At 35.3% G+C, this 60,948-nt stretch overlaps 2 protein-coding genes and 1 pseudogene across 3 annotated transcripts; all 3 read left to right on the top strand.

Annotated features, from left to right (window-relative positions):
* Positions 1 to 5,136: 5,136 nt before the first annotated feature.
* Positions 5,137 to 9,316, top strand: LOC146745825 (uncharacterized). The gene is made up of 5 exons (XM_085499582.1): positions 5,137 to 5,447; positions 5,648 to 5,942; positions 6,781 to 6,937; positions 7,207 to 7,663; positions 8,624 to 9,316. Exons 1-5 carry the CDS (start codon positions 5,285 to 5,287, stop codon positions 8,857 to 8,859), a joined length of 1,308 nt encoding a protein of 435 aa, XP_085355708.1. The 5' UTR covers positions 5,137 to 5,284; the 3' UTR covers positions 8,860 to 9,316.
* A 9,433-nt stretch (positions 9,317 to 18,749) lies between these two features.
* Positions 18,750 to 24,251, top strand: LOC146745824 (uncharacterized; annotated as a pseudogene).
* Positions 24,252 to 25,719: 1,468 nt separating this feature from the next.
* On the top strand, positions 25,720 to 51,581 carry LOC144342245 (uncharacterized). 2 transcript variants are annotated; one of them, XM_085499180.1, is made up of 7 exons: positions 25,720 to 25,808; positions 46,883 to 46,989; positions 47,415 to 47,713; positions 47,914 to 48,208; positions 49,037 to 49,193; positions 49,462 to 49,918; positions 50,880 to 51,581. In XM_085499180.1, exons 2-7 carry the CDS (start codon positions 46,901 to 46,903, stop codon positions 51,101 to 51,103), a joined length of 1,521 nt encoding a protein of 506 aa, XP_085355306.1. In that variant the 5' UTR covers positions 25,720 to 25,808; positions 46,883 to 46,900; the 3' UTR covers positions 51,104 to 51,581. The 2 variants fall into 2 exon arrangements, with proteins under 2 accessions (XP_085355306.1, XP_085355305.1); XM_085499179.1 differs by lacking the exon at positions 25,720 to 25,808 and adding an exon at positions 33,429 to 33,539.
* Positions 51,582 to 60,948: the final 9,367 nt, after the last annotated feature.

Raw genomic sequence — 60,948 nt, 5'->3', positions numbered from 1 at the left:
AAATGGCATGTAAGTGCGAGTGATATGTATTACCCCAAACCTCCGGACCATAAGTAATATTCGGCTGTATAAGGATATTTGGATTGCACCTAGAGAAATCACTGAAAAAATACCAAGATTAAAATATCCAAATACACACAGAATAAACCCACAGGTACACAGCCGCTAAGTAGTAAACAAAAGACCACATGTTAGTCTCACTTTTGACCAAGCTGATCACGCAAGGCAAGGCGAGGGATATGAACGGTCATTGGTTGATTAGTGGCATGAGACCTTAAGAGAATAATTAAGGTTTAATAAAGTGCTTGCTAATCTTGTATAAGATGGAATATCATTAGGCGAGTAACTTCCCATGCCAAATAAATTCCCCAAATTTAAACACTGGGAGTTAGTTATCAAAATCTACCACTTGGTGGCGACCTATTCCCAGACAATTAGTCGTAGAAATTGACAACATACACACTCAGAATAACATCAAATTATATGGTAGGCAATGAATATAAGCCTGATTATTAGATGCAGTACTGTAATTTATAATGTTCTCATTCACTACATACAAGTACACACCAACATTTGGCATGATTAGTAATTTTAATTAATTTCTAAAAATAATACATAAAATTATGACTATTAAAATTAGTTTATCACTATAATCATGAAAAACAATCTATTGAATCAAAAGTCTCCATTCATCAGCTCATTATTTCTCCAATTGATAAAATGATGGACCTGTGATGGGCAACCTTGAATATACCAAAACACAACAGTGGTTTGACTTACCATGGCCATACATGGAATTTGCTCCACATAAAGAGCTTAATTAATTCTTATGTGAAAACAAGTAGTTCAAGGAAACCATTTTATGATTTAGAAAAAAATATAAATATACCAACCAGAAAAGTGTCTAGATATAAAATACTCGTATTACACATCCCTGATGAAATTAAATCCAAATCAACAGCATTTCTGATTAATTTGGAGGGGGGGGGGGTTACAAGCACTGTTCAATAATAAACTCAAGAAGGGATTAATTAGCAAACTATTCACAAAAATTCCGAGAAAAGAGCAATAATTGTAAAATTGAAAGAGTTGTATTATTTGGCCAATATACTGACAGTATGCAACTCTCTTGTCAGTGACAAGATGTACAACACAATTTTGAGATGTATTTGAATATTTGGGAGTTTGACCTCATTAAACTTTGAATAGGGTAAATTGGTAATGATCACACTACAAATTGTTAAGATTGTCTGCCATAATGTGAAAATAATGTGAAAATAAGACAAAAATAGGCTTAAGCATTTTTCTCAAAATTCCTAGAGCCATTGAAATTAGTGGTGACATGAATAATTCATTGATGAATGAATACAATTTTTGGACCAGTTTTATAAAAACATTCATATTTAATAATCACAGCCCTACCTAAATCAAATTAATAAGATTAGGGCGAAAAATATGCCGAATTACAAATTTTCAAATTCTTCAACCAAGATATAAGAGATTGACAGCAATGTGTGAAACGCAAAATATGACATTTCTGGATAAAAAATTACTCCCTTGTGTCTAAATAGTTGAAAACAAAGCAAGAAAAGTGGTAAAATTCACAACCTCATAATTATCAGATCTATGCAAGGTCAGGAGAGGTCAAAACTTATAATAATTAGGTCAAAGTAAGCTTTGGTTATGTAAGATGAGATCTGCCAAACATGACTAAATTCCAGTGAATAGAGCCATAATTATGGTCAAAACAACGACCTCAGGTCCGAGGCAAACTTTCCCTTCAGAGCTCATACCACTAATTGAATTTCCATAGACGACATTTGTTAACATATGACGAGATTGCTATAAGCAAGCTTTGCTGTCTAAAGAAATAATACAGAACTACAACTCGTAGCTAAATTCTGATATAACTGTCCAAGAAGTTGTGAATTCAGTTAATCAATTAAAAACAAAAAATCATCTGGTGGAGATGGAATAGCTAATGAGATGCTGAAATTAAAAAAATCATCATTTATTCAACGTTTTTTACAACTATTTAATCTAATTTTGAAATCTGGCAGCCTTCCTGAGAGCTGGGAATCTACATTGATTGTACCAATTCACGAAAGTGGTGTTAAATCAGACCCAAATAATTACAAGGCTATTGCCATTTCCAGTTGTTTATCAAAATTGTTCACTAGCATTCTAAACAAAAGACTAGTATCCTTTCTAGAAAACAATAACTGGCTGACACAACTGCAGTTTAATTTTAGAAAACCAAGGAGAACTACTGATGCTGTATTTCTTCTTTAAACTGCAATTTATAAAGCATTATACCGTAGTGATAAAAATAAACCAAAGCAATTATACTGCTGCTTCATTGATTTCAAAATAACATTTGACAATGTGTGGAGTGACAGTTAGTTTCTTAAAATGCAAAATTTGGAAATCAATGGTAATTGTCTATGTACACCAATATTAATTACAAAATCAAATTACCATCTGCCATTACTGAGGGGTTTTCTTCTAATTGTAGGGTTAAGCAGGGATGTAACATGATTTAGTCATTATGTCAGAGACAGCAGATGGTTTACAAAATTGTTTAAACAAATTTCAAGTTTATTGTACAAATTGGCATCTCAATGTCAATATGACAACAGCAAAAGTTATGGTTTTTACTAAAAGCAAACATCTTTTAAAGAAACATAACTTTGTGTTGAATAACCATCTTATTACAGCTGTCAAGGAATTTTGTTATCTTGGAATTATATTCAGTTAAAATGGCAAATTCAAACTCAACCAGTCAATGCTTAAAAATAAAGCTATGAAGGTAGTATTTTCAATTCGGCAATTTGTACTGAGCCATAAAATGAAATTTAGGCTTGTGAATTATCAAATGATGCCAACAACTTGGAACAGGTGTGTAATCAGTTCTATCGTTTTGTTTTGGGTGTCAGCAAAGTGACCCCAACCATAGGCAACAGGGATGAATTAGGCAGTATTCCTATTAGATTGAAGGCCTCAATTTCACAAATTAAATACTGGTATAGACTGAGCACTTTGTCTGGTAACAATATCCTTAACGCTGCTTTAAATGAAGCGGTAAAATCACAGTCAACATGGATTAAGCATGTAGACAACATATTAGGGGAACATGATGTCAGCAATATTGAAGAAAAATTTAGTGTGAGTAACAGTAATCAATTGTTCAAAGTAATTAAATTAAAACTGACAAATGATTATATGTTATCTTGGAAACATCAATTAACAAAAGCAAATAGTAAGAATGGTGAAAGGAATAAATTGAGGACTTAATGTTTATATAAAGAAAATTTTGAGTTTGAAAATTATCTGAAAAATATAAATAATTTCAACCTTCGAAAAATTTTAAGTAAATTTAGACCCAGTGATCACAATATAGAGATTGAACTAGGGAGAAGGAACAAACCAAACATTTTGTTATATGACAGAACATGTAAAAGATGCAATATAAGCTCTTTTGATGATGAGAAGCATTTTATCCTTAAATGTCCTTCCTTTAAAAGTGAAAGGAAAATAATTTTTGAAGATTGTGATCTCAAGTCGAATTTACCAGACGATATTTTTATTGAGGTAATGAAAAAAAGCTCTTTCACTATACCTTAAAGATACTATCTATAAATCCCCTGTTTAAAAGTTGCGAAAATAGTGAAGTTTTTATTTTAATATTTCTTTAGTCTTTATTTTTTAAGTTTTATTGTTTGTTTTTATTACATTTGTTTATTCTTGTCTTGTTATTCTCTTTACCTTAGTAAATCCTCTGATGTTTTAGTTGTGTAATAAAGTTGTTATTATTATTACATAAAAATGATAAACACAGTTGAACACGTGGCTCAAAAATGGGAAATAAACATGCCAGTAATCAACCACATAAACAAAAAACTGTTGGCCAGCTCAAACTCTTGCAAATCTCAGGTAAACAAGACACACCTACTGTGTTTGGATTGCACCTAGAGAAATCACTGGAAAAACACCAAGATTAGAACATCCAAATACACACAGAATAAACTCAAAGGTACACAGCCGCAATGTAGTAAGCAAAGGACCACATGTTGGTCTCACCTTTGACCCCAGTGATCACGCCCTCAAACAGGGAGCACCTGAGAAAAAAATATTCATTGATTCTTACAAGGCATTTCAATTGAGGGATACGAGCGGTCATTGGTTGATTAGTGGCATGTGACCTGGTAGGAACTGTCAGAAAATAAATATCTTAACCCAAAGCTAGGAATAAATTGTTTAAAACAGAAGAATTGAGTGTTTTTTTTCAGCTCTGATTTCTTATTTATCTCCCTGACTAAAACTACCAGTCTATTATACATGTTTCCGCCCTATCTATGAGTACGGAAAGGTAATTCAGTTGGCCATAATAATCATGTGTGTACAGTCAAAACTTCTCTTGCAAGATGTGTAAAACCTGAATGTAAGTAAATTGAAACCCGGCCCCTTTTCCCTGTAATTTATTATTTCCAATATGTATGCTATCATTGTCATTAAAACGGTGAATGACTTTTGATTTGACTGGAAAAAGTATTCATGTGCTTTCACCAAATTTTTATTTTACATTTATAGAAAAGTGACATTGGGAAAATGAACATCAAGAGGACCAAGACGTATAACGTGCTTACGTTAGTGTTACTCTGTGTGGCAGTTTATATATTGAAACATATATGGACTTCGTAAGTTTACTTTAACAGCTTCCTCAAATCCGAGAGGTTTATTTATTCTCAATAGTGTTGTATAAATAAATGTATTTGATTTTGTGAGAAAAAGTGGTATAATGAATTTACAATATGTAACATATTAACTGGTGTAACCATGGAGTGTCGATGGTTTTCTGAAATGCAACTGAATTTTAGTACATGCTTACCCGTTACAGTGATGATAACTTTCAACAAATTTCGTATTGTGATATCTTTTGAAAAACAAACTACTTCAGAATGCAGATGGGGAGTGCGGTAATATTTATTGCAAATGTCAATATGTAATCATTTTTTTTAGATCTGTTAGTCCAGCTCACAGATGAATTATGATAAAATAAGATAAAATAATTGTAATTATAAATGTGAATGTCTTTCACTTATCACATTGTTTACATTTTTGTATCTCCAGTGAAAGAAAAATTCCAATCGAACATCAAAGAGAAATTCCAATCGAACATCAAAGAGAAATTCCAATCGAAAATCAAAGAGAAATTCCAATCGAACATCAAAGAGAAAATTCAATCAAACGTCACAGAAAAATCTTTCTCGATTGTGGAGCTAATATGGCATCGTCGGTACTGCTGTTCAGAGAAATCTACCCTAACGGAAAGGAATATGAAATATATTCCTTCGAAATTGATGACAGATTAAAACCATACTTTGCTGCATATAAACATCAAAGTGGCATTAAAGTTAATATTCCATTGGGTGTCGCTGCAAAAAATGGTAAGCGGTACTCACCGACTCACTCAGTCGCTCGCTCAGTCATTAGCACAATCGCGTACATACTCACACTCACTCGATCGTCTCACATGAACCCGATTGCCACACATGCACTCAATCGCCACTCGCCCTGTAATCGCCACTCATCCAACGAATCAACCTAATCAACAAATTGTCACTCACTCAAAATACACAATTTGCAGGTGGATTCACTGCCTACTTAGAAGGAGCCTGGTATCCAGGAAAAGTGAACAACAAAAAGGACATGCAGTGGGGTGGTGGCACCTTGTTCGTAAAAGATGAAGAAAAAAATGCAGAAGATGGAGGATATCGAAAACTATCCCATCGTGTGACTGTGCCTACTGTTGACCTATCTCAGTGGATTCAGAAGAACACAAGAAAAGAAGATTACGTAATTCTTAAATTGGATGTTGAAGGCGCGGAATTTGAAATACTCGAGAAAATGTTGAAAGATCACACGTTTGAGTGGATTGATAAGTAAGTGCAAATTATTGCATGTTACTCGAAAGGTCTAATTTTGAACCGTTACTTAGGACACCCATTACAAAATTATTACCTATTATATATCAACAATATACAATTAATAATTTCCCAAAGAAATTTCCCAATGCAACACACATGTTTAAAACAACAATTGTGGGAATATGAATCATGTTGATAAAGACATTACTGACAACACTCCTTGGCTGCAAGCCCCCCCCCCCCCAAAACAATACGAGTCTCAGTTCAATTGAGTTGACGTATTTACTTGAACATTACGCACCTGTGAAAATCCACTTTACTTACAGCGGGGGAGTCGTCCCCTGCGCATGCGTCAGATGGCCATAGTGTGTCATTTTTGACAAACAAGCGTCTACGTATGAGCCTTTGGGGGGGGCATTGGTTGATCTAAATATATATTTCTTGCGAGGCACAGTGAGAACATGCATAGACACAATGAGACATTGGCCTTTGTCTTACAATCTCTAACACGCACGCGTACGCATGATAAATCTCATGAATACAAAAAAATTGTCACAAATAATACATCATATTACACTTTTTTTGCAAAACATAACGCCACATAGTATATGGTGTGAACAAATTAATACAGGGTATCCGCTGTTTCCATTTGAATACCTATCTTTTTCTCACACAATAACCATAAACATCTCTATGTATATTAATATTTCCTGTAAACAATGAGTGATTATATGTCGCTGTAGCGAATCTCAATTGTTTCTTTTGTGTGTGAATTGATTTAATAACTTATGTTAGCATGGTTTGCCACTGTTTTAATTCTAATTGCTGTTTGTCTTGCCACTGTACTTTTCAGATTTTACGGAGAATACCACGCTTCACAGCCAACTGGATTCGACCTGGAAGCAAGGAAAAAGATATATAAACGATTAAAAGATATAGGAGTAAAGCAAATTACATGGGCTGGAGAAGAAAAATCGTTTTCCGATTTTGATGAATTGTACAAGTTACAGGTAATCACCATTGAATTATAACCACATCCACAAAATTGGAATTAATCAAACTTTAAATGTTATGTTCCTAAATATTCAATGAATGTTGAACCAGAAACGTTATTTAATTGAGCTATTTATACCATTATATGTCGTTTATTTTCAATATTTTATTTTTCTCACACTCACAGGTAGACATTATTTAGGTATTATTTCATAATTGACAATCTGCCGATAAAGTTGTTTCAACTGAAACCACATATTTGTATATCTGTCCATATTTAACTCAGGGAGAAGACAATGTTCCTGGTGCAGTTGGCGAAATAAACAACAAGTGTCCTACGATAAATGGAAAAACACTTGTCTCGATTGTTGTGGAGATCGGTATGAATCTAAAGGCAGCAAGTCTTCTTGTGGAAACATTGAAAGCTTATGCGAAAGACGTGCCACTGACTCTATTTGTATATGGCGACTTTGTTGAAGAGCACCCAGAGCTAATCAAGGAATGGAGCTTACATTACGAGATTGGTATTCGAGGAAGTAGTCCAATGCCAAACGGATTATGGGAATTGCAGAACAACAATCTCCTTCGTTTATCCATCGTGAGTGCCATGACGAGACTTATGGAGCTCAAACTCGTAGCAAAATATGTTCTACCAACTGGATTTAATGAAAACGTAATTTCCGTTACTAAAGACAGAAATCTTCGACCAGTCGATTCAACTATTCGTTTTCCACCTAAAGATGGTGAGTATATACGTTTTCATATTGAAAATGATTGTTTTCATATTTAATTAAAACCGCATAAAACAGTGAGCAAAATCAACGTACTATATTCAGTGTTTCAAGGTTGCATGAATTCAATGTTTTTATTTATTATTCATGATTATAATCAAATACAATTAAATGGTTAATTAAAGTTACGTATTTTCTGATACAAATGTTTTGTAAACTTTATGATTCGTGAACATACATATTTAATAACGTCGCTCGGTATCATGTACATATAAATTGGTTGGTATGAGAGTGCGCGGATGTTTTATGCTCGGGGTATATTGGCTACATATGTATGCATGTATATCAAATCATTTTCTTATAAATACAGTCTTGTATTGTGATTGATACCCTCTATAGTTGAGATCAGTTTCTTTATTTCCCTTTCATTTCTTGACGCCGAGAAAGTCATTTCGAAAGTCATGGTTAATGATTGACCTGTTCAAATGTAGTCTATTGACAGCTGCCTGATGTGTTATGCGGTATCAAAATAATCCTATGACTTGTTTTCAAACGCAATTCACTGTGTGTCTCCCATTTATATATTTTTGGCAGACAGGTTTTGGGTCTGATTTGTGCCATTGTCTGCAAACAATTGTGGTTCCTGGGTTTTGATATGCTAATTATTGATCAGTTTAATGTTATATGATCAAAATGGTTTCACGTCATGTATTGTTAAACTTGTTCATTAAATAATTGTATTATGTATATGGTTCACCGAAGAGCCACTGTCACATTGACCGAGGGTTAATTAAAACAACTGGGTTAATCAGATAACTAATAATAGTTGTCTGAGATTAGAATGACCTGGATTTCAGTCTCAATGGAGAGAATGTTTTGAAATCTGATAGGCTTTTTGCAATATACAATGTTGACTGCACAGAACGGCGTTCTTCTTGTCTTCATTATAACAATTTCCATCTTCTGTTGCAGAAAATCTTCTGACATACAGTTCATACTTTGAGTACAGAGATGTTGAGAGAATACCGAAGGCATTGGCTGTTATCCACAATGCACTGGCTGATAAAGGAGGCATTTTGAGTTTAGATTCTGATTTCCCGGATAGCTATATTGTGTCAACGTTTCTGTTGGATTACCTGTATCTAATATCAGATCACACGATAGTCGGTTTACGAGAATGTCTTGCTGGTATTAGCAATCATAATTAGTAAACAGAGTATATTTGCGTAATATGAGATTATCATCTTCCCATCACGTTGTGATGTATACCTACCATGTAATGGCGAATGCATAACACGCTGTGGGGAATGCATTTAATAATGATAATGATAATAATGATGATAATGATACTACTACTACTACTAATAAATTTATTGCGTCTTTAGAAATACACTATTTTCTATTAGAATATTGCGAGAAAATGAAAGAAACAAAAAAACAATAAAATAAAATTAAAAATCATGTGTGGATAAGATTACATATCATATTGTCTATTTCTAATTAAGAATTCATTTTGTATATACTCTCCTACATATTTGATAATATTTTTATCTGTGCTTTGCAATAAATAAATGTATGATTTTTTGGAGATTGGTTTGTATTTCAATAAAAAAGTTTACTGTCGAAATTGTTTTTCCAACGGACAGATATTATGGCCATGAAAAAGTGTAGTTTATCTTCTATTTCTTGAAGTGAGCATTGGCCAAACATTTTTAAAAGGTGTTTTCGGATTAGTACGTCTCTCCTTTTGAATAGCTACGTTATGTAAACCTGAAAAATTGCGTGTTTTTATTTTTGGAACTTAACATCTACGTCGTGTGCGTACGTACCCCACGGACAGCAATATGATTGTCTTTCTCCATGGTTCATTGCATTCTGCTACCTTCTAAGTAGGGGCCATTGTTATGACTCTCCAATCGAAATAGCCACTGAACTAACAATGAGTTTGAACTATGACCGATCCATGAAAACAGCTTATGTTTACGAGGGATGATACTTCAGAACACCCTTGGATACTGAGTGGGGAGATTCCACAGCTCGTGCTTGGTGACATGAACGGAGAGATCTCAAGTCGGACGAATCTCCTTCGCCATTGATTCACTCCTTTACCTGAACTCTCGTCGCATTGTGGACTAACAAACATCATCATGTCAGTCGTGGATCGGATCTACTGTACATTAAGAATAAATCTACTAAGCGTTGGATACTGGACTATTCGTATCTCTTCAATACATATACCCTTACCGCCCGGTAACGATGCCTGTACGTACCTCGAGTATACCAACTTATTGAGCTAATCTACGATTGCTGAGTTCCCCAAACTCGGTAGAAACCCCGACAACAGTTATGATTGCTTGTTTTGAATTTGGTTACTTGGCCTGTCGCGTGATGGTGAATGCCTACCAAGATCTTATTTTAATCAGATTGCAACTTGCTCTGCGGATGGAAAAAAAGCAGTAGTGTATATGCGTGCACGTGACGTAATAGGTCATTGGCAAGTCCTGCCACCGGAAACAAAATACTTGTTAGCTGTTTTCCAGTGCGAGCAGATGATGGACTGCTCCGTTCCTGTAGTAAATTGTTTCCGTTTGAAAACTGATAAAAACACATCCTGTTGTCTCTTGAAATATTTGAAAGGTCTAAGTTGTCTTTTTACCAGACTCTTACAGATAAGCTCAGTGGATTACATATGCGCTGCGATGTTGAAAAAAAACTTGATTTTTACGCAATAGTTTTGCCATTTTGTTTCTAGTCTATTCATGATAAACTGATTTTTAGTCCCCGTTCGGACGAAGTCCGAAAACGGGGACTTATGTTTTGACCTCCGTGTGTCCGTGCGTGCGTGCGTGCGTGTGTGCGTGCGTTCGGACCAGTATCTTAGAAATGCCTGGACCAATCACAATCAAACTTCACACACTCATCGTCCATGATATCATACATATGCACGTCAATTTGTTTCCCGATCTGATTCAAGATGGCCGAATGGCAGCCATTTTTGTGCTAAAAATCATCAAAATCAAGCATTTCCCGGATGTTTACAAATGGATTTTGTTCAAACCTTGCATATACGTTGGACATTATAGGACCTTGATGAACGTCATTTTGTTTTACGATCTGATTCAAAATGGCCGAATGGCGGCCATTTTTGTGCTAAAAAAATCATCAAATATCAAGCATTTCTAGGCTGTTTACAGATGGATTTTATTCAAACTTGATATATACATTAGACATTACGGGTTTCTGATGCACTTCATTTTATTTTTTAGATCAGACTCAAAATTGCTGTCTGGTGGCCATTTTGTTTTAATGAATGGGTTTCCAGACCCATATGTCTGACTTGTTTTGACTGATTATGTTCAAATTTTTAATATTCATTATACATCATGTCACAGATATACGGATATATTGGTTTGACGATCCATTAGTGGCCTAATGGTGGCTATTTTTGTGCTAAAAAACTTGTTTTATTTTTAGATCGGATTCTGAATGGCTGACTAGTGGCCATTTTGTTTTAATGAATGGGTTTCTAGAGCTATATCTCTGACATGCTTTGACTGACTATGTTCAAATTTCATATATTCATTATACACATATTCATAATGGCTGATTTGTTTTAATTAATGCTGTTCCAGAGCAATATCTCTCAATACTCATTTGACGATCAGATACAAATGTCAATCATTTAAATGTTAAACAATCATCATATTTATCATTCAATTTGCAATAACCAACACAGAATCTTTGTTCCATATCGTTTGCCCACCAATACACCAGGGCAGAATTAAAGAGAATTAATCTCTTCCATAATTCCCATTTTTAATATGCCACTTACCTCTTTTCGCTCATTACATTAATACAGATTAACTCTTATTTGGACATCTGTAAATGTACAAATCGCTGTACCACTAAATAAGTAAGTGAGACATTCACTCAGTATTTTTATTCTGGGTTTCTAATCTCAACACGGCTTGCTGCATCGGTCATTACCATGAATTTCAGCAACGGTTCTGAATCGACAACCTTTTTAAATCACACATTCTCCCTATTTTTATTATCTCATTTACATAATTTGAGCATACTAAAACGATATATATATTTCGTCCCTTGTGAACTTTTACTTTTCGATATTGTCCCTTGACAAATGTTGTAGGATAAACAGAACTTTGTTATTATGTCAGATGTTATACCCATTGTCAAGTTGCCACCCATAGTTATATCACGGTTATGTGTTATGTGGTGCATCTATCATATTATGTGGTGCATTTATCATATTATGTGGTGCATTTATCATGTTATGTGGTGCATCTATCATATTATGTGGTGCATTTATCATGTTATGTAGTGCATCTATCATGTTATGTAGTGCATTTATCATGTTATGTAGTGCATCTATCATATTATGTGGTGCATTTATCATGTTATGTAGTGCATCTATCATGTTATGTAGTGCATTTATCATATTATGTGGTGCATTTATCATATTATGTAGTGCATTTACCATGTTATGTAGTGCATTTATCATGTTATGTGGTGCATCTACCATATTATGTAGTGCATCTATCATATTATGTGGTGCATTTATCATGTTATGTGGTGCATTTATCATGTTATGTAGTGCATTTATCATGTTATGTAGTGCATTTATCATATTATGTAGTGCATCTATCATATTATGTGGTGCATCTATCATGTTATGTGGTGCATTTATCATGTTATGTGGTGCATTTACCATGTTATGTAGTGCATTTATCATATTATGTAGTGCATCTATCATATGTGGTGCATTTATCATGTTATGTAATAAATTTATCATGTTATGTGGTGCATTTATCATGTTATGTCGTGCATTTACCTTGTTATGTAGTGCATTTACCTTGTTATGTAGTGCATTTACCTTGTTATGTAATACATTTATCATATTATGTAGTGCATTTATCATGTTATTTATTTCATTTACCTTGTTATGTAGTGCATCAAATCAAACACCGACCGATCTCAGGAAGCAATTACGGACCTGGAAAATCAGTACGACTTGTCAGTCACTTGCCAGTAGTTATGGGGAGGGGGGTGTTCACAATAATTACTGAATACTGTAAAAAAGGTTAATTATTCACTGGGGTTTAATTTTGCTTATATCACTGGAAACTGCGCTAAATTACAACCCAGTGAATATGCAAAATTGAGCATAGAACACATTATCTAAATGATAAAACCGTGAATTTAGAATCCAAATAATATGCCTGAAATTCGAAATTAGTGAAATTTAAATCCAGTGAAAATTAGTCATTTTACAGTCAGCCTGATACAATATTTACAATAATGGGATATTGGTTGCAATAAATATCAATTTGTATACATGTCTTTCTTGAGCAAAGCTAAACTGGCAACTTCTGAACGGATTTTTCATTTTATTTGAAATAAATATTATAGATAGATTTCAGCGGGGCTTGATCGCGAAATAATTGCCAAACAAAAAAGAAATCCCTTTTCCAATCTAGGACTTGCTTATATGACCGGTCACACGAGTGCAGTTCCTCATGAGTAGCACAGTGTAAACTTGGCGCGTCACACCCACCGATGATTGAATCTCAGTCAACTAATGAAATAGTACTAAATAATGTATTAGTTGTCTGAGATTGAATCTAGCCCAATGACAAGGCATGCAAACTTGTTTTGTTCGTCTTTTTCAGCGACAGTGGGGTGAATAAATTTTTAGCTTTCCTTTTCATTTATCATTGATTCGCTTTTCGGAACAGCATTCTACTCCGTTGCGGCTGAAAAGACGAACAATACACGTACTCCAAAATGTGTTGTTGGATAAAAGCTATACAAGGTCTGTGTCCTATAAAACATCTACGCATGTAATTTTCACAATGATTTATTCGCGTACATAATTGCATGGCGACCAAATCGTCTATTTCTTCAGCTTAGAACATATCACTCGCCTAATTAGTTTAGCTGTCGAAGCCTGGCATGATTGGTAGTTTTATTTTGTTGACTAACACGTTTGAGGTTGTTTGGACACGTTAGTCTACTGAGATACGACATGCATGAACTTCTATAATGACATAATTGTTTTGTTTTTATAATAACATTTCATTTAACAATATTATTTGTTTTATTTGGCGTCGCACGCAAGTCAAATGGAGTAACGATAACTTTTCTTTGTCGATACAATCCTAATATCTAAAAACAACAAATTAAAGGACACCAAATGTTTCAGATATAAATAAAATACCATCACAAAGACTAACAACCGACACAAGAATAGCGATGGACCCCCAGCTTACTGAGAGTATATAGGTTGCATAATGCACACGGATATTACAGCACACTTTCACCGTGACGGTGGCCGTATTTCATAACTTTGTTTCTTTAGTATAGACACGGTTAACCGTGGTGTAGTAGAGTGAAAATAGAGAAAGAAAGTAATAGATTTAATTGATCTAACAGATTGTAAAATGTTAGCTCAATCTTTGGTTGGAAAAGGAAATCTTGTGCTGTACAATTTTAATCAGAATCGTGCGAAATCAATCCAACCTATATATTCATGAAAGCCCTGATTTTACCCTAAATAAATAAAATCCATATTATAGCAGGCGCAATGACCCCAGTTGATCACGTGATTACAGTAAATAAATCCGTTATCAAGACTTTGAATCAGTATTGTGACGAAAATTAAATAGGGGTATTAAAATTGTGTCCATCGAAAATTGTAGAATTAAACACTAGAAAAATAAGTCAGAGCGATTTTTGTAACTTTTCTGGTTTGTTGACACTTCTAAATTTGTGTTTTACTGCAAATCATTTATGCCAATTAAAGTAATTTTTGAACAAGGATGACAACGGATGTTAAATTCAATCAAACTTTAGTTCCAAATCGTTCCTAATTAAAAGTTGTTTTGAATTTTACTTTTTTTCCTTACTGAGCCTAGAAAATAATGTGATGAATAAACATAGAGCTTATTAATCAATAAATGAACAAATATGTCTGTATGGCATCACGCTTTGCCGACACCACCACCACGGAAACACCGACAGCGCCCTATGGCCAGGGGTGGTGGACCACAAACATGGACGATTATACTCCCCGCTTCCAATAGAACGTTATTACCAACATCCCTTACGTTTGTGGTCAACCACCCCCAGCATCAAACACCGCAGGGTACCGCCAAAACCAACCTGATGCCAAATAGAACTTCGAAGTTTTCTAAAAATAAATCTGGTTAAAAAAATGAATAAATAAACAAACAACTTGGCAAACAAACTCATATCTGTCTATTTTTCTCTCAATAATAATTGTTTAATCGTTTTTTTAACGAGCTGCGTGAGATAATTGACCTAATTGTAGCAAGGATATTATTCCATATTTTCGCACTGAGTATGTCATCGAAAACTGACCAAAAGTTGTACGGATATATTCAACAAAAAGATTTTGATTGTGGAGTTGTCTGGTTTGATATGAATGATGGATAAGTTTGAAATAGTCATTAATATTATGGGCAGAATAATGATGGATTAAGTCATGGATGAAAGTACAGGTGGCTAATTTGTGCATGTTATAGATATCAAGGATGTTTAACGTTTTGAATAAAGGGGCCGAGTGTTCAGTGAACGAACTAAACGTCATTGCGCGATCTAACATTTTCTGGGTCATATAAATGGCATTTAAGTGTGAGTCATATGTATTACCCCAAAACTCCGGACCATAAGTAATATTCGGCTGTATAAAGATATTTGGATTGCACCTAGAGAAATCACTGAAAAAATACCAAGATTAAAATATCCAAATACACACAGAATAAACCCACAGGTACACAGCCGCTAAGTAGTAAACAAAAGACCACATGTTAGTCTCACCTTTGACCAAGCTGATCACGCAAGGCAAGGCGAGGGATATGAACGGTCATTGGTTGATTAGTGGCATGAGACCTTAAGAGAATAATTAAGGTTTAATAAAGTGCTTGCTAATCTTGTATAAGATGGAATATCATTAGGCGAGTAACTTCCCATGCCAAATAAATTCCCCAAATTTAAACACTGGGAGTTATTCATCAAAATCTACCACTTGGTGGAGCCCTATTCCCAGACAATTAGTCGTAGAAATTGACAACATACACACTCAGAATAACATCAAATTATATGGTAGGCAATGAATATGAGCCTGATTATTAGATGCAGTAATGTAATGTATAATGTTCTCATTCACTACATACAAGGACACACCAACATTTGGCATGATTAGTAATTTTAATTAATTTCTAAAAATAATACATAAAAATATGACTATTAAAAGTAGTTTATCACTATAATCATGAAAAAAAATCTATTGAATCAAAAGTCTCCATTCATCAGCTCATTATTTCTCCAATTGATAAAATGATGGACCTGTGATGGGCAACCTTGAATATACCAAAACACAATAGTGGTTTGACTTGTCATGGCCATACATGGAATTTGCTCTACATAAAGAGCTTAATCAATTCTTATGTGAAAACAAGTAGTTCAAGGAAACCATTTTATGATTTAGAAAAAAATAAAAATAAAAATATACCAACCAGAAAAGTGTCTAGATATAAAATACTCGTATTACACATCCCTGATCAAATTAAATCCAAATCAACAGCATTTCTGATTAATTTGGAAGGGGGGGGGGTTACAAGCACTGTTCAATAATAAACTCAAGATGGGATTAATTAGCAAACTATTCAAACAAATTCTGTGAAAAGAGCAATAATTGTGAAATTGAAAGAGTTGTATTATTTGGCCAATATACTGACAGTATGCAACTCTCTTGTCAGTGACAAGATGTACAACACAATTTTGAGATATATTTGAATATTTGGGAGTTTGACCTCATTAAACTTTGAATAGGGTAAATTAGTAATGATCGCACTACAAATTGTTAAGATTGTCTGCCATAATGTGAAAATAATGTGAAAATAAGAAAAAAAAAGCATTTTTCTCAAAATTCCTAGAGACATTGAAATTAGTGGTGACATGAATAATTCATAGATGTATGAATACAATTTTTTGACCAGTTTTATAAAAACATTCATATTTAATAATCACAGCCCTACCTAAATCAAATTAATAAGATTAGGGCGAAAAATATGCCGAATTACAAATTTTCAAATTCTTCAACCAAGATATAAGAGATTGACAGCAATGGGTGAAACGCAAAATATGACATTTCTGGATAAAAAATTACTCCCTTGTGTCTAAATAGTTGAATACAAAGCAAGAAAAGTGGTAAAATAAAAATAACAAAGATTCCCAGTTACTTTGCACTATACCTGCCAAATAAATGGAGATGATCTCATAAAATGTGTGCTTGAACACACAACCACATAATTATCAGATATATGCAAGGTCAGGAGAGGTCAAAACTTATAATAATTAGGTCAAAGTAAGCTTTGGTTATGTAAGATGAGATCTGCCAAACATGACTAAATTCCAGTGAATAGAGCCATAATTATGGTCAAAACAACGACCTCAGGTCCGAGGCAAACTTTCCCTTCAGAGCTCATACCACTAATTGAATTTCCATAGACGACATTTGTTAACATATGACGAGATTGCTATAAGCAAGCTTTGCTGTCTAAAGAAATAATACAGAACTACAACTCGTAGTTAAATTCTGATATAACTGTGCAAGAAGTTGTGAATTCAGTTAATCAATTAAAAACAAAAAATCCACTTGTGGAGATGGAATAGCTAATGAGATGCTGAAATTAAAAAAATCATCATTTAATGTTTGTTACAACTATTTAATCTAATTTTGATATCTGACAGCCTTCCAGAGAGCTGGGAATCTACATTGCTAGTACCAATTCACGAAAGTGGTGTTAAATCAGACCCAAATAATTATAAGACTATTGCCATTTCCAGTTGTTTATCAAAATTGTTCACTAGCATTCTAAACAAAAGACTAGTATCCTTTCTAGAAAACAATAACTTGCTGACACAACTGCAGTTTGATTTTAGAAAACCAAGGAGAACTACTGATGCTGTATTTCTTCTTTAAACTGCAATTGATAAAGCATTATACCGTAGTGATAAAAATAAACCAAAGCAATTATACTGCTGCTTCATTGATTTCAAAATAACATTTGACAATGTGTGGAGTGACAGTTAGTTTCTTAAAATGCAAAATTTGGAAGTCAATGGTAATTGTCTATGTACACCAATATTAATTACAAAATCAAATTACCATCTGCCATTACTGAGGGGTTTTCTTCTAATTGTAGGGTTAAGCAGGGATGTAACATGATTTAGTCATTATGTCAGAGACAGCAGATGGTTTACAAAATTGTTTAAACAAATTTCAAGTTTATTGTACAAATTGGCATCTCAATGTCAATATGACAACAACAAAAGTTATGGTTTTTACTAAAAGCAAACATCTTTTAAAGAAACATAACTTTGTGTTGAATAACCATCTTATTACAGCTGTCAAGGAATTTTGTTATCTTGGAATTATTTTCAGTTAAAATGGCAAATTCAAACTCAACCAGTCAATGCTTAAAAATAAAGCTATGAAGGTAGTATTTTCAATTCGGCAATTTGTACTGAGCCATAAAATGAAATTTAGGCTTGTGAATTATCAAATGATGCCAACAACTTGGAACAGGTGTGTAATCAGTTCTATCGTTTTGTTTTGGGTGTCAGCAAAGTGACCCCAACCATAGGCAACAGGGATGAATTAGGCAGTATTCCTATTAGATTGAAGGCCTCAATTTCACAAATTAAATACTGGTATAGACTGAGCACTTTGTCTGGTAACAATATCCTTAACGCTGCTTTAAATGAAGCGGTAAAATCACAGTCAACATGGATTAAGCATGTAGACAACATATTAGGGGAACATGATGTCAGCAATATTGAAGAAAAATTTAGTGTGAGTAACAGTAATCAATTGTTCAAAGTAATTAAATTAAAACTGACAAATGATTATATGTTATCTTGGAAACATCAATTAACAAAAGCAAATAGTAAGAATGGTGAAAGGAATAAATTGAGGACTTAATGTTTATATAAAGAAAATTTTGAGTTTGAAAATTATCTGAAAAATATAAATAATTTCAACCTTCGAAAAATGTTAAGTAAATTTAGACCCAGTGATCACAATATAGAGATTGAACTAGGGAGAAGGAACAAACCAAACATTTTGTTATATGACAGAACATGTAAAAGATGCAATATAAGCTCTTTTGATGATGAGAAGCATTTTATCCTTAAATGTCCTTCCTTTAAAAGTGAAAGGAAAATAATTTTTGAAGATTGTGATCTCAAGTCGAATTTACCAGACGATATTTTTCTTGAGGTAATGAAAAAAAGCTCTTTCACTATACCTTAAAGATACTATCTATAAATCCCCTGTTTAAAAGTTGCGAAAATAGTGAAGTTTTTATTTTAATATTTCTTTAGTCTTTATTTTTTTAAGTTTTATTGTTTGTTTTTATTACATTTGTTTATTCTTGTCTTGTTATTCTCTTTACCTTAGTAAATCCTCTGATGGTTTAGTTGTGTAATAAAGTTGTTATTATTATTATATAAAAATGATAAACACAGTTGAACACGTGGCTCAAAAATGGGAAATGAACATGCCAGTAATCAACCACATAAAAAAAAAACATGTTGGCCAGCTCAAACTCTTGCAAATCTCAGGTAAACAAGACACACCTACTGTGTTTGGATTGCACCTAGAGAAATCACTGGAAAAACACCAAGATTAGAACATCCAAATACACACAGAATAAACTCAAAGGTACACAGCCGCAAAGTAGTAAACAAAGAACCACATGTTGGTCTCACCTTTGACCCCTGTGATCACGCCCTCAAACAGGGAGCACTTGAGAAAAAAAATAGTCATTGATTCTTACAAGGCATTTCAATTGAGGGATATTAGCGGTCATTGGTTGATTAGTGGCATGTGACCTGGTAGGAACTGTCAGAAAATAAATATCTTAACCCAAAGCTAGGAATAAATTGTTTAAAACAGAAGAATTGAGTGTTTTTTTTTCAGCTCTGATTTCTGATTTATCTCCCTGACTAAAACTACCAGTCTATTATACATGTTTCCGCCCTATTTATGGGTACGGAAAGGTAATTCAGTTGTTCAATTCTGACTAATTAATTGGCCATAATAATCATGTGTGTACAGTCAAAACTTCTCTTTCAAGATGTGTAAAATCTGAATGTAAATAAATTGAAACCCGGCCCCTTTTTCCCTGTAATTTATTATTTCCAATATGTATGCTATCATTGTGATTAAAACGGTGAATGACTTTTGATTTGACTGGAAAAAGTATTCATGTGCTTTCACCAAATTTTTATTTTCCATTTATAGAAAAGTGACATTGGGAAATTGAACATCAAGAGGACCAAGACGTATAACGTGCTTACTTTAGTGTTACTCTGTGTGGCAGTTTATATATTGAAACATATATGGACTTCGTAAGTTTACTTTAACAGCTTCCTCAGATCCGAGAGGTTTATTTATTCTCAATAGTGTTGTATAAATAAATGTATTTGATTTTGTGAGAAAAAGTGGTATAATGAATTTACAATATGTAACATATTAACTGGTGTAACCATGGAGTGTCGATGGTTTTCTGAAATGCAACTGAATTTTAGTACATGCTTACCCGTTACAGTGATGATAACTTTCAACAAATTTCGTATTGTGATATCTTTTGAAAAACAAACTACTTCAGAATGCAGATGGGGAGTGCGGTAATATTTATTGCAAATGTCAATATGTAATCATTTTTTTTAGATCTGTTAGTCCAGCTCACAGTTGATTTATGATCGTTAAGATAAAATAATTGTAATTATAAATGTGAATGTCTTTCACTTATCACATTGTTTATATTTTTGTAGCGCCAGTGAAAGAAAAATTCCAATCGAACATCAAAATGAAATTCCAATCGAACATCAAAGAGAAATTCCAATCGAAAATCAAAGAGAAATTCCAATCGAACATCAAAGAGAAAATTCAATCAAACGTCAAATAAAAATCTTTCTCGATTGTGGAGCTAATATGGCATCGTACTGCTGTTCAGAGAAATATACCCTAACGGAAAGGAATATGAAATATATTCCTTCGAAATTGATGACAGATTAAAACCATACTTTGCTGCATATAAACATCAAAGTGGCATTAAAGTTAATATTCCATTGGGTGTCGCTGCAAAAAATGGTAAGTGGTACTCACCGACTCACTCAGTCGCTCGCTCAGTCGTTCGCACAATCGCGTACATACTCACACTCACTCGATCGTCTCACGTGAACCCGATTGCCACACATGCACTCAATCGCCACTCGCCACTCGCCCTGTAATTCGCCACTCATCCAACGAATTAACTCAATCAACAAATTGTCAATCACTCAAAATACACAATTTGCAGGTGGATTCACTGCCTACTTAGAAGGAGCCTGGTATCCAGGAAAACTGAACAACAAAAGAGACATGCAATGGGGTGGTGGCACCTTGTTCGTAAAAGATGAAGAAAAAAATGCAGAAGATGGAGGATATCGAAAACTATCCCATCGTGTGACTGTGCCTACTGTTGACCTATCTCAGTGGATTCAGAAGAACACAAGAAAAGAAGATTACGTAATTCTTAAATTGGATGTTGAAGGCGCGGAATTTGAAATACTCGAGAAAATGTTGAAAGATCACACGTTTGAGTGGATTGATAAGTAAGTGCAAATTATTGCATGTTACTCGAAAGGTCTAATTTTGAACCATTACTTAGGACACCCATTACAAAAATATTACCTATTATATATCAACAATATACAATTAATAATTTCCCAAAGAAATTTCCCAATGCAACACACATGTTTAAAACAACAATTGTGGGAATATGAATCATATTGACAAAGACATTACTGACAACACTCCTTGGCTGCAAGCCCACCCAAAAAACAATACGAGTCTCAGTTCAATTGAGTTGACGTATTTACTTGAACATTACGCACCTGTGAAAATCCACTTTACTTACAGCGGGGGAGTCGTCCCCTGCGCATGCGTCAGATGGCCATAGTGTGTCATTTTTTACAAACAAGCGTCTACGTATGAGCCTTTGGGGGGCATTGATTGATCTATATATATTTTTCTTGCGAGGCACAGTGAGAACATGCATAGACACAATGAGACATTGGCCTTTGTCTTACAATCTCTAACACGCACGCGTACGCACAATAAATATCATGAATACAAAAAAATTGTCACAAACAATACATCATATTACACTTTTTTTGCAAAAAATAATGCCACATAGTATATGGTGTGAACAAATTAATACAGGGTATCCGCTGTTTCCATTTGAATACCTACCATTTTCTCACACAATGACCATAAACATCTATATGTATATGATATTAATATTTCCTGTAAACAATGAGTGATTATATGTCGCTGTAGCGAATTTCAATTGTGTTTTTGTTTGTGAATTGATTCAATAATTTATGTTAGCATGGTTTGCCACTGTTTTAATTCTAATTGCTGTTTGTCTTGCCACCGTAATTTTCAGATTTTACGGAGAATACCACGCTTCACAGCCAACTGGATTCGACCTGGAAGCAAGGAAAAGGATATATAAACAATTAAAAGATATAGGAGTAAAGCAAATTACATGGGCTGGAGAAGAAAAATCGTTTTCCGATTTCGATGAATTGTACAAGTTACAGGTAATCACCATTGAATTATAACCACATCCACAAAATTGGAATTAATCAAACTTTAAATGTTATGTTCCTAAATATTCAATGAATGTTGAACCAGAAACGTTATTTAATTGAGCTATTTATACCATTATATGTCGTTTATTTTCAATATTTTATTTTTTCTCACACTCACAAGTAGACATTATTTAGGTATCATTTCATAATTGACAATCTGCTGATAAAGTTGTTTCAACTGCAACCACATATTTGTATATCTGTCCATATTTAACTCAGGGAGAAGACAATGTTCCTGGTGCAGTTGGCGAAATAAACAACAAGTGTCCTACGATGAATGGAAAAACACTTGTCTCGATTGTTGTGGAGATCGGTATGAATCTAAAGGCAGCAAGTCTTCTTGTGGAAACATTGAAAGCTTATGTGAAAGACGTGCCACTGACTCTATTTGTATATGGTGACTTTGTTGAAGAGCACCCAGAGCTAATCAAGGAATGGAGCTTACATTACGAGATCGGTATTCGAGGAAGTAGTCCAATGCCAAACGGATTATGGGAATTGCAGAACAACAATCTCCTTCGTTTATCCATCGTGAGTGCCATGACGAGACTTATGGAGCTCAAACTGGTAGCAAAATATGTTCTACCAACTGGATTTAATGAAAACGTAATTTCCGTTACTAAAGAGAGAAATCTTCGACCAGTCGATTCAACTATTCGTTTTCCACCTAAAGATGGTGAGTATATACGTTTTCATATTGAAAATGTTTGTTTTCATATTTAATTAAAACCGCATAAAACAGTGAGCAAAATCAACGTACAATATTCATTGTTTCAAGGTTGCATGAATTCAATGTTTTTATTTATTATTCATGATTATAATCAAATACAATTAAAATGGTTAATTGCAGTTACGTATTTTCTGATACAAATGTTTTGTAAACTTTATGATTCGTGAACATACATATTTAATAACGTCGCTCGGTATCATGTACATATAAATTGGTTGGTATGAGAGTGCGCGGATGTATTATGCTCGGGGTATATTGGCTACATATGTATGCATGTATATCAAATCATTTTCTTATAAATACAGTCTTGGATTGTGATTGATACCCTCTATAGTTGAGATCAGTTTCTTTATTTTCCTTTCATTTCTTGACGCCGAGAAAGCTATTTCGAATGTAGTCTATTGACAGCTGCCTGATGTGTTATGCGGCATCAAAATAATCCTATGACTTGTTTTCAAACGCAGTTCACTGTGTGTCTCCCATTTTGATATTTTTGGCGGACAGGTTTTGGGTCTGATTTGTGCCATTGTTTGCAAACAATTGTGGTTCCTGGGTTTTGATATGCTAATTTTTGATCTGTTTAATGTTATATGGTCAAAATGTTTTCACGTCATGTATTGTTAACTTATTTATTAAATAATTGTATTATGTATATGGTGCACTAAAGAGCCACTGTCACACTGACCGAGGGTTAATTAGAACAACTGGGTTAATCAGATAACTACAAATATTTGTCTGAGATTAGAACGATCTAGATTTCAGTCTCAATGGAGAGAATGTTTTTAAAATCTGATAGGCTTTTTGCAATATACAGTGTTGACTGCATAGAACGACGTTTTTCTTGTCTTCATTATAACAATTTCCATCTTCCGTTGCAGAAAATCTTCTGACATACAGTTCATACTTTGAGTACAGAGATGTTGAGAGAATACCGAAGGCATTGGCTGTTATCCACGATGCACTGGCTGATAAAGGAGGCATTTTGAGTTTAGATTCTGATTTCCCGGATAGCTATATCGTGTCAACGTTTCTGTTGGATTACCTGTATCTAATATCAGATCACACGATAGTCGGTTTACGAGAATGTCTTGCTGGTATTAGCAATCATAATTAGTAAACAGAGTATATTTGCGTAATATAAGATTATCATCTGCCCATCACGTTGTGATTGCCAATTATTATAAGTAACGTTTGAGAATTCCAACCCGGAGAAAAATATGGAAATAAATACAAAATGACCGCCAGTCGGCAAAATTTGTTCGAATCATGAAAAAAAAATGGCGTGCACCAGTAACCCAATATGTATGATGATCACACAAACTTTGATCTAAATCATCCATGTAATGTCGGAGGAACAGCTGCTGACACGTTTGAAAATCAAATATGAGATATGACTCCGGACGGATTCTAAATTAATAGTCTCCGATTTCGGAATTTCTCCGAAACGGGGACTAATTAAGGTAACTAAGTTACTCGCGTTCGTGGCTATTTTTTTTTAAATTTAGTATATTCTGAACTTAAATCAAATTATCTAAGGAATAGTGCACGTTACAGAATGAAATTACATTTTGAAGTTAGGGAAATAATTACAATATCTATATCGATAATTATTTGGGGAATGTTAACTAAGTAACGTTAACGTTAACGTTAACTAAGAGTATATACTAACTTTGGACGTTACAGCGACTGACTTACCTATTCTCCTGAAATTTCTCGATTACAGACTGTGATCGAGCAAAGAGAAATACAAGATATCTTAAATACACAATATATCCGTTGCATGCGTGTATTTTCCAGTACGTAAAACTAAGATATTGTTCCAAATTGTGTCTACAGCTACTCTATGGAAGACAGTGGTCAACAAGTGAAGTGCCAAAAAAAACAAAAAAAACAAACAAAACAAACCAATCATGAATACTTCATAACCATAGCGCAGATTTCATCTCTCAGCATGGCACTGGATCAACATAGAAATAAATGGCGATCGACTTAAGAAAGGGGTCTATGGACGTCCCTGTGAGTTGTATGTGTGTGTTCTGGCCACAAGATCATGCATACATTCATGAAATTTAGTCCGTAAAGTTCGACGAACTATATCTCAAGATATGAGGCACTAAAAAATCCGACACCTCGTTTCAAATATCACCATCTCATAAAGAAACACATAGAAAGAAAGGACGGGTGTGACATATTTGCATACAAATTCATGTGCCGATTTCATCTCTCAGCATGGCACTGGATCAACATAGAAATAAATGGCGATCGACTTAAGAAAAGGGTCTATGGACGTCCCTGTGAGTTGTACGTGTGTGTTCTGGCCACAAGATCATGCATACATTCATGAAATTTAGTCCGTAAAGTTCGACGAACTATATCTCAAGATATGAGGCACTAAAAAATCCGACACCTCGTTTCAAATATCACCATCTCATAAAGAAACACATAGAAAGAAAGAAAGGGTGTGACATACTTGCATACAAATTCATGTACATACCGGTACACACCGGACAAAACGACACCTCGATTGAACGTCACGTGTCTGCGACGCCCTGACGGTGCCTCTGTTCTGCTGTTCAGTCAAGTACCGCAAGTGAGGCTGCGTTCCGAAAACTGCAGTCGTCTGTCTAAAAAAGTACGTCCAGGATCGGTCACAGTCAAGAATACGAACTTTGGAAAGTAAGACGTTTTTTTAATGCTTACATCCTTGGGCAACGTCATTCATAAAGGGGTTGATCGTCGCGTCTCATATTCAATGTGGAATCATGGCAACGTATAGAACGCGTATAAATACGTTATTTATTTACACCAGCAAAAATGTTTATATTGTTATAGCAAATCGTCATCTCTCAATAATTGAAAACAAAGGCGGAAAGGCGGATATTAGTCGTATCATTTTAGAAGGTGTATTTATCCATATATTTTAGAAAGAAACTGTCTACGATGTATCGAAATGAAACGCAACATGTGGTATAGAAAAGAGCATCAGTTGCGACACTTAAAACGGCCATCTTTTATTCCGGTAATCAATGTGTGTTAGTGGTAACGATTAGGGTAATTCGCGAATTACGAATCAACAATTCCATGACGGAATTGTGACCACAAAGAACGCAACGAATATTTTCTTTTCGACTTTCATCTTTAACTAGATTAACTTAAAATTAATCTCTTTCATAATCAGTGACTTTCTTTTTCAATGCCCGGAAAAGGAATCTGTCGCTCGAATCCCGGGTTGTCAATTCTTGAATTCATTTATTCATTCGTGTGAACTGCAGGCCGTGTTCGGCGGTCAGGTTTGGGTGTGGACACTCATTTGTGTGAGCCGCATTCACCGTAGAAGGTCAATCTATCATATGCTGATAGAAATGTCAACCGTAACGGTGTTTCCAATCAAACACCGACCGATCTCAGGAAGCAATTACGGGCCTGGAATCTCAGTACGACTTGTCGGTCACTTGCCAATAGTTGTATAACGTATATATATAAACCATGTTTTTTTAAATGCAGTTCCTCGTCCCCTTGGCTATTATCATCGAAATTTCTTCGCCGGAGTAATTCACATCCCAAATTTTGGTTCCACGGGCGTCTCTAATAAATAACCCAACCACTGGACTGAATTAGTGATAGTGATTATGTTTGTTTCGAGACCGTTGTGTGTCTAGAAACAGAGCAACGTTTTTTTTTTTGGTGAATACAGAATATGTTATGTTCCAATCGAAAAATGTATGTTTAGGATTTGCGTCATAATAATCAATTTATATACATGTCTTGCTGGCCTTGAATCCAGCTATAGAGAGTGCCCTTTCCAGTGCCCATAAGAATGGTCTGGTTAATCGCTACTTGAATAGATTACCTCACCAACCTTTGTTCTAGGTTCAGTGAATTCACTATTGATGAGATGCTCACTTGTTTTTAGGTCATCATTTCCCAATAATACCACTGTCCACTGTTGTGTAACCATAGACCTTAGAAAGGTCTATGGTGTAAACAACTTTGCTTTTGAAGAGTTTGGCAGTTATATTGGCTGACCTTAGCCAATTAAAAACCTGCATATGTACCAAATTATTTTCAACATTGCCATCAACCCCAGACAACCAACGCAGTAATGCATAACATGCAACTAGACATAGGAACAACCGTACGCCAGACAGCGTTGTAGAGGCAGACAAAAGCCTTTGAGTTCTCAGCCACCTCGACCTACATTGACCATTCGATAGGTCAATTTTAGAGCAATGCATATCTTTGTGCACCTTAACATATATATATTCAGTTATGGGGGGGGGGTGGCTCTCAGGCTGTGTCAAATGTAGTTGCTTGATTCAATTTACAATAACCAACACAGAATCTTTGTTCCATCTCGTTTGCCCACCAATACACCAGGGCAGAGTTCAAGAAAATTAATCTCTTCCATAATTCCGATTTTTTAATATGTCACTTACCTCATTACTTTTCGCACATTACATGAATACAGATTAATTCTTATTTAGAAATCTGTAAACGCACAAATCGTGTGTACCACTAAATAAGTAAGTGAGACATTTACTCAGTATTTTTATTTTCGGTTTCTAATCTCAACATGTCCGCCGGCTTGCTGCATCGGTCATTACTGTGAATTTCGCAACTGTTTCGAATCTGGTATTTTTTTTAAATCACACTGCCAGTACCCTGTGCGGGTACACACATTCTCCCTAATTTTTTTTTTATCTCATTTACAGAATTTGAGCATAATAAAACGATATATTTCATTCTTTCTGAACTTTTACTTTTCAATATTGTCCCTTGACAAATGTTGTAGGATAAACAGAATTTTGTTATTATGTCAGATGTTATACCCATTGTCAAGTTGCCACCCATAGTTGAATCATGGGTAATTTTAATGGGATGGTGGCTAAACCTTTCATGTATATTCTACAAATACCACTTGCAAACTGGATGCATCGTAGGTTCGTAGCAGGTACTATTTCGTCTGCGGTTAGGTACACTTCTTCTTGTGATACATAATCGTCCTTCGTACCGTCATGGATCTCATTCAAAATCATGAAGATCGGCTTGACGTCATCACCATTAGCATTTGTCGCCATGATTTATAGTCAGTGCTTACATGTGTAGAAAATACGTGTCAGAAAATATTCCAAAAGAGCTAGCGATGTTCACCAATAGGCATTGCAGGTGATGCTTGGTTGATAACTTGTTCGGTTACGCTGATCGTCGGTACAGCCGGCTCAATGTCATAGACGCAAATTAGAGCGTATTCTCTCACGATTCGTAGAAAGCTCGAGCACAACCACCACCACCCATAGTTGAATCATCGATAATTTTAATGACTTTTAATCTCAACTTTGACGGTACAACCAAATTTTTCACCGTAATTTATATCATGGTTTTTAAAAACCATGTAAAATGTACCATTTTGCATGGTAAACTAAGATTCGGTGGTTTCAATGTCTTGAATTCATAAATACATCCAAAGAGACAATATAATTACGTGCCTGCAGTGTTGAAAGTGGGTCAGTGATAATATGTCTGAAAGGCCCATGTCTGAAAGACATTATTGTGAACCAATGGGAACTAGTGTAAATAACTTGCGACCAGACTTTTTGTTTGACAAATACGTTGTTTTGAAGTTAAGTATTGCCTCTCATTCAGTTTCAAATCTAAGTAGCCGAGGGTATGACATTTGTTGTGCAGTGTAGTGTCCTGTCTACATGCAATATTTCAGCTCATTTCAAAGCTGTAATCGGTTCATGGAAAAAGCTTTCTACGAAAAAAATAAATACCTCCTACTATTTTTTTGTCATTAGGCCACATTGATTTAATTTTATGGATGGACATCCTCTTAAAACCCAAAACTAATGCGAGAGGGCGAAAAAAAACATCTGCCAAATAAAAAATGATGCTAAAACCACAGGACTACGGAGCTGGTATTACGAATTGAACCACGAAACACAGTGTATCAAAACAACAACAACAACAACAAGTCTTTATTTGTAGGAGGCACATGTTGATATACACATCTCGTACTGTATTACTGTCACAGGTATCATCACCTTTGATTTTGAAAAGGCAAGAGAATAAGGCAGATGTTAGCTTTGCCAAAGGCATACACATCAACTCAATAATAAAGAAAAACTTACTGTGTTGTATTGAAAATTTAATTAAAAATGAAAAATAAGTTTGTCAACAGCAACCTGGAAATTAACTTTTTTGACATTCAAACTACAGCTTTTAAAGTGACACTTCAACTATGTAACACATTACAAGAGGCTCAATATTGGAAAAAAAAAAAAAAAAAAAAAAAACACCAACAAATTATGTACATGTACATCTTGATGAAAATTCGTCATATGATCAAAATATTACTGACTGTGTGTACAAGCAAATTATCCGAATCAGAAAATGAAAAAAAAAAGAAGAAGAAATGCGGGACAGCCACTCTGGACAATATGTCCTTAAAGTTGTCTGGGCGAAACTCGCTTGCCGCTACCAATCTCTCGTATAGCTGTGTAAACGTTACATCTCCCTGGCCGACGTCAATTGCGTACTAGTCTACAACAATCCCTACATTTTTTTCTGAGCTGTTATGCACGCTATGGCCATCTGACGCATGCGCAGGTGACGACCCCCCTGCTTTAATTGTGCCGGATCTATAAAAGATACACTAGGTTATCGATAAACAATTTATGTCATTTCGATGTAAACTGGTATTTGGAAGTGATAATCACCAATTCCAGACATTTTTTTGAAATTGTATGTGTTGTTATTGTTAATTTATTTTATTCAATGACATGTTGTTGTTTTTTTTCTGTGAAAGTCGTTAGATGTATCGCCCTCAGAAATCATTGCTCAATAGCACATGTATTCATGTATGACTCAAAGCGTTTTCAAAGTGGGATTTATTTACACGGCATTGATACACCAAGCTAAACCAACGTAGCGCTCCCCTTTAAAATGTGTCGACATTCTCTGCCAAGCATGGTAGGTACTTTCCATCTGCCAAGGGAGATAGTTGGTCACATGATCAACATCACGTAAATAGCAGCAATATAAACAAGCAGCTATCAGCGTGTCAACCTCGTGTGCTTCCCCAACTCAGTGTTTTAATCCAATAGACGAGTGTGAAACGAACGATAACTACGTGTCTTGCCTGTATCACATGTATCATGCACTTTCGGTGTAATAACACCCGTGTGATATTTTTGGTATTACACACTTTGAAAGTGACGTCACACTTTAAGTCTGTGATGTGATTGGCCAATACAGCTAATTTCACCTTTGACCTAATCAGCAAAGTTAGTACTGAATTATGCAACACTTATGATGAGGCAGATTTTAATGACAAATTATGTAGAAATTATTACATATTATACTTATTAGATTTTTAGATGCTATATAATCTCTGATTTTATCGCTGTTAAATAAACAAAATATTAAAGATATTAATCACAGTCTCAATTCTCCCAACCCGAAAATAGTTCGGGCATGACAATGTTTCGTCTGCTGTCAATCGTACAAATTTGCATCTCAAAGTAAACAAACCTTCAGCTGATCGAACGTTCAAAATCATGATACATATGGGCGACTTAGTCAATACATTTGATATAGACGTGACAGAATTTATGAATAATGAGCAAGAAAGACCAAGTGAAGGTACGTTTACGTTTTTTTTCTTCCGTCAGAACTGATAAACTGAAATCATGATCACTCGGCGTATTGTACGATCGCATAATGCATTGGGTAAAAATACATCACAATACTGCGAGTACTAAATAAAATGATTCCACAACATGAATTTATTTTTATATTTATAATAACAAATGTAACATTTCTTTTCGTCACAGAAAATGCTTCCTTGGGTGAAGCGACAGCACAGACCACTGACAGCGACGGCGCCGAGGCCGGGCCTTCACGACCATGTAGATTTGTGCCAGTCACCGATGACGATGTCAGAAGAACAATCGAAAGTCAACAAAACAAAAACACAGCCAAGAAAACTCTATATGATATGAGATTACTGGGCCAATTTTTGAAGACACCAGAAATAAAAGAAGCTAGAGAAATCAACGAAATCCCTCCAAAAGAACTGGAAACAATTCTATGCAAATTCTTTATCAGTGTCCGTAAACCAAGCGGTGATGACTACGAGCCTACTTCCTTAAGATCTATGCTTTCTAGCTTTGAACGTCACCTGAAACGACACAAATACATGTATTCACTGATCAGTAGTATTGAGTTTAATGAGGTGCGGGAAACAATAAAAGCAAAACAGAAGAAATTAAAGAAAGATGGTAAGGGCAACCTACCGCGAACAGCTGAGGCGGCTACAGATGAGGAAATCGAAATTCTGTGGGAATCGGGACAGTTTGGGTCCCACAGTCCTGAAGCCATAATAAATACCATGTGGTTTTATAACACAGTACATTTTGGTCTGAGGGGTAATACCGAGCACCGTAACATGTGTTGGGGAGATGTGAGCCTATGTACTGATAGTAGCGGTCGCGAATATCTTGAGTTCTCTGAACGGCAAACTAAAACTCGGACTGGAGAAAATCCAAGGGATACCAGAAAAGTGAAGCCAAAGATGTGGGACGTCCCTGCGAATCCCAGAAGATGTCCAGTTGCTATTTTCAAAAAATACCTCAGTTTACGACCAGCTAGTTACACAAATAGTAACGACCCATACTACATCGCCACGCATTCTCGCGGACTGCCCAGACCGGGTGAGCAGTGGTTCCGTCACCAGCCTATCGGAATTAATAAAATAGGTTCCCTGATGAAAAATATGGCAACTGCAGCAAATTTACCCCCAAACAAACGCCTCACAAATCATAGTGCCAGAAAGCATCTCATCCAGAAATTAAGTGACCAAAATATACCACCGACACAAATAATGCAGATCTCCGGTCATCGTAACATTCAGTCCGTCAATGCCTACAGCACTATATCAGAAAACCAACACAGAGAAATTTCTGGCATTTTGAATAATCAAGTAGCCACCCCTAACTATAGCACATCAAACCCGTGCCAAACATCAATACCTTCTGTTATGCAACCTCAACCACAACGTAACATCGCGTCCCAGTTGACATCAACCAATATCAGCCATCGTGCCTCGACCTTGAGTTCACAATCCACACCGATATTTGGAGGCCCCATTTCCGGCGGAGTATTTAATGTACACGTACATTACAACATTGCCAACAATGATAGTTCAACAATTCCACCGAAAAGACGTCGGATATATGTGTTTGATTCCTCTCAGTCATCAGATGAGAACTAAATAATAACTTTCAATCGACGCAGCGTTGACTTCCATGTTTGATCTCGTGGACCATGTCAATGACGTCATGGAGTGACCGGGAAACCCCCGATAAATACTTGTAGTTCCTACAGCTTTTTGATGTATTTAATAGTTTTTACTGCTTTCGTTTTTCGCTTTAAGTGTTTAAGTTAAAAATAATGTAATTTGTTTATTTGTATTCTAACTAGTTTGGTGTTTGGACCTTTATTAAAGTTCTTTTTGATCGCTTTTGTCTCTTCAATGACTCTTCACTTTTACTTGTTCGACCGAATCAATGCGCCCAGTGTTTGCGTTGTCGATTTCGGCTGCCGACGACAGCCTGAGTGGAAACATTTGGCTTTGAATTACAACAAAAAAGAATACATGTGATAAATAGGATCTCAAATTCGTGACCGTGTAATATCGGATTTATTAAACGAGTTTAATAAATCCGATATTACACGGTCACTCATTGGAGATCCTCTATGTCTTGCCTGTACCGGTATATGTGCATGAGTGTTGATTTTGTGACACATTCGCCGTGACCCCGAAACTCAAGCAGCCAAGTCGAGTGAGCGATTCCCCTCCATCGTCAAGCCCGTTGACTTCTGATTCCCTAGCCACTGACCAGAAAATATCCACCCCTTTCCCGAAAGAACTACAAAAGGACTTTAACACGTGTGTACCACTAAATAAGTAAGTGAGACATTCACTCAGTATTTTTATTCTCGGTTTCTAATCTCAACATCGCATCGGTCATTACTGTTCCAAATCTGGGATTTTTTTTTTAAATCACACTGCCAGTACCTGTGCACTTTCTCCCTATTTTTGTTATCTCATTTACAGAATTTGAGCATAATAAAATGATGTATTTTATCCTTTCTGAACTTTTACTTTTCGAAATTGTCCCTTGACAAATGTTTTAGGATAAACCCCCGTCCCTCAACACCCGGTTAAGAAACGCTATTGTCTAAAGGTGTTAATATCTCAACCAACCAGGCGATGCGTTTCACAGTGACGTCATCACTTTCAACTCTATGTTGTCACCGTCACGACTTGTCTGCGATCGGACCTTTTATTATCGTCTCGTTCAACAATTTTAAAGAAACTTCTATTATACGTCTGAAGGCAAGGTGAGTGATTTCGTTAAAGTGTAGAGTGGTTAAGAAAATCGACCGATGATTTTACGTGTTATTGTTGACCACTTTCAGTCTTGAACTATTCATGATACCCGAATACTCACGAGTTTGTAACCTTCTAGCAAGATGTATATGTTGGCTTATCGTCTATTTTCTCTGGTTATATTAAAGTGTACAGATTGAAATAGTTACAATTATGTTCAATTCAACTGTACAGGTCAGGATTGACGAGAAAACAGGCCTTTTTTGGCCTACCGATAAGGCCGCCATGTTTTCCCCATTGTTGGCTTTGTTCTTGACACATACCGACCATCGGCATGACCATGGAAGTAAGAATTGGGGGCATTTCGCCCATTTACCACTTCGCCCGAACGGTTTCGCCCGATTACCTGTTCGCCCGATTGCCATTTCGCCCGATTACCAGTTCGCCTGATTCCTCGTATGTTTGGTATTTACGTGTAGTCAAAACAAGATAACGTAGAAGTCGAAATTTGTTTTTATAAGGTGACGAACGTGAAGTTTACAACGGGGTTGTAACGTAATTTTATGCCGTTGCGGCCATCTTGTGTGGGTCATACCATTTGTGTATCGGGAGGAAACAATGAGTTGAGGGACAGTCACACCTTTTTGTTTGATGGTGGTAGTTCCTTTAGTTAAATGCACCGTGACCCTTTAAAAACACATTTTTTTGTATAAGAATGTAAACCTCTGTTTTTAATGTAATTCCAATCTGATAAAACTTTATTTTTCCTTTAATATTAGCATTTTTTGGTAACTTGACACAGTAAAACACAGAGCTACAACAATTCAACAAATTGAGTTGAGGAAAAACTTTTGAAATATTTTTATAGTATTGTGTTTGTTTTCCCCAGTTTCACTTCCAATATTGCATGAACTTTTTGTTTCCTGGAAGAGGGGAGCAATGAAAGTAAAGATATAATGCATAATTTACATTTACATTACATTTATTTATTTACCCTGGAATAAAAATAAAGTGGCACACCAGGTGCTAATACAATCGAGCAATATAAAAACACACACTGTACAAGACAATTACAAGAAATCACAAATACCAAAAATATATATATTAGTACATGTATTACATATGGAATGTCTACGTAGAAATTGAAATACAAATTAAAAATTTACATCTTTGATTCTTTTTTTAAAAATAATGTAATAATAATTTTATTATTCAGTGATAAAATGTCTTGAAAAAAATTAAACTCAACCTAGAAACAAACTTCCAGACAAAATATTTGAAAATAGTTATGGCGAATAAATTAAAACTGCTTTAGCAAAATGTTAATATACTTCCAATCACATCAGGACACCTAAGTTAAATCAGGCCCTAATACTATATTAATTACGGTATATACAATGTTGTGTTTCTATTTCAATTTAAAAGTATGGTCGAAATTTAAAATAAATTAGTGTAATTCTGGCCCTAGTACTATATTAATTATATACAATGTTGTGTTTCTATTTCAATTTAAAGGTATGGTCGAAATTTAAAATAAATTAGTGTAATTCTGGCCCTAATACTATAGTAATTATATACAACGTTGTGTTTCTATTTCAATTTAAAAGTATGGTCGAAATTTAAATAAATTAGTGTAATTCTGGCCCTAATACTATAGTAATTATATACAATGTTGTGTTTCTATTTCAATTTAAAAGTATGGTCGAAATTTAAATAAATTAGTGCTGTTCGGTATAACGACAAAAATAAATAAATAAATATGCCTTATATAACTTGAAGGTGCTTAACTGAACTGGTATGATATATAAAACTTGAAAGTGCTTAATTAATGAACTATAATGTTGAGATATATAAAACTTGAAAGTGCTTAATTAATGAACTATAATGTTGAGATATATAAAACTTGAAAGTGCTTAATTAATAAACTATAATGTTGAGATATATAAAACTTGAAAGTGCTTAATTAATAAACTATAGTGCTGAGATATATAAAACTTGAAAGTGCTTAATTAATAAACTATAGTGCTGAGATATATAAAACTTGAAAGTGCTTGATAATCAGTAGTGTCGAACAGTCAATAATAATAGCGCTGTTGTTGAAAAAGTCTGGCAGAGATGTTCTCTTGATGGATATCAATCGAAGTGGTTGTAGTACTCTCAAAACGACGTCATTATAAACACTATTTGGACGCTGTGATTGGCTAGTGCATCATATCTTGTCCTGTGGGAGTGTCCACGATAAAATTAAGGGGCCCTCATACGAGCGTTCACTGTGACGTCACTGGTAGGCTAAATCGAGATCAGCGATTGGCTGGACACGCAATTTTGTTTACCAATGGACGAAATACGCGGGTGAGAACATTAACACTCAATGATATTGTGCTAATACTTAACACCTATTTCCTCTATTTAACAAGCTATGAGACGGACACAGAAATCGGCCATCTCTTTGATAATAGCGCGTCCGCCACACAACATAAAGCCAATTCCTAAAATTAAAGCCATTTATAACGTTAAAAATTCAAGCAAAAAATGGAAAAGTATCAGTCCCACCATGGAACTATAATTCCATGGTCCCACTGATAATTAAAAAATCGTCCCATGTTATGTTAAGTCGCATTATATCAGTCCCACTGATAATTAAAAAATCGCCCCATGTTACGTTAGGGGTCCGGAAAGAAAACCCCTTAGGAAAAACAACCCATAGTGAAAAACAATTGTTTTTTATCACCAATGCTTGCACATTGTCAGTATTTGCATGTAAAATAAATGGCAACACATATTTTCTGCTATTATTTTTAGAGTATGTTAATGGTCTCATGGGGGATATGGGGGGTATGTTCTTAGGTGTGATCAACAGGTGTTAATTTGTGTCAATCCTATAGTTAATGGAGTGGCATCCTTTGATCTTGTCTATTGTACGCATTTAATGTGTTTCTCTTTTGGTAAATATTTAATAAATAATGAAAAATAACAAAAATACTGTGTAATAATGCTTGATGTTTACTTTTGCCCTTTCCTGTCCATCAATCCACCAATCTATATCAAAGATTTAAAACTAAATGAACAAGACTTATCTTATGTAAAAATCAAAGGCATCCCTCAACAATATATAGAATTAAACACTTAACAAAACACCAATGAATAGGCATTCAAGATCAAAGGTTGCCTATAAACGTAAGTGATTGACACAAATTAACACTAGATGTTCACAACTAAGATCAAAGAATAACACAATGAGACAATAATACACTAGTAACATGTGTGGCCATTTATGTCAATCCAGTGAATATCGTTATGAGAAACAAGTTAGTAAGTCTTCCGTACCACGTGCATTTTTTCTATTTGTTTCAAGAGATTTTACGTCTTTTAAGGTGTGGTTGAGTTATTCTTCACCTAAAGCCAACCTCGTCGTTTATCAACTTGACTAATATAACTCGCGAATCACCGTCGACGTTTTAATAAAATACTGTTACAATAGTTTCATTGTTGTGTACGGTAGAATTAATTTTAATTCGCGCATTTTATACCAGTGTAATAATTGCATCGGTTAAATACGACTAAACGACTAAATAAAAGTAAATGTGGAAATACTGTGCTAAGTTGCAAGGTTTTTTTTTCTAAAAAAACCAGGTCGCAATGACAACGAATGTACTATTGATATTCGTCGTGCCACATTAACCATTTCTCTGACTGTAAAAAAAGAGGAAATAATATATATATATTAAAAAAGAGGAAATAATATATCACCGATGGTGAAACAAGTGAAAAATCTGTGTATGACGGCCGATGCATACCTGTCCCATTGCCTGTCGGCCACCCCTCTATTGTGAATGGGGATGACTACCCGCAATGGCGGACATCAGTTGCAGTGTTTGCATCGGCAAGAAAACCCTGACTAAAATGCGATCATATGGTAGATTTTATGCATTTTACCAGATGTACATTTCGAATCGAAACCCCCAGTAGGCCTAGTGTGTAACATCGGTAAATCGGGCGAAAAGGAAAACGGGCGAACCGGTAATTGGGCGAGCCGGTAATTGGGCGAACTGGTAATCGGGCGAAGGAGTTCGGGCGAAGTGGATTTCGGGCGAAGTGACTGTACCCCGGAAGTAAAAACCGACCGATAGCTGGTGGGTACATACCGATAACTAAATACCATCTATTGTACAATAAAAATGGTTATGCTGATTGCCATTACCATTTACTAATCATAACAACTCAAATAAAGAATATATATGACGGGTTTCGGGTGTTTTTACCCAAATTATATAACGGTACGTTCTTGACACCTACGGCCTTGACCGCCATGTTTTTTCCCATTGTTGTCGATACGTACTGGGTACGTTCTTGCATGGAGCTCCATGGTTCTTGACACATACCTGCCATCAGCATCACCGACCGATAGCTTGTGGGTACATACCGATATCAAAATACCCACATTTGTACAATAAAAATGGTTATGCTGACTGCCATTACCATTTACTAATCATAGGATTTTAAATAAAAATACATATGACGGGTTTTGGATGTTTTTACCCAGGAAAAAATCACAAACGAACAGTTAAAGCGCGGCTCCGCAATCCCAGGAATTGCACCAGTGCATCATGGGAAATGCAATTTGCATGGTCCGCCCAGTTGTTTACTTGGTACACAGCTGTTATCATTTCAACTGAAGGCGTTAATTCCGTAAGCTAACATCATGCATTACGCTATTATCTGATTTGAAAGGACTTGCTGAATCCCGTTGTTCGACGTTCACTGGGCCTACGTACTCTTTTGAAAGCCGTTTTCTGTGTTTGTTTTGCTCGTGGTCGACTGTAAAGCACAATTTCTGTAAATGGCGTTACGGCATTGTAAGGTTCTCTCTGAATTGAGCTCATGCCTTTGCTTTCTTGCTATTGTACTAATATGTTACAAGTGCGACTTTTTATACAATGTATTTATTAATTCACAACCCGTACGTTACGAGCGCGATGTATTCATACTACGTACTGTGCTATGTTGCCGTGGGTTTATTTATAAATATAATGAGTACGTAGTTGCAACAAGCCAGTTATTATTAAAAATCTAAATAGGCAAAGTTATGAGTAAATCAATATAGATACATCGAACATGCAACGTGCGGATCATGAATAAATAGTTATAAGTAAACTTTTGGCAAAAATCCGTTGCCGAAAAGTCTGCTGCTGCTGCTATTAGGCGTCGTTTATACAAAAAGTATTGGACGATGCTCGGACGACGAAATGCGTGGACTGACGAAAGATACATCCAGCGCAAGTCACAACTTATGAGGGCTGATGACGTTGTGGTAACACAAAGAGAAGTGATGCCGGAGTGTGTTGTAAGACAGATACGCGGACTGTATCCCAATCTCCCAGGCGTGCCTTATATGGGTTATCTCTGGTACTGAAAAATATGTGTCTTTCATTGATACAAACGAACCAAACGGCCCTTTTCAGGGCCAACAAATATTCCAAAAAGAGAACTACCGTATTGTCAATTACTTGCATCATGAAATAACTGTAGTTTATTTGAATGACCTACACAATGTAGTTGTCGTACAACGTTTGCCATAATGTGTCTTGTCGTCTAGGCAATAATGACGTTATGCAACGTCAAAAAAACAAAAACAAAAAAAAACTTTATTATACGTATACGGCTGTGCGGCACGGGTCCGACGCCAAATATACATGAATATATGTCCGGCTCATACTAGTACGTGACAAAAAGGGCTAAATATTTCACTGCGGGGACATGTTTCAGGGAACATTATAATTTTTTGTGAGACCTTTCAATTTATTTATTTCGAGAACGAAGAGAAATTTGTCGGGGACGTATTTGGGACTCCCTCGACTCTTTTCATCGATATCAGAGTGAAAACCATTTTTTTTATTTTCCCAGCCCTGTAACCGCGAATGTCTTTCTTTGCGCACACACACTACAGAAATTATTGGTATGTTTACGCAAAGTCCCTCCCCTCTCGCGCACACCCCAGCTCGTGCGATTCGCACTCGCTCGGGTCGGACCGCTTCACGGAGCGCCGATGATGTCCCCTGAGATGAACGGACGGACAAACAGCTCACAGCATATCATTTCTTATTAGCTCCACGATATCACTTACATGATCAACTCCGTAATTACATAAACATACCTAGAGATTGAACAAACAACTCGGGACTAACACCTTACATTTACATAAACCCATGACTGACAGCCAGTTTGAGCAGTCGAAACGACTGTTTGAATCATGCTTTTCCGTCGCTTTTACGCGGAAATCACACTGATATCGCACCGAACTCGTAAATTAACATCGCAGTTGTATCGCGGACATATTCATGTTTGTGTACGACATGAAAATAAAGCACCACAGGCGTTAAGATTGCCGAAAAGAGTGATTTTGCGGAGCACCCCGAAGCGATGTTTCACGCTTGAGTGTCATTTGCATACTGAAAAGTGGCGGCCATCTTTCCTTTTATACACCCAGACCCGCGGTTTAAGACTATTTTGTTCAGGTACAATGAGTAGATAATGGTCTGAGCTATCAATATATCTACTTTTCCTGGCATATTTGGGTATCGGTATGTACTTTTTATGTATCGGTATGTAATTAGTGGGACCCGTAATACCGGTATGTAAGCCGGTAATGTGATGGTAAAACCTCAGCCGGTCCACTTCCAGCGAGTCTAAAACTACTTCAACCATACTACTAGGTCAATCATTAATGTGCGGGGGTAATTTTCTATTCAAATAACCACAAATACTCCTGATACCCTGGAGAAGTATTCCATTGTTTCACAAGAATGCCTGTCTCAAAGGATCTCCGTCTTCACAGTTTCTTAAAGATAAAGGTTGTTTTGTTTACTTGAAAGAAATGTCCTTTGGTGGCACGTTTCTTCTATCAATTTCCATTGCACAAAAAAAGCAGCAAACTGAAGGACGGAATTTACATGTATTATCCCTGCCCATTCATGCAAACTAGTACCGTACCCACAGTTGTTGCACTTTGCAACCGACATGATGTGGATGTGTTGTGACGTATTTTGTCCTCTGGAGACCGCCCTTGCATTCTGGCTACATTTACTGCCCTTTCATACCAGTTCAATTTCCTTTCATTATTTCATCCAGATTTGATGATATTTAAGGTATAGAATGCAGGTTCGTGGGCACTCGGAGTTTTTTTTTTATTTTTCTCACCCAGACAGTCTTGGCTAGATCATGGAGGTAGAAAAGTACCTCCATGGCTAGATAGTGTTAAACTTTTCTAGCATTGTCAATGCTGGAACATACTCAAAAATTGATTTTAAAATATAGGGCTCTATCACCTAGCCTCGCAAACTACAAAACAATACAATACAAGACGTACACGCTTCAAACATACAAGCGGGACGACATACAGCTGTAAATGAATAATGAACATTTTCAACCTTATCTCGTAACATGTCGACAACAGCTAGCCTGGTAGCTTCCAGTGATATACTGTGAAATAATTTTTCTTTTATTTATTTTCAGACATTTTTTCTCCAAATGCATTTTAAAACTGAAGTAAACATTTTTCTTTTCGCACTGATATATTGTTTTTCATGTACTTTCCAACCAGCTTGAATTCCTAATTTCCGAGTTACTATTTTTCTCACAAAATTCGATAGAGGGCGTTCTCAAAGTACCCGGATGACAGTCCGTTCAACGTTCGTGGTGGGGTTGAAAATTGAGCGGCGTCTGATGTAAGCAATATACTAGTAGTTACTGTTGCCGAAGTCTTATTTTTTACAAACGTTTTGCAAGAATTGGTTAAAATGGTTAACTGGTATTGTAATGCCATAGGCTATTCCTGGGGTTCGATTAAAAAGAAAAAAAAAACAGCGAAATATCCTGAGATGAAAGGCGTAACTTTTCTTACATTCAGTTTATTTCGTCCAAGAAATCAACACTTCAACGCCAGTGGATTCGAATGCGTCGTCGGGAATCTGAGTGGACGCCAAACTATATTCCCGGTTTTGTTCACGGCATTTTCCATCCTGCGCCAGTATTTTTTTAGTTCAATAACTGGAGACAGCCGTCTTTCAACCGCAGTTATACATCGATTGAAAAACGAAGACTCTGTCAGCTTCCCGAGACGAGCGCAAACGAAAACATTGAGTCGGATTTGATGGAAAATTCGCTCGTTACCGATTCCCTCATCAATCTTCTTGTTCAGAATCCTTATGATGGCATTTGTTGCGAAGTTGAAGTTAAAATAACTACGGAAGGAAAAAACGTGTGATAACTGCATCTGCTGATCGCCTGGTGAATAAAATATTAAATCAAACTTACACTACACAGTTACAAACACCAGAAACTATTTTAGAGTTTGATTTAATAATAAACCATGGCTTGTAAGAATTTTCCTTCATGGATCATTGCCGAATACACTCTGCCATAATGAAAATAAATTCTGTATTCTGCACATGATGAAGCTTTACGGAAATTATGAAGTAAATAACCATTATCAAGTCGACATTCTTTCAGTCTGGCTGTTGTCCAGTCACTTCGATGCAACAAATATGCGAACATATCAGCTATTTCAAACAAAGGCAAAGTATGAAGGTTTTTTTTGCCAAGTGTTTACGTTACACGGATCTACCAGAGTTATCGTCGACTCACTGTGTTTTACAGTACGACGACGATTGTTTGAGTCTTGGCGAACATTTAACTCGTTTGCTAACTCAACAATTTCAAAAAGTTTAGCTTTACGAACATTGCTGCAAGTTATACCACGATCCTGAAGAAATTTGCGGAGTTCTGGAACTTTTTTGCTTTTCCAATCTATTGATTTACGCATGTAAGAATACAGAACTTCAATAAAAACCCCATTCAGTTTCGTTATCCGGGTATTTTGGATGCGCCCTCTAGCGGATTTCCGTAGAAAACTAACAACTCGAAAAGTTCGAGCTCCTATGGCTAAATTCACAATCACGTTTTTCATTTCCGTTCATCTGTCCTACTTCCTGTGTGGGCCCCCATATACAACATATGCTTTGGATAAACGAAACGTTAAATTTGAGCTCCGGTAAATTCGATTTTTTCGTAAAATCTTTGCCAGCGGACGCCGAAATTTAGTTAACTAGCAAGTTGGCCTCTTCTACGTTGTGCTAAGATATATGCCAATAACGAATTTGACATGTGTTGCGTTGCTAAGATATGCGTTGATAGCTCATAACAAGGGACAGGGCAGAGTTAAATCGTGGCAGGTTGATAATAAACGATATCCCCCTACTACAGTGATTCCATCACAACCACTTGTGTACAACACATCACCATTTTTTTCTGCTTGAGTCGAACACATTAGTGTAAACGTTCGTGTTCTTTAGATCACATTAGTGTACACGTTCGTGTTCTTTAGATCACATTAGTGTACACGTTCGTGTTCTCTAGATCACATTAGTATACACGTTAGTGTTCTCTAGATCACATTAGTGTACACGTTATTGTTCTCGAGATAACATTAGTGTACACGTTATTGTTCTCTGGATCACATTAGTGTACACGTTCGTGTTCTTTAGATCACATTGGTGTACAAGTTAGTGTTCTCTAGATCACATTAGTGTACACGTTATTGTTCTCGAGATCACATTAGTGTACACGTTATTGTTCTCGAGATCACATTAGTGTACACGTTAGTGTTCTCTAGATCACATTAGTGTACACGTTACTGTTCTCGAGATCACATAAGTGTACACGTTAGTGTTCTCTAGATCACATTAGTGTACACGTTATTGTTCTCCAGATCACATTCGTGTATACGTTATTTTTCTCTAGATCACATTAGTGTACACGTTAGTGTTCTCTAGATCACATTAGTGCACATGTTATTGTTCTCTAGATCACATTATTATACTCGTTAGTGTTCTCCTGGTCACATTAGTGTACACGTTATTGTTCTCGAGATCACATTAGTGTACACGTTATTGTTCTCGAGATCACATTAGTGTACACGTTAGTGTTCTCTAGATCACATTAGTGTACACGTTACTGTTCTCGAGATCACATAAGTGTACACGTTAGTGTTCTCTAGATCACATTAGTGTACACGTTATTGTTCTCCAGATCACATTCGTGTATACGTTATTTTTCTCTAGATCACATTAGTGTACACGTTAGTGTTCTCTAGATCACATTAGTGTACTCGTTATTGTTCTCGAGATCACATTAGTGTACACGTTAGTGTTCTCTAGATCACATTAGTGTACACGTTATTGTTCTTCAGATCACATTAGTGTACACGTTATTGTTCTTCAGATCACATTAGTGTACACGTTATTGTTCTCTGGATCACATTAGTGTACACGTTATTGTTCTCTGGATCACATTAGTGTACACGTTATTGTTCTCTGGATCACATTAGTGTACACGTTATTGTTCTCGAGATCACATTAGTGTACACGTTAGTGTTCTCGAGATCACATTAGTGTACACGTTATTGTTCTCTAGATCACATTAGTGTACACGTTAGTGTTCTCTAGATCACATTAGTGTATATGTTAGTGTTCTCGAAATCGCATTAGTGTACACGTCAGTGTTCACATTAGTGTACACGTTATTGTTCTCGAGATCACATTAGCGTACACGTTAGTCTTCTCTAGATCACATTAGTGTATACTTTATTGTTCTAGATCTCCAGATCACATTAGTGTACACGTTAGTGTTCTCTAGATCACATTAGTGTACATGATATTGTTCTCCAGATCACATTAGTGTACACGTTAGTGTTCTCTAGATCACATTAGTGTACATGATATTGTTCTCCAGATCACATTAGTGTACACGTTATTGTTCTCTAGATCACATTAGTGTACACGTTATTGTTCTCTAGATCACATTAGTGTACAGGTTAGTGTTCTCTAGATCCCATTAGTGTATACGGTAGTGTTCTCCAGATCACATTAGTGTATACGGTAGTGTTCTCTAGATAACATTAGTGTATACGGTAGTGTTCTCTAGATCACATTAGTGTATACGGTAGTGTTTCCAGATCACATTAGTGTATACGGTAGTGTTCTCTAGATAACATTAGTGTACACATTATTGTTCTCCGGATCACATTAGTGTACACGTTAGTGTTCTCGAGATCACATTAGTGTACAAGTCATTGTTCTCTGGATCACATTAGTGTACACGTTATTGTTCTCTGGATCACATTAGTGTACACGTTATTGTTCTCTAGATCACATTAGTGTACGCGTTAGTGTTCTCTAGATCACATTAGTGTATATGTTAGTGTTCTCGAGATCACATTAGTGTACACGTCAGTGTTCACATTAGTGTACACGTTAGTGTTCTCGAGATCACATTAGTGTACACGTTATTGTTCTCTAGATCACATTAGTGTACACGTTAGTGTTCTCTAGATCACATTAGTGTATATGTTAGTGTTCTCCAGATCACATTAGTGCACATGTTATTGTTCTCTAGATCATATTAGTGTACACGTTATTGTTCTCTAGATCACATTAGTGTACACGTTAGTGTGCTCTAGATCACATTAGTGTACACGTTATTGTTCTCTAGATCACATTAGTGTACACGTTATTGTTCTCCAGATCACATTAGTGTATACGTTATTGTTCTCCAGATCACATTAGTGTACACGTTATTGTTCTTCAGACCACATTAGTGTACACGTTATTGTTCTCAATATCACATTAGTGTACACGTTATAGTTCTCTAGATCACATTAGTGTACACGTTATTGTTCTCAATATCACATTAGTGTACACATTAGTGTTCTCTAGATCACATTAGTGTACATGTTATTGTTCTCAATATCACATTAGTGTACACATTATTGTTCTCTGGATCACATTAGTGTACACGTTATAATTCTCTAGATCACATTAGTGTATACGGCAGTGTTCTCTAGATTACATTAGTGTACATGTTATTGTTCTCCAGATCACATTAGTGTACACGTTAGTGTTCTCTAGACCACATTAGTGTATACGGTAGTGTTCTCCAGATCACATTAGTGTATATGGTAGTGTTTCCAGATCACATTAGTGTATACGGTAGTGTTCTATAGATAACATTAGTGTACACATTATTGTTCTCTGGATCACATTAGTGTACACGTTATAATTCTCTAGATCACATTAGTGTATACGGCAGTGTTCTCTAGATTACATTAGTGTACACCTTATTGTTCTCTATAAGTTTTGTGACAGAACATGTAAAAGATGCAATATAAACTCTTTTGATGATGATAAGCATTTTATCCTTAAATGTCCTTCCTTTAAAAGTGAAAGGAAAATACTTGTGATCTCAAGTCTAATTTACCAGACGATATTTTTCTTGAGGTAATGAAAAAAAAGCTCTTTCACTATACCTTAAAGATAGTATCTATAAATCCCCTGTTTAAAAGTTGCGAAAATAGTGAAGTTTTTATTTTAATATTTCTTTAGTCTTTATTTTTTAAGTTTTATTGTTTGTTTTTATTACATTTGTTTATTCTTGTCTTGTTATTTTCTTTACCTTAATAAATCCTCTGATGTTTTAGTTGTGTAATAAAGTTGTTATTAATATTATCTAAAAATGATAAACACAGTTGAAAACGTGGCTCAAAAATGGGAAATAAACATGCCAGTAATCAACCACATAAAAAAAAACATGTTGGCCAGCTCAAACTCTTGCAAATCTCAGGTAAACAAGACACACCTACTGTGTTTGGATTGCACCTAGAGAAATCACTGGAAAAACACCAAGATTAGAACATCCAAATACACACAGAATAAACTCAAAGGTACACAGCCGCAAGTAGTAAACAAAGGACCACATGTTGGTCTCACCTTTGACCCCGGTGATCACGCCCTTAAACAGGGAGCACCTGAGAAAAAAATATTCATTGATTCTTACAAGGCATTTCAATTGTGGGATACGAGCGGTCATTGGTTGATTAGTGGCATGTGACCTGGTAGGCACTGTCAGAAAATAAATATCTTAACCCAAACCTAGGAATAAATGGTTTAAAACATAAGAATTGGGTGTTTTTTTTCAGCTCTGATTTCTTATTTATCTCCCTGACTAAAACTACCAGTTTATTATACATGTTTCCGCCCTATCTATGGGTACGGAAAGGTAATTCAGTTGTTCAATTCTGACTAATTAATTGGCCATAATAATCATGTGTGTACAGTCAAAACTTCTCTTGCAAGATGTGTAAAACCTGAATGTAAGTAAATTGAAACCCGGCCCCTTTTTCCCTGTAATTTATTATTTCCAATATGTATGCTATCATTGTCATTAAAACGGTGACTGACTTTTGATTTGACTGGAAAAAGTATTCATGTGCATTCACCAATTTTTTATTTTACATTCATAGAAAAGTGACATTGGCAAAATGAACATCAAGAGGACCAAGACGTATAACGTGCTTACTTTAGTGTTACTCTGTGTGGCAGTTTATATATTGAAACATATATGGACTTCGTAAGTTTACTTTGACAGCTTCCTCAAAGCCGAGAAGTTTATTTATTCTCAATAGTGTTGTATAAATAAATGTATCTGATTTTGTGAGTAAAAGTGGTATAATGAATTTACAATAAGTAACATATTAACTGGTGTAACCATGGAGTGTCGATGGTTTTCTGAAATGCAACTGAATTTTAGTACATGCTTACCTGTTACAGTGATGATAACTTTCAACAAATTTCGTATTGTGATATCTTTTGAAAAACAAACTACTTCAGAATGCAGATGGGGAGTGCGGTAATATTTATTGCAAATGTCAATATGTAATCATTTTTTTAGATCTGTTAATCAAGCTCACAGATGAATTATGATCGTTAAGATAAAATAATTGTAATTATAAATGTGAATGTCTTTCACTTATCACATTGTTTACATTTTTGTAGCTCCAGTGAAAGAGAAATTTCAATCGAACATCAAAGAGAAATTCCAATCGAACATCAAAGAGAAATTCCAATCGAACATCAAAGAGAAAATTCAATCAAACGTCAAAGAAAAATCTTTCTCGATTGTGGAGCTAATATGGCATCGTCGGTACTGCTGTTCAGAGAAATCTACCCTAACGGAAAGGAATATGAAATATATTCCTTCGAAATTGATGACAGATTAAAACCATACTTTGCTGCATATAAACATCAAAGTGGCATTAACGTTAATATTCCATTGGGTGTCGCTGCAAAAAATGGTAAGTGGTACTCACCGACTCACTCAGTCGCTCGCTCAGTCGTTAGCAAATTCGCGTACATACTCACACTCACTCGATCGTCTCGCATGAACCCGATTGCTACACATGCACTCAATCGCCACTCGCCCTGTAATCGCCACTCATCCAACGAATCAACCTAATCAACAAATTGTCACTCACTCAATATACGCAATTTGCAGGTGGATTCACTGCCTACTTAGAAGGAGCCTGGTATCCAGGAAAACTGAACAACGAAAGGGACATGCAATGGGGTGGTGGCACCTTGTTCGTAAAAGATGAAGAAAAAAATGCAGAAGATGGAGGATATCGAAAACTATCCCATCGTGTGACTGTGCCTACTGTTGACCTATCTCAGTGGATTCAGAAGAACACAAGAAAAGAAGATTACGTAATTCTTAAATTGGATGTTGAAGGCGCTGAATTTGAAATACTCGAGAAAATGTTGAAAGATCACACGTTTGAGTGGATTGATAAGTAAGTGCAAATTAATGCATATTACTCGAATGGTCTAATTTTGAACCGTTACTTAGGACACCCATTACAAAAATATTACCTATTATATATCAACAATATACAATTAATAATTTCCCAAAGAAATTTCCCAATGCAACACACACGTTTACAACAACAATTGTGGGAATATGAATCATATTGACAAATACATTACTGACAACGCTCCTTGGCTGCAAGCCCTGAAGTATGTAACCCCAAAAAACAGTCTCAGTTCAATTGAGTTGACGTATTTACTTGAACATTATGCACCTGTGAAAATCCACTTTACTTAAAGCGGGGGAGTCGTCACCTGCGCATGTGTGTCATTTTTTTTACAAACAAGCGTCTACCTATGAGCCTTTTGCGAGGGGGGGCATTGATTGATCTATATATATTTTTCCTGCGAGGCACAGTGAGAACATGCATAGACACAATGAGAGATTGTCCTTTGTCTTACAATCTCTAACACGCACGCGCACGCACGATAAATATCATGAATAAAAAAAATTGTCACAAACAATACATCATATTACACTTTTTGTGCAAAACATAACGCCACATAGTATATGGTGTGAACAAATTAATGGAGGGTATCCGCTGTTTCCATTTGAATACCTACCATTTTCTCACACAATGACCATAAACATCTCTATGTATATTAATATTTCCTGTCAACAATGAGTGATTATATGTCGCTGTAGCGAATCTCAATTGTTTTTTTGTGTGTGAATTGATTTAATAACTTATGTTAGCATGGTTTGCCACTGTTTTAATTCTAATTGCTGTTTGTCTTGCCACTGTAATTTTCAGATTTTACGGAGAATACCACTCTTCACAGCCAACTGGATTCGACCTGGAAGCAAGGAAAAAGATATATAAACAATTGAAAGATATAGGAGTAAAGCAAATTACATGGGCTGGAGAAGAAAAATCGTTTTCCGATTTCGATGAATTGTACAAATTACAGGTAATCACCATTGAATTATAACCACATCCACAAAATTGGAATTAATCAAACTCTAAATGTTATGTTCTTAAATATTCAATGAATGTTGAACCAGAACGTTATTTAATTGAGCTATTTATACCATTATATGTCGTTTATTTTCAATATTTTATTTTTCTCACACTCACAGGTAGACATTATTTAGGTATCATTTCATAATTGACAATCTGCCGATGAAGTTGTTTCAAATGAAACCACATGTTTGTATATCTCTCCACATTTAACTCAGGGAGAAGACAATGTTCCTGGTGCAGTTGGCGAAATAAACAACAAGTGTCCTACGATGAATGGAAAAACACTTGTCTCGATTGTTGTGGAGATCGGTATGAATCTAAAGGCAGCAAGTCTTCTTGTGGAAACATTGAAAGCTTATGCGAAAGACGTGCCACTGACTCTATTTGTATATGGCGACTTTGTTGAAGAGCACCCAGAGCTAATCAAGGAATGGAGCTTACATTACGAGATTGGTATTCGAGGAAGTAGTCCAATGCCAAACGGACTATGGGAATTGCAGAACAACTATCTCCTTCGCTTATCCATCGTGAGTGCCATGACGAGACTTATGGAGCTCAAACTGGTAGCAAAATATGTTTTACCAACTGGATTTAATGAAAACGTAATTTCCGTTACTAAAGACAGAAATCTTCGACCAGTCGATTCAACTATTCGTTTTCCACCTAAAGATGGTGAGTATATACGTTTTCATATTGAAAATGATTGTTTTCATATTTAATTGAAACCGCATAAAACAGTGAGCAAAATCAACGTACAATATTCAGTGTTTCAAGGTTGCATGAATTCAATGTTTTTATTTGTTATTCATGATTACAATCAAATACAATTAAAATGGTTAATTGCAGTTACGTATTTTCTGATACAAATGTTTTGTAAACTTTATGATTTGTGAACATACATATTTAATAACGTCGCTCGGTATCAAATACATATAAACTGGTTGGTATGTGAGTGCGCGGATGTATTATGCTCGGGGTATATTGGCTACATATGTATGCATGTATATCAAATCATTTTCTTATAAATGCAGTCTTGTATTGTGATTGGGGCCTTCTATAGTTGCGATCAGTTTCTTTATTTCTCCTTCGTTTCTTGACGCTGAGGATGCTATTTCGAAAGTCATGGTTAATGATTGACCTGTTCAAATGTAGTCTATTGACAGCTGCCTGATGTGTTATGCGGTATCAAAATAGTCCTATGACTTGTTTTCAAACGCAGTTCACTGTGTGTCTCCCATTTTGATATTTTTGGCGGACAGGTTTTGGGTCTGATTTGTGCCATTGTCTGCAAACAATTGTGGTTCCTGGGTTTTGATATGCTAATTCTTGATCTGTTTAATGTTATATGGTCAAAATGGTTTCACGTCATGTATTGTTAAACTTGTGTATTAAATAATTGCATTATGTATATGGTGCACCAAAGAGCCACTGTCACACTGACCGAGGGTTAATTAGAACAACTGGGTTAATCAGATAATTAATAATAGTTGTCTGAGATTATAATGACCTGGATTTCAGTCTCAATGGAGAGAATTTTTTGAAATCTGATAGGCTTTTTGCAATATACAATGTTGACTGCACAGAACGGCGTTCTTCTTGTCTTCATTATAACAATTTCCATCTTCTGTTGCAGAAAATCTTCTGACATACAGTTCATACTTTGAGTACAGAGATGTTGAGAGAATACCGAAGGCATTGGCTGTTATCCACAATGCACTGGCTGATAAAGGAGGCATTTTGAGTTTAGATTCTGATTTCCCGGATAGCTATATCGTGTCAACGTTTCTGTTGGATTACCTATATCTAATATCAGATCACACGATAGTCGGTTTACGGCAATGTCTTGCTGGTAGCTAATCATAATTAGTAATTGTATTAAATTAGTATATTTGCGTAATATGAGATTATCATCTTCCCATCACGTTGTGATGTATACCTACCATGTAATGGCGAATGCATAACACGCTGTGGGGAATGCATTTAATAATGATAATGATAATAATGATGATAATGATACTACTACTACTACTACTAATAAATTTATTGCGTCTTTAGAAATACACTATTTTCTATTAGTATATTGCGAGAAAATGAAAGAAACAAAAAAACAATAAAATAAAATTAAAAATCATGTGTGGATAAGATTACATATCATATTGTCTATTTCTAATTAAGAATTCATTTTGTATATACTCTCCTACATATTTGATAATATTTTTATCTGTGCTTTGCAATAAATAAATGTATGATTTTTTGGAGATTGGTTTGTATTTCAATAAAAAAGTTTACTGTCGAAATTGTTTTTCCAACGGACAGATATTATGGCCATGAAAAAGTGTAGTTTATCTTCTATTTCTTGAAGTGAGCATTGGCCAAGCATTTTTAAAAGGTGTTTTGGGATTAGTAAGTCTCTCCTGTTGAATAGCTACGTTATGTAAACCTGAAAAATTGCGTGTTTTTATTTTTGGAACTTAACATCTACGTCATGTGCGTACGTACCCCATTGACAGCAATATGATTGTCTTTCTCCGTGGTTCATTGCATTCTGCTACCTTCTAAGTAGGGGCCATTGTTATGACTCTCCAATCGAAATAGCCACTGAACTAACAATGAGTTTGAACTATGACCGATCCATGAAAAAAGCTTATGTTTACAAGGGAGGATACTACAGAACACCCTTGGATACTGAGTGGGGGAGATTCCACAGCTCATGCTTGGTGACATGAACAGAGAGATCTCAAGTCGGACGGATCTCACTCGCCATTGATTCACTCCTTTAACTGAACTCTCGTCACATTGTGGACTAACACACAGCATCATGTCAGTCGTGGATCGAATCTACTGTACATTAAGAATAAATCTACTAAGCGTTGAATACTGGACTATTCGTATCTCTTCAATACATATACCCTTACCGCCCGGTAACGATGCCTGTACGTACCTCCAGCATACCAACTTATTGAGCTAATCTACTATTGCTGAGTTCCCTAAACTCGGTAGAAACCCCGACAACAGTTATGATTGCTTGTTTTGAATTTGGTTACTTGGCCTGTCGCGTGATGGCGAATGCCTACCAAGATCTTATTTTAATCAGATTGCAACTTGCTATGCGGATGGAAAAAAGGCAGTAGTGTATAAGCGTGCACGTGACGTAATAGGTCATTGGCAAGTCCTGCCACCGGAAACAAAATATATGTTAGCTGTTTTCCAGTGCGAGCAGATGATGGACTGCTCCGTTCCTGTAGTAAATTGTTTCCGTTTGAAAACTGATAAAAACACATCCCGTTGTCTCTTGAAGTATTTGAAAGGTCTAAGTTGGCTTTTTACCAGACACCTCCAGATAAGCTCAGTGGATTACATATGCTCTGCGATGTTGAAAAAAAACGTAATTTTTACGCAATAGTTTTGCCATTTTGTTTCTAGTCTATTCATGACAAACTGATTTTTGAATAAGTTGTGTATGTGTGTGAAATATAATGTTAGTCCCTGGTAAAATGATGGAAACTTGTTATTGGGGTAGAATATCCAAAAATATCCTATTTGGTTATGTTGTGTGATTGTGGTGTCAATTAATCACCGTAAAACTCTGACTGCTTCCGAGCTGACCTGAATGCTAATTATTCATGTCACCGGAATAAGGGACTATTTACCAAGTAAATAAATCGAAGCGACCATGGAATAGGGAAGAACAATGGTGTCCTCTCGCCTCTCCTACTACCAGGAATCGCACGTGAGGGCGCCCTTCTTTCAAAGGAGTATATTTGTCTCATTACCGATTACGTCGTGCTGGGTTTTAACATCCGGTCCACAGCTAGTGCATTGTTTGAACACGTACATCTGTCCCACACACGGTATGTCCAGCTGTGTAGATATCTCGAACGTATCCAACAACCGTGTTTACATCGCCATCTTTAAAGTGACCTGACTCGTAGCTCACGCGACAACCTAATTGTGTTTATAATTGGTTGAAATATGAATAGATATCGCGTTATTATTAAAGGCCTCAATTTCACAAATTAAATACTGATATAGACTGAGCACTTTGTCTGGCAACAAAATCCGTATGGCTGCTTAGGGGAACATGATGTCAGCAAAATTGAAGAAAATTTAGTGTGAGTAACAGTAATAAATTGTCAAAAGTAATTAAATTAAACCTGACAAATGATTATATATTGTCTTGGAAAAATCAATTTACAAAAGCAAATAGTAAGTGAAAGGAATAAATTGGGGACATTAAATCTTGAATTTTGAAAATTATCTGAAAAATATAAATAATTTCAACCTTCGAAAAATGTTAAGTAAATTTAGACTCAGTGACCACGAACTAGAGATTGAATCAGGCAGAATGAACAAACCAAACATTTTGTTAGATGACTGAACATGTAACAGATGTAACATAAACTCTCTTGATGATGAGAAGCATCTTATCCTTAAATGTCCTTTCTTTAAAGCTAAAAGGAAAAGACTTTTGGAGGACTGTGATCTCAAGTCTAATTTACCAGATGATATTTTTCTTGAGGTAATGAAAAATGCAAAAGCCCTTTCACTATACCCTAAAGATACTATCTAAAAATCTCCTTATTAAAAGTTGCGAGAATGTTGAAGTTATTATCTTGATATTTTTTTCAGTTTTACTGTTTGTTTATTTATTTATTTTTGTGAGATCTAATGACTAATCTCGTTGTTCCACTAGATAAGAAAAGATATCGTAAACAAACGTGGCACGCATTACTTCGATAGAAAACGCCGCGTTGTCAGTCTGTTGGATTGGTTGTCTGAGCCTCAGCTGACGGTTTGGATGAATAAAGCTGGATTGTCTGTAATGAACTAACGAATATCAAGAACTATGGGCCACATGTTATCATAAGGACATGACTTACGCACGTTTGGTTTACAATACATTGTAGTATTATTTATAATTGACAACTTGCACTTTAAATTAAAGGGAGGTGGTCGTCCCGCAGCGCGTGTTCGGATTTCACGTAAATAATGTATTTTCCACGCGTTGTATACGTCGCTGTGAGTTCCATATCGAACAAGACACGACACGACGACCACCGCCCTTTAAGGTAGACAATATAAACATATTACAGAAATATTACAAAAAGATTCTTTACTAATTGTGGTCAGTAGTGATAATTTTGCAATTTTATAAAACAACAGTGAAAAAACCAAACACATAGAAAGAACGAACAAGTACACAGTGGTGGGAAGGAGGGTCGTGGTTTCTACTGACGAGTGCAATACCGACACGAGTTTTGAACAATGTCACGTCTTGACCTCAATTTACAATGTCTTGTACATCTTACTGAGCTTACAATTTCATGTATACACCAAACAAAAGACCTCGTGACGTGTCTGCTACGCCACATCATAGATTTTAGCCAGTCAAGTTCAGTCAAGTACCGCATCGTACGTTCAGGAACAGTCACGGTCAAGAATACGAACTTTCGAAAGTAAGACTTTTTTTAATACTTATATCCATGGGCAACTTGATTCATGAAGGGGGTATACGTATACGAGTATAAATACGTTATTTATTCACACGAAATTCGTACGACCACTGACTTTTAAACTTTGAGTTGTTCCTCTTAATATTTACTGTCAAGATTGTCATTGCGGCAAATTATTATACGATACACACACTGTGACAGCAAAACAGCAAAAGGGGATTTTACTCGTTCTATTAAGGTGTGTTTATCAATATATTTTAGAAAGAGAAGGTCTACGATGTACCGAAGTGAAGTGCAAAATGTGTTATAGAAAAGAAAATCAGTTGCGGCACATAAAATGGCCATCTTTTATTTCGGTATTCAATGTATATTAGTAGTAAGCGTTTGGGTAATTACGAACTCCATGACGGAATTGTGATCACAAAAAATGCAACGACTATTTTCATTTCAACTTTCACATTTTAATAGATTTAACTTGAAATTAATCTCTTTCATACTCAGTGACTTTCTTTTTCACTGCCCAGAATAGGATCTGTCGCTCGAATCCAGGGTTGTCAATTATTAAATTCATTCATTTGTCAGGAACATAATAGAGTGCATAGAGTACAATGGTTATCCCTGGGCGTTGGCCAAGCTGCCAAGCCCAGAGAGCAAAACAAATGAACTCAGGAATATGAGTGTGTCACGTGATCCAAATTGATATATCACATGACTCAAAATACTTTTATGATAAGACAGTGATTCAATACACATAAGTTTTTCGAAATATATTGAATAAAAATACATTGAATAAAAAATACAATTGTGGTGAAATGCTCTATACGCTGACTTGTCGCAGGTGATAATGTTTTACGAATTATATTAATACACGTGGTGCCATACACTGTCAGCTGCCCATATATCACAAACTTGCTAAAAGCGACACGGATATTGTTTTATAAACCACGCTTGTTGATAGCAATGTGAAGATACGCTTTATATTGTTTCAATACAAGCGTCACCCGCGAGAATCCTGACAACGCTCATATGACATATTCATTCAATTATGTGAAGTCCAAGCCGTGGTGTCGGCGGTCAGGTTTGTGTGAACACTCATTTGTGTGAGCCCTATTCACGTAGACAGCGTTGCAAAGGCCTTTGAGTTCTCATCCACCTTGAAATACATTGATCCTTTGATAGGTCAATTATAGAGCAATGCATATCTTTGTGCAGCTTAACATATATATCTTTAGATATGGGGGGGGGGCTCTCAGGCTGTGTCAAATGTAGTTGCTTTATTCAATTTGCAATAACCAACACAGAATCTTTGTTCCATCTCGTTTGCCCACCAATACACCAGGGCAGAGTTAGAGAATTAATCTCTTCCATAATTCCCATTTTTAATATGCCACTTACCTCATTACTTACCTCTTTTCGCTCATTACATTAATACAGATTAACTCTTATTTGGACATCGTGTAAGTGTACAAATCGTGTGTACCACTAAATAAGTAAGTGAGACATTCACTCAGTATTTTTATTCTGGGTTTTTAATCTCAACATGTTCGCGGCTTGCTGCATCGGTCCTTACCATGAATTTCAGCAACTGTTCTGAATCTAGAACTTTTTTAAATCACACATTCTCCCTATTTTTATTACTTCATTTACAGAATTTGAGCATACTAAAACGATATATATATATTTCATCCCTTGTGAACATTTACTTTTCGAAATTGAACTTTGTTATTATGTCAGATATTTCACCCATTACCAAGTTGCCACCCATAGTTAAATCACGGTTATGCGTTATTTGGTGCATTTATCATGTTATGTGGTGCATTTATCATGTTATGTAGTGCATTTACCATGTTATGTGGTGCATTTATCATATTATGTAGTGCATTTATCATGTTATGTAGTGCATTTATCATATTATGTAGTGCATTTATCATGTTATGTAGTGCATTTACCATGTTATGTGGTGCATTTATCATATTATGTAGTGCATATATCATATTATGTAGTGCATCTATCATATTATGTAGTGCCTTTACCATGTTATGTGGTGCATTTATCATGTTATGTGGTGCATTTATCATGTTATGTGGTGCATTTATCATATTATGTAGTGCATTTATCATATTATGTAGTGCATCTATCATATTATGTAGTGCATCTATCATATTATGTAGTGCATTTTTCATGTTATGTGGTGCATTTATCATGTTATGTAGTGCATCTATCATGTTATGTAGTGCATCTATCATGTTATGTAGTGCATCTATCATGTTATGTAGTGCATTTATCATGTTATGTGGTGCATTTATCATATTATGTAGTGCATTTATCATACGATGTAGTGCATCTATCATATTATGTAGTGCATCTATCATATTATGTAGTGCATTTATCATGTTATGTGGTGCATTTATCATGTTATGTAGTGCATCTATCGTATTATGTAGTGCATTTATCATATTATGTAGTGCGTCTATCATATTATGTAGTGCATCTATCATAATTATGTAGTGCATTTTTCATGTTATGTGGTGCATTTATCATGTTATGTAGTGCATCTATCATGTTATGTAGTGCATCTATCATGTTATGTAGTGCATCTATCATGTTATGTAGTGCATCTATCATATTATGTAGTGCATCTATCATATTATGTAGTGCATCTATCATATTATGTAGTGCATCTATCATATTATGTAGTGCATTTATCATGTTATGTAGTGCATTTATCATGTTATGTAGTGCATTTACCATGTTATGTAGTGCATTTATCATGTTATGTAGTGCATCTATCATGTTATGTGGTGCATTTATCATGTTATGTAGTGCATTTATCATATTATGTAGTGCATTTATCATGTTATGTAGTGCATTTATCATGTTATGTAGTGCATTTATCATATTATGTAGTGCATTTATCATGTTATGTAGTGCATTTACCATGTTATGTGGTGCATTTATCATATTATGTAGTGCATTTATCATGTTATGTAGTGCATTTACCATGTTATGTGGTGCATTTATCATATTATGTAGTGCATTTATCATATTATGTAGTGCATTTATCATGTTATGTAGTGCATTTATCATGTTATGTAGTGCATTTTTCATATTATGTAGTGCATTTATCATGTTATGTAGTGCATTTACCATGTTATGTGGTGCATTTATCATATTATGTAGTGCATTTATCATATTATGTAGTGCATTTATCATGTTATGTGTTGCATTTATCATGTTATGTAGTGCATTTATCATATTATGTAGTGCATTTTCCATGTTATGTGTTGCATTTATCATGTTATGTGGTGCATTTATCATGTTATGTAGTGCATTTACCATGTTATGTAGTGCATTTACCATGTTATGTAGTGCATCTATCATGTTATGTGGTGCATTTACCATGTTATGTAGTGCATCTATCATGTTATGTGGTGCATTTACCATGTTATGTAGTGCATTTATCATATTATGTAGTGCATTTACCATGTTATGTGTTGCATTTATCATGTTATGTTGTGCATTTATCATGTTATGTAGTGCATCTATCATGTTATGTAGTGCATCTATCATATTATGTAGTGCATTTATCATGTTATGTGGTGCCTTTTTATGTTATGTGGTGCATTTACCATGTGATGTGGTGCATTTATCATGTTATGTAGTGCATCTATCATGTTATGTAGTGCATCTATCATGATATGTAGTGCATCGATCATGTTATGTAGTGCATCTATCATGTTATGTAGTGCATCTATCATATTATGTAGTGCATCTATCATATTATGTAGTGCATCTAACATATTATGTAGTGCATCTATCATATTATGCAGTGCATTTTTCATGTTATGTGGTGCATTTATCATGTTATGTAGTGCATCGATCATGTTATGTAGTGCATCTATCATGTTATGTAGTGCATCTATCATGTTATGTAGTGCATCTATCATATTATGTAGAGCATCTATCATATTATGTAGTGCATCTATCATATTATGTAGTGCATTTTTCATGTTATGTGGTGCATTTATCATGTTATGTAGTGCATTTACCATGTTATGTGGTGCATTTATCATGTTATGTAGTGCATCTATCATGTTATGTAGTGCATTTATCATGTTATGTAGTGCATTTATCATATTATGTAGTGCATTTATCATGTTATGTAGTGCATTTATCATGTTATGTAGTGCATTTATCATATTATGTAGTGCATTTATCATGTTATGTGGTGCATTTATCATGTTATGTAGTGCATCTATCATGTTATGTAGTGCATCTATCATGTTATGTAGTGCATCTATCATATTATGTAGTGCATCTATCATATTATGTAGTGCATCTATCATATTATGTAGTGCATTTTTCATGTTATGTGGTGCATATATCATGTTATGTAGTGCATCTATCATGTTATGTAGTGCATCTATCATGTTATGTAGTGCATCTATCATGTTATGTAGTGCATCTATCATATTATGTAGTGCATCTATCATATTATGTAGTGCATCTATCATGTTATGTAGTGCATCTATCATATTATGTAGTGCATTTATCATGTTATGTAGTGCATTTATCATGTTATGTGGTGCATTTATCATGTTATGTAGTGCATTTACCATGTGATGTAGTGCATTTACCATGTTATGTGGTGCATTTATCATGTTATGTAGTGCATCTATCATGTTATATGGTGCATTTACCATGTTATGTAGTGCATTTATCATATTATGTAGTGCATTTACCATGTTATGTGTTGCATTTATCATGTTATGTTGTGCATTTATCATGTTATGTAGTGCATCTATCATGTTATGTAGTGCATCTATCATATTATGTAGTGCATCTATCATATTATGTAGTGCATTTTTCATGTTATGTGCTGCATTTATCATGTTATGTAGTGCATTTATCATATTATGTAGTGCATTTATCATGTTATGTAGTGCATTTATCATGTTATGTAGTGCATTTATCATGTTATGTAGTGCATTTATCATGTTATGTGGTGCATTTATCATGTTATGTAGTGCATCTATCATGTTATGTAGTGCATCTATCATGTTATGTAGTGCATCTATCATATTATGTAGTGCATCTATCATGTTATGTAGTGCATTTTTCATGTTATGTGGTGCATTTATCATGTTATGTAGTGCATCTATCATGTTATGTAGTGCATCTATCATGTTATGTAGTGCATCTATCATGTTATGTAGTGCATCTATCATATTATGTAGTGCATCTATCATATTATGTAGTGCATCTATCATATTATGTAGTGCATTTATCATATTATGTAGTGCATTTATCATGTTATGTAGTGCATTTACCATGTTATGTAGTGCATTTATCATGTTATGTAGTGCATTTATCATGTTATGTAGTGCATTTATCATGTTATGTAGTGCATTTATCATATTATGTAGTGCATCTATCATGTTATGTAGTGCATCTATCATGTTATGTAGTGTATCTTTCATATTATGTAGTGCATCTATCATATTATGTAGTGCATCTATCATATTATGTATTGCATTTATCATGTTATGTAGTGCATTTCTCATGTTATGTAGTGCATTTACCATGTTATGTGGTGCATTTATCATATTATGTGGTGCATTTATCATGTTATGTGGTGCATTTATCATATTATGTAGTGCATTTACCATGTTATGTAGTGCATCTATCATGTTATGTAGTGCATCTATCATGTTATGTAGTGCATCTATCATGTTATGTAGTGCATCTATCATATTATGTAGTGCATCTATCATATTATGTAGTGCATCTATCATATTATGTAGTGCATCTATCATATTATGTAGTGCATTTATCATGTTATGCAGTGTATTTATCATGTTATGTAGTGCATTTATCATATTATGTAGTGCATTTATCATGTTATGTGTTGCATTTATCATGTTATGTAGTGCATTTATCATATTATGTAGTGCATTTTCCATGTTATGTGTTGCATTTATCATGTTATGTGGTGCATTTATCATGTTATGTAGTGCATTTACCATGTTATGTAGTGCATTTACCATGTTATGTAGTGCATCTATCATGTTATGTGGTGCATTTACCATGTTATGTAGTGCATCTATCATGTTATGTGGTGCATTTACCATGTTATGTAGTGCATTTATCATATTATGTAGTGCATTTACCATGTTATGTGTTGCATTTATCATGTTATGTGTTGCATTTATCATGTTATGTTGTGCATTTATCATGTTATGTAGTGCA

This window comes from Saccoglossus kowalevskii, chromosome 5, assembly GCF_978046115.1.
Source record: "Saccoglossus kowalevskii chromosome 5, keSacKowa6.1, whole genome shotgun sequence".
NCBI classification, from domain to species: Eukaryota; Metazoa; Hemichordata; class Enteropneusta; family Harrimaniidae; genus Saccoglossus; species Saccoglossus kowalevskii.
Note: the sequence above shows the minus strand (reverse complement) of the source record. Positions and strands in the feature narration are given on the sequence as shown.

Bases quoted from the DNA above. Each gene is read 5' to 3' on its own strand.
- LOC144342245 (XM_085499180.1), top strand. From the start codon at position 46,901: ATGAACATCAAGAGGACCAAGACGTATAACGTGCTTACTTTAGTGTTA. The intron at 46,990-47,414 runs GTAAGTTTACTT...ACATTTTTGTAG, and splicing joins TTGAAACATATATGGACTTC to CTCCAGTGAAAGAGAAATTT. The intron at 49,919-50,879 runs GTGAGTATATAC...CTTCTGTTGCAG, and splicing joins TCGTTTTCCACCTAAAGATG to AAAATCTTCTGACATACAGT.
- LOC146745825 (XM_085499582.1), top strand. From the start codon at position 5,285: ATGGCATCGTCGGTACTGCTGTTCAGAGAAATCTACCCTAACGGAAAG. The intron at 5,943-6,780 runs GTAAGTGCAAAT...TGTACTTTTCAG, and splicing joins ACGTTTGAGTGGATTGATAA to ATTTTACGGAGAATACCACG. The intron at 6,938-7,206 runs GTAATCACCATT...TATTTAACTCAG, and splicing joins ATGAATTGTACAAGTTACAG to GGAGAAGACAATGTTCCTGG.